Here is a 72,089-nt window from a genome sequence, read left to right on the forward strand (position 1 = left end):
ATATAAATCCATTGGGAAGCCTATCATGAGTAATACCACCAGTAGTAAATTCCTGCCATTAATACTTCTAAATAAAACAGCTAAGATCATTATAATCCATTTCAGATCACGATTCATAAGTCATGAAGTTCTTTTGTTCTCACTTGTTTTTGCACTTGCTTCAACTACATTCTCTAGTGTTTTTTAGAACATCTATCAAATATTTTTTCTATTAGTTATACAATCAAATTTTGGGTAGAAATGGCATAAGTTAATGGTTTTTTCTGATACCTTCTTTGGTTGTATTCCTTTTAATTGATTTATCAAAAAAATAGAATGTGCTTGGAATTTTCTCCTTAGTCACTTTGTCTTGCTGCGCTTCTTACTTTCCTCTGGAAAGGTCCATGAAGAGATACCTGGGACAGCAAACTTAATTGAATCTCTGGAGTCTTAGAGTGTTGGCTATATAATTTTATGTTACTCATCAAAAACTTTTGAATGTGAAGTTATGATAGAAACTATTTGTTTGTTTGATCAGTGAAGACTTCACTCTGAGGAGGACATGTTAAGTGTAAAACAAAGCAGAAAAACAAAAGTTAAATCTACAGGATTCAGCAGATGACTTTCTCAGCTAACTAGATATCTAACATAAGGTAGCATCCAATCTACGGATGTGGAGGTGACAGACATGGGGGTCTCAAAGGGGAATGAAGAAATTCCCAAGGAAGCCTTCTATTTGCTTTTCAAAGGGGATAGATGGTTCAGAGGAGGAGCACCACTCCTGGAGGACAGCCACCAAGGTATCTTCTACTGCTGAGCTTCCACCCTTGGTACCCACAGAACTCCTGCAAAGAGCTGCCACAGTCTACTTCCCTTATGGCTGGTTGCCCCTGCACCACACCCAAGCATTACACCACAGAATCACCCAGCAGACATGGAAGGATGCACTAATTTTTGATAAATTCTTTTTGAGATCCTTGCTCAGACCCAAGTCTTAGGAACACGATTTTCATATTAGAATTCCCTGATAAAATAAATTTGGAATATGGCATGTGAAAAGGTTTCCCTCAATTTTATGCATGAACTGTCATTTGAAAATTAGTATGTAAAATGCTTCCATAGTTTTCAAAGAGTTGCAATATATGACAAAAATTTCACCAGGCTAGGAAATAAAGTATTTTCCTCATGATGGCATTCAATTTAAGTCTTCCAATCACATCATGCTACTCAACTCCAGCAATAAATACTATACCGAAATATTTATATATCATTTATTTGGTCCTCTTTCATTGGATGACAGATAAATTAACAGAATTTAAAATTAATTGTCCTATAAATGTTAGCATTTTCAAATGATTATGATTTAACTGTATTTTTATCAACCCAGGATCTCTCAATAAATTCATTAAATAAACTTGTTTTTGACCATTATAGAAGTTTAACCATTTTCATTTTTTAACAGTTGTAAAACAGACATAACATGAATTATTATTGTAAACACTTGATAGTATACAATTCAAAACATTAAACATGTCACCATTATCTGGTCCCTGTACTTTTTCATCACCCCACAGGAAACCTTGTATCTATTAGCAGTTATTTCACTTTATGGCATGATTCAAGGTTTAGCTTTTATTTTATTTATGTGGTGGTTTAGTTTTCTTAATAGTGTTTATTATAGATATTTTTGGAAATATTTTATTTTCCCATTAAATAATTTATCTTTAGGTATGCTTTCTTTGACTTACCTCCTTTTCCCATTGTTGTGTTTCTGAGATGCCAAACAGCATGCTTCTCTTGTCCCACATACCTTACTGACTTGGTCTCACTCTGTGTGACTTCTTTTTGTTTCCATTAGTAAAAAAGGATATGAAAAGACAGCAATTTGATAATGTACAAGAGTTGAAGAAAAAATGAGGGAGGTGCTGTCAGCCATCCAAACAGCTTAGTTTGAAAAATGTTTTCAAGAATGGATTAGCAGATTTGACAAATATATCAAATGTAATGTAGAGTATGTTGAAAGTGATAAGGTTGTTTTGTTTATAAAAATTAAATACAGAGCTTGGGGGAGGGGAATTCAATTTGGAGGTATAAATATATATATATATATATATATATATATATATATGAAGCAGATGGACTTTGGGCTTCTACTTAAATCTTGCCTCAGAAAAAGAACAGTTTTTCCTAATAATTTGGCATTGTATGATTCTCACCTTCCTAACATGATCACAGAAGACAAAAAGGCTAGATAAGCAAAGGTGGTGAAGAAAGCTGATGGTGCCTGACTATCAAAAGATGTACCACCTGGGGTCTTCAAAGCTTGTCATAAAACAAGCGCCCATCTAGAAGGGAAGCAGCAAAGCCCACATGGAAGAAACACCCAGGCTGTGAGATTATGATGTGTCGGTGGGAAAAGTCACCAGAAGTTCAAGAATACACAACCAAATCATGTGAAGGGGCATGGATGCAATGGAGACTCCAAACCCACCTGCAAAATAATTGGACAGTCCCTCTCAGAAGGACCACACAGAAAGGATGACACATCCAGGGTGCAGCATGGCACTAATGAACCACACACTTATTCACTAATTTAAATATTTCTTCACTTCACTATTAAGGCTATTATTTGTTTTTCCTCATTAATACTTTTATTTTTCAGCATACTTGTTTGTATATTTAAGATTGTTCGGTACATGAAAGTCAAGATAGATAACTGCAGAAATTGTAATGGGAGTGATGGTTCTCTGAGGGTACAGGAAGAGAGAGTGGGGAGAAGGGGGGAAATAAGCAGCTGGTAACATTGATAATTTTATAACTCCACTAAATGGGATTAAACAACACAATGGTATGTGAATGGATATTATGGATTGTGTAAAATGTGTCAATAAGGGATCAGATATCAGGCATCAAGGAGAAAAATCATATCATTGTTAATGAGGGGGAGTGCAGACTGGGGACCCAAAGCCTGTCTGTGGGCAACTGGACATCCTCTTACAGAAGAGTTGTGGGGAGGAGATGAGTCTATCAGGGTGCAGTGTAGCAATGATGAAACATACAATTTTCCTCCAGTTTTAAAATGCTTCCTCTCCTCTCTCCCCCACTATCATGATCCCAATTCTACCTTACAAATACAGCTAGATCAGAGGATGTTCACTGGTACAGATAGGAAGTGGAAACACAAGGAATCCAGGACAGATAAACCCCTCAGGACCAGTGGCGAGAGTGGAGATAGCAGGAGGGTTAATTGAAGGTGGGGCAGAAAGGGGGAACTGATTACAAGGATCTACATATAACCATCTCTCTAGGGGACAGACAACAGAAAAGTGGGTGAAGGGAGATGTCAGGTAATGTAAGATATGACAAAATAATAATCATTTATAAATTATCAAGGGTTCATGAGGGAGGGGTCGCAGGAAGGAAGGGGAAAATGAGGACCTGATACGGGGGCTCAAGTAGAAGGCAAATATTTTGAAAATGACGAAGGCAGCAAATGTGCAAATGTGCTAGACACATCGATGTATGTATGGATTGAGAGAAGCATTGAACGAGCCCCCAATAAAATGATTGAGAGAAGCATTGAACAAGCCCCCCATAAAATGATTAAAAACAAAAACCAAAAGAACTCAATAAAATATAATTTTATTTTGAAAGTCTAGAATGGATTGGCATTGTGAACAGTTTGCTTGTGGATCATGTCAAGCTCCAGTATTCCTAGTAAATCTCTTTCTTCCTACAGCCTTTTGGGCATTTGGTATTTTACCAACTCAATCCTGCTCCAGTTACAATGAATCCACAATAAAATTCTGCCATTTCTTAGAAATAGTAATGGTAGTAACAATTCCATGAAGGTAGGGGCAGGGAAGAGAGGGAAAGTGAGGAGGGGGAATGGATAGCAATGATTGGGGAATAACCCCCCTTTGAGGGGGATGAATACCAGGATTATCGGTGAAAGGCTAGAATGGGCGGTGTAAGATATGTATAAATAATAATAACAATACATAGTATATTATGGGTTAACGAGGGTGGCAGGGTAGAGGAGTGAGGAAATAAAGAGGAACTGATATCAAAGGGCTCAATATGAAAGATAATATATGGATTCTTATAATATATGTAACAGCCCCCAATAAAATTATTTATTAATTAATTTTAAAAATGATTTCTCACCTTACACATTTCTTGTTTTTTCTTTGCACTTTGATGGTTTATAATGTTTTATGGTTCCTATATGCCCTTCTTGATCACCTATCAAGATGTTCTAGTTATTTTTAAAGTCACTGGCTATTATAGAACTATTTATTTCTCCTTTTGTTCTATCAGTATTTACTGATTATAGAGTTTGGGGGATTTTTCTATATTAAGACAATATTTCTCTGTAGGTTTTATTATTTTGATTCACAGATTTTAATTTAGTCCCTGGGTAGTGAAAACCATTAAAACATTTGGTTGCTATAGGAAATGTAAGATATTGAACTGCACACAGAGAAACATTGGGGGAAAGCCTGAAGATCTACTTTAAAAACAAAAACTAGTTCTTGTAAGCTATTCTCCTATGGCACACTTAAGATCACCATGAGTCCTGACGAATTTTGGCTTATCTGATTCAGAATGTATTTTCTCTCTCTTTGTCCAGTTGTGTGCTCCCTCTTCTTTGTTTAGCAGGTTCTCAGTCACCCAGATTAATAAACAGTCCTTTTGTCTTTGAGACGATAACAAAAGTTTGAAACTGTGTCATCAGGCATTTTCTCCAGTTCCTTATTGGGCTTCAAGTCTGGAACTATCATGTATTGTATGACCATAATAATCGGTCCACTGTACAGCAATTTGTCAATACAGTGTCCAAAACACCTGGACTCACCCACATTACTCAAATTGAGAAGCTCCGTTTCTTCCCGAGCTTCAAATACCTCTAATTACTAAGCTCCCCATGACAATTTTTGCTGTGATCACAAAACCAAAGGAATGTTTTTCAGCCCACTGAGCACATTCAGTCTGTGTTCCTTTTTAAAGGTTCGTCTTGCTTTTATATTTCAGCTCCATTTGGGGAAGTGGAAAACGCTACTATATTTTGGAGCCCAGGGACATCATATATTTCATTGTTTCTTGAGTGTTTCTGAAGTGAATAGAGTTGAGATGGTTCAAATTGTCTGTATTTGGTTTTAATAAAACAAATAACTGCACATAAATAAATGCTCCATATCTATTGATGCAGATCACCAGTTGTCTGTCAGTTTGTCATATTTTGATGGCTTATAGGGTTTGGTGACTTTGGAGACTTTGCACTGGTATTTCAAATACCATCAGGATCATCCAAAGTGAACAGATTTTGGAATAACTTATAGACTATGAAGAAGGAATAGATGGTGAACTTCTGAGAAATGAGCTCCTGAAAACTTAATGAATAACAAGGGAAATTTGTCAGATACTGAGAAAAATCATAAATAGCAGCAAAACATTGTCAGATATGTAGCCACAAGATGAATCCCTCTGGTCTGAAAGCACACAAAATATGACTGAGGAAAGGCTGCTTTTTCAAACAGAGTCAATCATAATGACATGGATGGAGCACAACTCAAAATGTGAGGAAACAGCTGCAAATATTTAATAACTGGAATTTGAGCATATGAAGTATGAATCCAAGCAGATATTGGAAATTGTGAAAAATGAAATGGATCACATAAAGGGCATTATGCTAGGCATTAGTAAGCTAAAAAGAGCTGGTATTGATCATTTTGAATCAGACAGTCATATGGTTTACTATGCCAGATATTACAAAATCAATAGGAATGGCATTGCAGCAATTGTCAAAAAAAGATAACCAAGATATACTTTAAAATACAATGTTGTCTGTAAAAGGATAATAGCTATGTGCAATTAAGGAAATACAGCCTATACAATTGTTATTTAAATTTAAACCAACCATTAACACTAGAGGTGAAGAAATTAAAGAATTCTACAACCTATTTGGTCTGAAGTTGATCACACATGCAGTTAAGATGCATTGATAATTATTGGTGATTGGAATGCAAAAGAGGCAAACAAAGAAGCTGGAGATGGCAGGAGAGTACCTTGCAAGACCAACAGTTACCTGATTGTGAAGGTTTTTTTTTAGCAAGACAAATGGTGACTATACATTTGTACGTCTCTATATGATACACACAGAAATCAGATTGACTACGTGTGTGGGAAGAGATGATAGGGAAGTTCAGTACCAGCAGTTAAAGCCAGCCCATGACAGATGCCAATGAACCACGCACCATCTTCTCTAGGTACATATCTTGATGGTCACTTTACCGAAGGGCACCTCACATCAGCTAGGATCAAATGGTTAAGAGAAGGGAAGAGATGTTGACTACATTTTGGCTGCCATGCATAGCTATGACGAGGTCCCCCTCAGACAGGTAGAGAGCTTCATCAGAGGGATGAAGTATACTGATGGTAAAATCAAGTCAAGAGCGAGGAGCAGGAGTAAACCCATCTGGAGGAACACAAATGCATGACTGTTGGGAGGAAAATCTCCCTAATCTTCATTTGGGGAGAAGAGTGACTAAAAATGCTTTTGGAGACCCTAAGGCAGGGCGGGTGGTGGGGGGAATGCCCATGGTGATATGCACTGAATGGGCCCAATGGACCCAAGTTTCTCAGTGCATCCCAGGGGCTCAGGTCAGGCACCATGGAAAGCTGGGCCATTGAATCTTGGATCTTCAGAGCACTTGCCATGCTGCAGAGGCTGCAGCAGTAAGATCTGATATGGAAAATCCACTGGGTGAATGGGACTCTACCTCAGACACACTAGGAACCTAAGGATAACCTGAGGATTTAACACAGAAACTACATGGTGTCTGAAGAAGCGAAAGACAGCTGTACAAAGATGGTTCATCTGTTGATAGGGAGACAAGCATGATCTTGCTACATCAATGTCCTATATCCTGTCCTAAGAGATATATTATTCTGGCAAACCTGAGACTGATATTCTCAGTTAATATTATTATAAAATTTCCCTGACAACTAAGCCCCATTATTTGTATAAAAAATGTCCAGTCACGAAAGGATTGAATGTGCACAAGTGAATAATTCAGGGACTGGGATATGGATTTAGCCTACATTGTCCCAATATCCCTCTCACAACAGGGCTTTAAAAATTAGTGCCAGGGACTAATAAAAGACAATATTAACGAAAGATCATTATGCCCCAAGGGATGATCAATAAGACTCTCTACCATTAATTAACAATGAGGTTTTAAGGGATCCAAAGGCAGATAAAGAAAAAATAAAAACAAACAAATCAAAAACATAGATCAAGGAATGGGATTTGGGCTTGTACTAAATCCTAGCTCCAGCTAAAGAACACTTTTTTGTTAAATCACGTCCCTGCTTGGTACTCGCCCTCAGGAAGGGAACACAGAATATATGAGTGCTATAGCATGCAATATGGTGACAAATTAGATTATACTGGATTTCAGGTAAAATAGCGTCTGGAATCTTCAAGCTTGTTTCCAACCAAGCAACCATCTAAGTGTGTTATCAACTAAGTCCACATGAAAGAAGAACACCAACATTTGTGACCCAAGGATTTTAAATCATATGACCTGAAACTGAAGGAGGAATAGTAGCAGAACCCAAATGGTGTGAATCCAGTTTGCAGAAGTCTATGGATGATGGTAGGACCCAAGAAACATTTGTGGGACCTACATAGGCAATCAGCCTCCAGTGAGTGCCCTCCATCCAAAATAGAGGGATGGGAGGAGAATGGTTACTAAACAGACTGCATTGGAGAGATGTCTGCTCAAGATCAAAAGCATAAATCTGTCTTGAATAAGTAAAAGCTTGGAAAATAATCCCCCCCCCCAAGAAAAACAAGCAAACAAACATGTGCTTAGGTTTGATTTGGTTCTCAACTTTTTCCTGTAATTTTCTATTTTTGCACATTGGGGTTTATCTCAGATGGGTTATGTCACTTGCGTCAGTCTCTTGAATTTTTGTTGTATTTTTGTCTGTTTTTCAATATATGAGACTCATGATTGATAAGCCTATAGGGACAGCAAGTAGAATAAGGGTTTTGGGGTGAGCATAAAAGGGAGCTGATGTCAAGGAGTTTAGGAAGGAAAAATTTGAAAGTGATTGTGGTGGCAATTGTACAATACTCTTGGGAGTGATTGAACTATGGAATGATATGATATCTGTACTAACTCCCAATAAAATGGTTTTGAAAACAAACAAATGACAGCAACAACAAAAAACAGGCCAGGGGCCAACTGTGAAACACACAATCTGTTGCTCATCTGTAAGATCAAATTGAAGCTGAAAAAAATTTAAACAAGACCAGAGTAGTCAATCACAAAAGGAAAAATATCATGTAGTACACTGCTACAAAGATAAACACCAAGAAGAAGGCAGGTTTCTGGCACAGCACATGTAATATATTAACTCACTCTCCCAAGCAAGAGGAAGAGACCCTGCCTAGTGCCTCTGTGCCATTAATCACCCCGTTTAGATGTACATCTTAAAAACCACTTTGACGGGGAGGTCTCATCTCACCTGGGATTATTTTCTCATGATGGGATGAAAGTGAGAAAACCATTCAGTTGTTGCCATACATCAATGTGCTAAGGTCCCCCTGAATCAAAAGATAATTCTACAAGAGGCGTGAACAAATCTTACTGGAAATTTAGATGAAGACGGGGCTGGGGGGAGTCATGTGTACTTGAGAGAAAGCCATTGCGCTTCTGTTGGTAAGTAGACTAGGTCAACCAACCTCGCCTAAGGAAAAACAAAACAAAACATTTAACACTACATATATAGAACCCAGGTGGAGAATGTGTCCCATCTTATGTTCCTAATTGGACGCAAAATAGTTTCCCTCCTACCTTGGTGATCCAGCCCCTGTGCTAGGTCACTGTAGACTACTGGCACTTTAAATTTGTCTATTTGAGGTGCACAACGTCCTTCATAGGCCACACCACAAGGACTAAATGTGGAAACCCCATTAAGCAAACTAGGATTTAGCTCAAACTCCCTTATAGCAGATTGAAGGAGATGCCATACTCCCTTGGACTTAAGGCTGAGATACTCCAGTTTGAGAAGAAGCAAGCTACGGTTATGGAATTTGTGGTCATCGGACTTTGGTTCAGAGCTTTTGAATTGAGGGTGCTCGATGAAAAGTGGCCTGGCCACTCTATTTACTGTTCTAATGCTCTCCTTACTTTCTTAAGGTGTGTATTAGTCTGGGAGGCATTGCCCTGCCTCTGTGAGTGAGTGTTGTTGAAAGTTTTGCCCTACCAACCCCCAGTGTAAATATTGTCTAATCACTTAAGCTTTTAATCTGTACAACAATTCATGTGTTGAGCTCTGAAAAGCCAACCTATATACATATAATTTCCTTTTCTCTACAGTGTTTTCAATTCTCTATATAATTGGCTAAATTAATGACACTTTCAATAGACTCACCTTATAGCCCAGTTGGATGAATGATAAGGTTTTCTAACCCCAAATGATAATGATTTCTCTAACGTGAATCAGAGACATACATAAACTACAGATATATGAATAGATTTTGGATTTGTACTTTATTCTTGTCCCAATCTAAGAACAATTAGGTCTTATGATATAGCCCCATTGGATGATATAGGTCCTACAGCAAAGTGAAGAAACTAGGTGGTGCCTGGCTATCAGAAATAATAGTGTCTGGGGTTGTAAAGACTTGTTTTCCATCAATCAGTAATCAAAGTGAGGCATTAAATAAGCCCACATGGAAGAAGCACACTAGCCTGGATTGAAAATTATTTAACCCAGTTACTATCTCTATAAATTTCTTTATCCTGAATTTCATGTACAGAAATTATACAAAATGAAAACAAACAAAAAAACTCAACAATGACAAAAAAATCTAACTGGAGTAAAATCTCAATCAAAAAGAAAGCAAAACATAGTAAAAACAGAAACGACACCAAAATGAGTCAGAAGAGATCAATAGAGAAATTCAAATAATAAAGTGTTACATTTAAAAATATATATAAACTTTTGTTTTAGGAATAATTCAGACATCATACAATTCAGCAGTTCAGTCATATAAAGAAATGTTGCACAATTGCTACTGCAATCAGTTTTAGAACATTGTCTTTCCTCTTGTCCTACCTGTTATTAGCCCCTCAGTACCCTCTAACCTCTCCTGCCCTGTCTAGTTATTGTTTCTATAGCTCCACCCATCCTGGGTTTCACATACTGGTAAAAGCCACTGTGTCAATCCATCTCATCGAGGGCCTCCCACCTTTTCACTTTACCAAACACCATGTCCTTCTCCAGGGAATGATCCCTCCTGACAACATATCCAAACTACGTAAAATGAAATCTTGCCTCCAAGGAGAACAGTTGCCATAATTCGTCCCATACATATTGGCACTTTGAACATTTTTCTTCCGCACCACAATTCTAATGCGTAATTTCTTCTTCAGTCTTCCTTATCCATTGTCCAACTTTCACATGCTTATGAGGCAATGGAGAATACCATCATTTATGTCAGGCACACTTTAGCCAACAAAATAGCATCCTTCCTCTTCAATACTCTCAAGAGGTCTTGTGCAGCAGATTTGCCTAATACATTATGTCTTTCCTTTCTTGACTGCCACTTCCATGAGCATTGATTGTGAATTTAAGTAATCCAAAATCCTTGACAACTTCAAACTTTTCTCCATTTATCATGATGTTTTACATTGATCCGCTTGTGAGGATTTTGGTGAATGGGAGAGACCTGGCATGAAAAGATTAGTAAGTCAGTCATCCTGAATGTCACTTTTTGTTTTCTGCTAGTTGTTTTGTTGTTGTTGCCATTGTAAACTTTCTATTGTGAATTAGGTGAAGGTTTATAGTCAATGGTTTACAGATATCAGTTTTTTATTCAATATTTCATACACATTTTGTTTAATGTCATCGCTTTCAATCTCTTTAATGAATTACATTATATATATTACATACACAGTCTTGCATTATTTTCAAAACTAAAAATCGCTGAGGTAGTTAGTTTATTGTGTCAATCTGGCTGATAAACACACATGAGGCTACTTGAAGGGCAGAGAGATAAATGGCTCGATGAGCCTCGCCTTTCTTGTCTCTTGCTTTTTGATCATCGGACCAGTGTGCGGCTGCCTTGCTTGTTCTGTGCCTCAATATGCAAGTGACACTACCTGTGGGACACCTATCCCGGGGACTGTGTCACTGTAATTTGAGGTTCCTTCAAGACCTGCTTTGCAATACCATTGGAATTTACATCTCTTGAGCTGGGGACTGTTGCACCCTGTCATCTGGCTGACTGTTGGTGACCTGCCTTGCTGTTTGCTACCGGTGCCGGGATAGCCTGAGTTGCTCTACAGAGGACTACCCGGTGGCCTTTAAGACTTGAAGGACTGCCAGTGCCTCACAGCTATCTCACGGGAGTGAATTGCACTGAGCCATTTGTACTGCTTTATAATTTAATTAACTGTTTATTTCTTACGTTATTTATATATTTGTATAAATATATATAAAATTATAAGCATTCGGGTTTTGTTTCTCTAGAGAACCCTGCCTGACATAATCACTTATCCCACTTCCTCCCTATATTTCCTGTTTCCACTCTTCCTTTCCTCCTGTCTTCTGAACTTTTTCCTTGGAAAAACACTGCCTTTTTGATATCAAATGGTTGCTTAGTCTGACATGTGAGGACCCCCCTAATGTTAATGTTCAACTTATAGCTCTGTCTATTGTTAGGCTGAAAATTGCATCATTGAAGTATGCTCATTTCCAGACTTGAAAAGTGACTAACTGATAGTTTTCAGGGTTCCACCTGCCTCTCACCTACCAACAAGCCAGGTCTTCTTTATGATTGAGAGTTTTGTTCCACATTTACCCCGACTCCAGGACCCTCTACCATAATCCCTTTTAGAACTGTGAGTGGTGGGAGTGAAACACCATCCATTTTCTGGTCTCAGAGTGTGAAGAATGAGGTTCACATGACCCATTTCTCCTTTGAACAAAATATTTCCAGGTACCTTTAATTTTCTTTGGCTGTGAGAGTCTTTAATGTTATTTAATCTTTTTTTTCATATGTAGATGTGGTAGTTACTTAATCTCCTGTCAATTTGAGAAGATTTTGAGTGAAGAGGTGGAGTCTGGCCTGTCAATCAAGATATAACCAATGAAGCCTGCTCCTCAGAACTCTGGGAACTTCTGTATTTCCTCCTTGGAGGAGGAAGACACTTCTCTCTCTTCTGACTCCCTTAGATGCTCCACTGGCAAGACACATGGACCTACCCTGATGCAGCCCTGGAAGCTGGAAAAGCCACATGGACACCCCTGCCACCTCTGAGATGTTTACAATACCACGGGGTTCAAAGACTTTTCTTCCACCCACTGGCCTGTTATCTTCCTGTATTCAGAGTCATCACATGTGTTTCGTGAGTCTGAGGAGGACTTTATAGCTTGGTATTGGACATATGGGCTGCTATCAAACTTGTGGGTTTGTACTGGACTGGGTTGGGATGCTTTCTTAATGTACAATTACCCTTTATATAAAACTCTCTCTAGCACAAATATGAGTTTCTATGGATTTGTTTCTCTAATCTACCCAGAAAAACACAGAGAGGGGATGGATCAATAATGGCCTTTTTGATGATCACTCACAAGTTTTGAACACCCCTGAGCACTGCTCATCAAAGTACAATGTAGAATACACTTTTTGTGGACTGGTTTCTTGCAAGCCACCTTCAGTGCCCTCTCATCTATGGTCCCAAGGCTCATTAAATCATTTCCTCCTGGTGTTCAGTTATGGCTACGGCATTTATATATCTTTGCTCCCTGTTAGGTCCCTAAACCAATTACAAAACGATCAATATTGCAAAAGTCCACTATTATAAAAACTCAAGGAAAGAGTTTCATACAGAAAAAAAAAAGATCATTTGATGGTAACCATGTATTAATTTGGGTGAAAGAAAAGGCAACATACTGTATGGGTGTGACTAACACAATGGCACCAAGGAAAAGAAGACCCTAAGTTACAGAAACAAAGACCAATACCATTGCACACACAATCTCGCATTGTTTGCAAAATTAAAAACCAGTCATCTACAAGTGGAAAGATAGGCAAGAGGACTGGTACGAATAGGTGAAAGAGACTATAGTATACTCATGTCCTTGTAGAGGTTTGGCATCCTGATTTCTATAAACATGTTTATATGTGCTGAGTTTTATCTTTTGAGGTCTTAGTTATTAAGGACTGCAGGCCTCTGGAATTAGAATGACAATAAAAGTGCTTGATTAATGCGAATCTTGGAAATTTAGTCTCTTAGGAAGTTGAGAATGCAATTTATCTCCTCTTGATCCCCTGAAGCAGCAGCCCTTCCTTCAGGAAGTCTTACACCTGAAACTACCCACAGGTGGCCTGCATGATCAGCAACCTTATAACACCCTCTGCCTTTCCTAAGCATCTTCTGTCTACAGGATCCAAAATCAAGATCAGATGTTAAGCATCATTCCCCAGTAATGCCACCTTGATTACATAAAGTCCTTTACATAGGGTCAGGTCATTAAAACAATCCTCAATTCCACCTCCTAAAATTTGGTCTTTTCATAGTTTACTGCTCTGGGATTAGAATAATAATAAATGCATTGAGATAATAAGGACCTTTGGATATTGAGCCTCCAGGGATATAAAGACTGCAAGTCGTCTCTCTGTGACAATTCACTTAAGAATTCTTCTGCTGTAAGGAGATAGAGCACATTACTCTATTCCAAGAGATTATTCTTTATGCTTGGGACCCTGATGTCTCACTCAAATCCTCTGTCTTTCCTGAAAACAGACCTTACACATACTACATCCAAAGCAGATGTCCAGGATCATTCGTCAAGCATGCCAGCCAGGTAAACTAATGGCCATTGGTGCAGGATTGGAAAGGAAGCCGGGGGCTTTACAAACACATCCAGGAGAAGGACGCACATGAAGAGAGCACATGCAAAAAATGAACAGGAGCCATTTCCCCTGGGATTTTGTTTTCCTGCCATTTTTTCATTAGGTGTCTTTATATCTTTGTTCCAATAACAAAGTGTTCAAAAATCTACCAGTCACTTGCATTCCTTCCACAATCGCCAGAATTTCCCTGCTGAGCCATAACCTAACAATTATCAAGCATGATAATGATGATACAATGTTGTGACATTTATTAGCATTCTTGTGATGGTGGTGAAGGAAATAAAATATGTCTGTTATCTTCATTTTAATTTTCATGATTCTTTCCATTATTGCTATCACCTGCTTTGATCTCGGGAGAAGTAGGTGGAAAGCCAGGTTGACTTAGCAGACTGGCTTCTGAGTGCATCTATTTCTACTGATAAAGTTACTAAATAATTTCAATCATCATGAAAGCACTGACATTATGCTTTTAGAATGATCAAAATACCATTTTACAGAATGAATAAATGTTTATGTTCTGCTAAATCAATTTCAGTTTTTTTAAGGAAACCAAATTCATGCGTACAGAAGATACACCATTTTTTATTCCCACCAGCACTTATCTTTAATTCTCCAAGGTAATTTCTGCCTCTGGTGATGTTGTTATTGCTGGCTGTCCAGGAAACAAACATTTCATTATCTTGTCGCCTCATTTTCCCGCAGATTCCTCAACAATGCAGAATCCTACAACAAAACAATCATTTCAAAATTTCTTCTCCTGGGACTGACAGCGGATCCAGACCTACAGTCCCTCGTCTTTAGCCTCTTCCTGATCATGTACCTCGTCACTGTGGTTGGAAACCTGCTGATTGTCCTGGCTGTCAGCACTGACTCCAAACTACACACCCCCATGTACTTCTTTCTCTCCAATCTGTCCTTTACTGACATCTGCTTAAGCTCCATTACTATCCCAAAGATGTTGGTGAACATCCAGACACAGAATCAGACCATCACTTATACAGGCTGCCTCAGCCAGATTTTCTTTGTTCTGGTATTTAGTCTTTTCGAAAATTGTCTACTTGGCATAATGGCCTACGACCGCTATGTGGCCATTTGTCACCCATTGAGATACACAGTTATCATGAACCAACCACTGTTTCTGTGGCCTGCTGCTTCTAATGTCCTTAATCATTAGTATGACGGATGCCCTGCTCCACAGTCTGATGGTTTTGCATCTGTCCTTCTGTACAGACCTGGAAATTCCTCACTTCTTCTGTGAACTTTCGCAGGTCCTCAAGCTCACCTCTTCCAGTACCCTCATTAATAACATCCTGTTATATTTTTTGGCTTGCCTACTGGGTGGTGTTCCTCTGTCTGGGATCATATTCTCATATTCTCGGATTGTAGCTGCTGTTTTAAGAATGCCATCAGTGAGTGGGAAATATAAAGCTTTTTCCACTTGTGGGTCTCACATCTCTGTTGTTTCTTTATTTTGTGGTCCATCTTTTGGTGTGGTCTTCAGTTCTGCGTTTAAACACTCTTCCAAGAAAACAGCAGTAGCTTCAGTGATGTACATTGTGGTCCCTCAAATGATGAATCCCTTTATCTATAGCCTGAGAAACAGGGACATGAAGGCAAGCTTGAGAAAACTCATTGGTAAGATATGTTGCTTTCAGTGATTGTGTCATTTGCTTATTTCAGCAATTAGAGTCACACTGATTACAGGAGTGTGCACTGATAAATACTGTCTGCATGTCAGCATTAGCATAGACCATACTATATAATTTATAGACAATGGCAGTTATGTTTTCTGGGTGGTTTTAAATGGTTGGAAGATATTTTAACATCATCAGTGCACATTCCTTTGTTTCTGATCATTTCAAGAACCATCAAGACTAATATCTCAAAAGACAAATCTATTCAAAGGATTTTCTATAAAAGGATTTAGAAGTAATATGTACCTAGTGGAGTTCTGGTGGCATAATGGTTATGACTTGGGCTGCGATCTCCAATGTCTGAAGTTTGAAACCACCAGTGGCTTCAATGGAGAAAATAAGGCTGTCTACACCAGTAAAGAGTTACAGTCTCAGAAACCCACAAGGACAGGTCGACCCTGTCCTATAGGGCCACTAAGAGTCACCATGAACTCCATGGCATTGAATGTGTCTTTAGACAGTTGTATACAGAAACAGAATAGTGAGCTTTATTCGTTCGGCATGGGGTGGCTTTATCCCAGAGAACGTTTCCTTCACAATCTCCAGATTGTTGTGGTAGGTGCAGCTGTAACACCGTGCATGCTCTGTAACACCAGATTACATCCAGAGAGAAAGCATACTGTGCCTCCTGTCCCTATTGTTAATAGATTTTTTAAAGTGTCATATGAAGATATGACTCTATAGTGGGTTAGATAATTGCCCTCAAAATGGGATGTGGATATTCTAAAAGAAGCGCTGGCAGTATATGGACTACTGAGATGCTAACCACAAAATCAGCAGTTCAAAATCAGCTACTGTTTCAAGGGAGAAAGATGAGTCTATCTAGTCTTATAAAGATTTAAATGTCAAAAAGGCAAAAGGGTCACATTTTCCCTGTTGTATGAGGTCAGTATCAAATCTATGGCAATAAGGAGGAATTTTCAGAACTCACGAATATTATGACTAATTGGACAAAATGTCTTGGCAGAGAAGATTAAGCCTGGATTATCTTGTTAGAACTAATTTCAATCACTTATATTCTGAAAACATAGGGAATGAGACACAAAGAAAATTAGAAGGCAGCATGACCCCAAAGGAAAAGATATGAGTAATATAGCAACAGGACAGAAAATACCTAAGCACCCGAAGATCTATCTGAAGATGGAAGAGCCAATGAATGCCTTCTCCCCTACAGCCTACCAAGGCAGGAGCCCCTACTGACAACTTAATTTTTGACTTCTAACTATTAGAACTTGGAGATAGTAAGATTCTCTTTATAAACAACCAACTAGTGTTAACGTCTTATGTTAGCCAATGGGAAGTCTCATGTGCTCTTTCACCTATGAGAATAGGATCATGTGTCCTTTCTTAATCTAATTCCCAATGTAGGGGAATGGTTACTAGATAATTCCACTGAAAAGTCCACCCTCACCACTATAGACATTCTGTACAATGTCTGCCAGATAATAAGTATTCAAAGAAACTTAACTAGTATTATTATGTTTCACATCTTGCCTTATTCCCATGTTATGCTTTCACATATTTTCCCACTTGCTTCAGGAATTTATATTTGCTTACCCTTATTATAACATTTTTCACAGGAAATTTGGTGCTATAGTGAGGTGTTTGACTTCTTCAAAAAAATTAAAATTTCATAAAAATATGCTATCTTAGAAAGTCACAGGACAGTTCATCTCTATCCTATAGCATCACTATGAGTTATAATCCGCTCAACAGCTTTGAGTTTGGCTTTTTGGTATCAGACTATTTCTAGTCTTAGTTAATCAAGAGAATAATTATTGAGGATGCATGGAAAAAGTTGGCAATCTTTTTCTGATTCTTTTTTGGGTTTAATATATTTTCATCTATTTATTGAGAAGATTAGATGTGAGTTTTACTTTTACCCTTCATTACTTTCCACTGTGCTGCTTATACCTCTCTGGTAGAGTTCCACAGAGATAAACCTGGTGGAGTGAAATGAATTGAATTCTTGGACTCCTAGGATACTGGACTGGTAATAATCAAGACTCTCATCTACAATTTTTAATACCTCTTTATGAGGGAGATATTTATCTTTTAAAAAATCATTTTATTGGGCGCTCATACAACTCCTATCACAATCCGTACTCTCATCTATTGTGTCAAGCACATTTGTATATTTGTTGCCATCATCATTCTCAAAACATGTGCCTTTGCTATTAGCTCATCATTTTCCCCCTCCCTCCTATCTCCCCCTCACAAAACCCTTGATAATTAATAAATTATTATTTTCTCATGTCTTACACTGTCCAATGTCTCCCTTCACCGACTTTTCTGTTGCCCATCCCCCAGGGAATGGGTTATGTGTAGATCCTTATAATCGGTTCCCCCTTTCTATTCCACCTTCCCTCCACCCTCCAGGTATTGCCACTTTCACCACTAGTCCTGAGGGGTTCATCTGTCCTGGAGTCCCTGTGTTTCCAGTTTCTATCTGTACCAGAGTACATCCACTGGTCTAGCTGGATTTGTAAGTTAGAATTGGGATCATGATAGTGGGGGGTGGGGAAAGCATTTAGGAACTAGAGGAAAGTTGTATGTTTCATCATTGCTACACTGCACCCTGACTGGCTCATCTCCTCCCCGAAACCCTTCTGTAAGGGAATGTCCAGTTGCCTACAGATGGGTCTTGGGTCCCCACTCCATACTCCTCCTCATTCACAATCATATGATTTTTTATTCTTTGATGCCTGATACCTTCAACACCTTGTGAACACACAGGCAGGTGTGCTTATTCCATATGGGCTTTGTTGCTTCTGGACTAGATAGCCACTTGTATATTATCAAGCCTTTAATACCCTAGACACTATATCTTTTGATAGCTGGACACCATCAGCTTTCTTCACTACATTTGCTTATGCACCTGCTTTGTCTTCAGAGATCATGTCGTGAAATCATGAAGGTGAGCATCATGGAATGTCAGTTTGCTAGAACAAAATGTTCTTGCATTGAGAGAGTACTTGAGTGGAGGCCCCATGTCCATCTGCTGTCTTTTTTTTTTTTTTTCACAAGAGAAAAGCTTGTAGTTAGTTCAGGGATCGTTTGCTGGCCCTTAGGAGCGTTTTCCAGTCCAGTCTGTTGGGCACCACGCCCTGGCCCCAAAGTCCACTTTCAGCATTCCCTGGGGACCTTGCCACTCCATTCCCTTGCTGTTCAGCTGCACTCCCCCAGTGCTTTGCCTCGGTGTGGTGGGATTAGGTCAGGTGCAATTCCCACACTGTGTCTCCGGTGCTGTCCCCTGTATCGCCCTTAGCCACTGAGGGGCATCATTTCTCATAGTGGGGCCAGCCATGTTGTTCTCTCTGTGGACTGGCTGCTCTACTCAGGAACATCCTCCTCACGGCCTGGTGGGCCAGGCTGTGTTCCACTGTCTCCTCCTGCCCCTTCATCTGCTCCCGTGTGCTCTGATCAGATATGTTCATCTCCCGGAGCTGCAGAGTCAATGTCGTCCTTTGGAACAAATTCTTTTGGGGGGAGGGGCAGGAATCCACTTCATTTATGGTGCTGGGGCCAGCCTCCCAGACCTCTCCACTGGTTCGCTACTCCATGCCGGGATATTGCATTCACACCTTGCGGCACTGGGTTGAAGTCTGGTCCCACTTTCCCTGTGAAGATATAAACAATACCCTCCCCTTGGGTGAGACAAAAGGATGAGTATAAGGAAGAAAAAGGTAGTGGTGGGGGCATGGGGCACTAACCCATCTGCTTTCTTAATACTAAACCTATAGCTATATGCACATAGATTTATTTCCCATCATCATATTGTATGAACAACAGTTTATTCCGAATGGAACACATTGAATGTTAAAGAAGACAGGGGAAAGATCAATGGCAGCAGCGATAAAAAAGAACAGCACCCAGAGTCTTAAAATCATGTCTTAAAACAAGCAACCGTTTTAGTGAGACTTCACTAAAGATGACACAGAGAAGCAACTTCAGTAAGACAACACAGAAGAAGCACACCAATCTGTGTGATTCAATGACTGTCAATAATAAAATCCAAATCCAGAGAAGGGCATTCTATGGAATTTAAATTCGAAACCTCTGTTTTTCACAAGGCTATTGATGACATTGGAAGCCCCAAATCCATATTCAGTGTCCCCCACATTCATTAAGCCTCCAGTGAATCCCCTCTCCCCATAGAACAGAGATGTGACCAGTCTTGCTATCAAACAGAGCTTAAAATGTATTACCTTATCATTTGACCTTTCTTTGAACTCATTTTAAATTTGCTCCAGTTTTTAATATTCTCTACTTTCTTTTCAATTGAAGTGTCTCTGTTTTATTTCACCATTGTTGTTAGTTTGTCTATTGATTTGTAGGTATTTCTGTATATGAAAACAAAAATAAGTACAGCTATAGAAACAGTAACTTGATTAACAGTTACCTAGGGGCGTGGCCAGGCAGGTTGGGGAAAAATGGGGAGTTAACAATAATGACTATAAAAAGGAGAAAATGTTCTAAAACTGTGGCAATGACTGCTCATCTCTTCACAATATGATTAAGCCAATGAATTGTATGATATGTGAATTGTATGCCAATAAAACTATTAAAAACAAGACAATCTATATGGATTATTTAAGCCAATATATTATTCATTGTAGGCACTCAATAAATGTTAAGATTAAAAGTATTAGTACCAATTTTGGGGTATTTATGGGCAGGATTAGGGAAATGATTTTTCCAGTAAATACAAAAACGCTAAACTGTAAGTCAGAATCCTCTCTGTATGTGTGGCTGTAAGAACAATGAAGGTCTAACAGGGGAATTAAGGAACTGCAGAGAATCTTCTATCCTGTTCATCAAATGGGTTAAAAGCTCATGGGAGAAATGTGCATGTCACTACTGGAGGCCAGGTAGCAAAATCTCTTCTAGTGCTGAGGTTCCCTCAATGATGACCACAGCTTTGCTGCTGAGGTGAGCTTCCTGAGCCCCTCGCTCAAATGGAAAATTTATGCACCTAACCCAAGCACTACTGCTTTGAATTTGAAAGGAGACATCTCCATCTCTACAATGATCATTTTAACAGTTATCTTGAGATCCTTATGTACTCAAGTCTGAGAAGCCTTATTTTCATATTGGAAGACCATACTTAGAATCTGGAATGCATAAGGCATTTCCTCAATTTTACTTGGGAAAATAACACACACACATATATATATATACACATATATACGTATATATTAGTGTGTAAAATATGCCTGTTTTTCTCAAAATGTCACTATAATGATAAAATATATGTCCATCATTAGGTTGTAAAATAAGTTATTATCAAGACCGTAGCATCCACAAAAGCAGTTTCCCAATCACAATCATTCCTCACTTCCATTGAGAATCACGATCCTGTGAATCCTATGCAATTCACCACTGAAATTGCTAGAATTTCAGAATATTTGTACTGCAAACACTGGCAGTATCAAACCATTTATTGTATCTTTTTATTCTCCCATATATATCTGCTTATAATTTGTTAAGAAAGTTTGGATCTTGTTGAGCTTGTCAAAAGTTTGTTGTTGTTTTACTGTGGCAGAACACACATACTATAAATTACCATCGAAAATATATTTTAAAGTATAATTCAAAAGCTTTAAATGCATTTACAACTGCCTCTTGATCCATGTGCAGGTTCCTCAGGTGCACAATGAAGTATCCTGGAACTCTCATTCTTCTCAAGGTCATCCATAGTTTGTTATGATCCTCACAGTTCAGTTCATTTGCATAGTCATTAAAGTACAAGTAACATTATCCTGATGTTATTTGTTTTCAGCCAAGATTCATCTTCTGAATCTGGCCTGAATTTCTGGAAGCTCACAGTCAATGAACCGCTTCAAAAGTTGTTTTATAATTTTCAGCAAAATTTTAGAATTATGTAATATCAATCATATCATTCTATAATTTGCGCATTCTGTTGAATCATCTATGTCTGCAATGGATAAAAACATGGATCTGGTTTAGTCAGGGGGCCAAGTCTTCCAAATTTCTTGGCATAGATGAGTGAGTGCTTCCAGTACATTATAAGCTTGTTGAAACATATCAATTGGTATTTCATCATGTCCTGGATCCTTGTTTTTGGCTAATGCTTTCAGTGTAGCTTGAACTTCTTCCTTCAGTACCATTGGTTCTTGCGCATATGACACCTCTTGAAATGATTGAATGTTCACTAGTTCCTTTTGATGCAGTGATTCTGTGTGTTCTTTTCATCTTTTTGTGTGTTCTGAATAATTCAATATTTTTCCCACAGACTCATTCAATTTAGCAACTTTAAGCTTGATTCTTTATTTAGTTCTTTCTGTTTAAGATATGCTGATTTTTTTCTGACGTTTTGGTTTCTAACCCTATGTCTTTGCACATTGCATTGTAATATTTTATTTCATCTTCTTGAGCTTCCTATGAAATTGTCCTATTGAATTCTTTGACTTCATAATTTCTTCCAATTACCTTAGCTACTCTATAATTAGAAAACAGGTTTCAGAGTCTTTTATGTCATCTGTTTTTAGAGTAAATAGCCTTTTCCTTTCTTCATGTTTGGCATTCTCCCATGCTTCTTCAGATTTTCCTCTATCAACATTCAACGAGTTGAATTTCTTCTTGAGATATTCTTGAAATTCAGGTGGGAATGTACTGAAGGTCATATTTAAGCTATCAGGGACTTGTTTACATCTGACAGTGTGAGATATGACAACATAATAATAACTTATAAATTATCAAGGGTTCATGGGGGAGGAGGGAGTGGGGAGGGAGAGGAAAAATGAGGAGCTGATAGCAAGGGCTGAAGTAGAAAGCAAATGTTTTGAGAATGATGAGGAAAACAAATGTACAATTGTGCTTGACATACAATGTATTTATGCATGGATTGTGATAAGAGTTGTATGAGACTCCAATAAAATGACTTAAAACAAAAAAGAAATTCGTTCTGAATCAGAGTTTCTAAGCACATGGAAGCAATGATGGAGTCAAAGAGCTGAAGAGAAAATTTCAAAGGACAGTTCTAGAAGAAAAAGTAAAATGTTATAATGAAATGTGCGAAGATCTATAGTTAGAATAACCAAAAAGTAAAACATGCTCGGCGTATTTTAAATAGAAAGAATTCAAAAGAATATGCAAGCTTCAATTGCAATGTTGAAGGATACTATGGACAAAATACCGAGTGATGCAGAAAGCAGCAAGAGAAGATGGAAGGAATATACAGAATAACTGTACCAAAAAGAGCTAATCAATATTCAACCATTTCAAGAGGCAGCATACAAGCAAGAAACAGTACTAGTGGTCCTGAAGGAAGAAGTCCAAGTTGCACTGAAAGCGTTAGCCAAAAACCAGGCTTCAGGACTTGCTGGAATACCATTGAAATGTTTCATCAAGCTGATAAAGCGCTGGAGCACTTACTCTTTGAAGTGCTACAATTTGGCCAACTGATAGGAAGAGGACCATATTTGTACCCATTTCAAAGAAAAGTGACCTAACAGATTGCTCAAATGATAGCATACATACAAGTAAATCACATACAAGTAAAATTTTGCTGAAGATCATGCAAGAATGATTGCAGCAGTACATTGACAAAAAAGCTGCGGTTAAGTTTATGCCAGATTCAGAAGGGTATGAAACATCACTGATGTCAGATGGATCTGGACAGAAAGCAGAGAATATCAGAAAGGTGTTTACATGTGTTTTTATTGACTATGCCAAGGCATTTGATTGTGTAGATCATAAGAATATATGGACAACCTTGAGAATGAGAGAAATCTTAGAATACTACATTAAGCTCATGCAGAACCTGTACAATGGCCCAAGAGGCAGTTGTGTGCATACAACAAAGGACTAATGTAAGGCTTAATATCAGGAGGCTCATTATCAACCTATGATATTCAGCTGACTGTCCTTGCTCGATGAAAGTACGCACTTGCTGATGAAGAGCATGCTGTACTCACAAAGATCTGCTCCAGTTTTCTAATATGTGCAAGCAGAAGCCTGGGGAATATCCCTGGAATGGTTACTAAGGGTGTGGGATACTGGTTCAAGAAATGTAATATTAGACCAGTCTGAATTTCTGGATATGGGACCCCTAAGCACAGATTCTTCTTTCAATGTCTCAGCGAGAGAGGCTAAGAGGGGATCAAATTCTTTATTTGGTTGGTTCACTGAAGCATGGATGGCCAGATGACCTAATTTAGACCAACTTGAGGTACCTCACCTAGCTTGGTACACTGTAGAAGAAGGCATCCAAAAGCCTAAGAAAATGGGTACTTAGGAAAATGGGATCTATCAGGATATTCTCATAGACCAAAAAAGAGGGTGTCCTGAGGACATACCCTTCACCACAACCATAAGGAACAAGTTTGTGAAGTGGGCCCCAGCAGCTCTGAAGACTCCTGTGATTGCTATTTTATGTGCCCCAGGATGAAGAGTGGGCACTGCCCTAAGCAAAGTCCAACATTTGCCCACAATGGGGGTGATTGGTCCCGGTGATGGTAGAGAGCAGGTGTCAGCACTAAATCAACAGAGACAGGGTGGATGTGGTTATAATCAACAGCAAGGTTTCTGTAGTAATCAAAGCAACCTGTCTTGTGTGGATTTATGGTATTGTCTACTTAGCCACAGTGTCCCTAGTAGTGAAATACATGGGAAAACTACTAAATATTTATGTGATCTATAAGGTGGAAGAATGCTAGATCAGGTGAACAACAGAATAGACAGTCCCGATCATTCAATCAATTCCCAGACCTGAGCCAGTTTACAGGTCCCTAACCCCTTGAATGAAGGGAAGACCAGGTCCCTTTGAAGGAGGACCGTGCTACATTATACCAAAGGTTTATACGGTTAGTCTTTCTTACTAGCTGTCCCCAAAGGGACCTGTGGCCTTTCACACGAGTGACTGTTCATTGGAGGAAAGGAAAGAATCAAACTTTTGGGGGATTACTGAATACTGGCTCTGAACTGACAATAATTCCAGAAGACCCAAAGTGTTTCGAAGGCCCATCAGTCAGAGTCATTAATGGAGTTTTAGCTCAGATACACCTCACTGAGGGTCCAGTGAGCCCCAAACCCACCCTGGGGTTATTTCCCCAGTTCCAGAAGGCATCATTGGGATAGATGTACTTAACTGGAAGAACCCCCATATTGGATCCCTGAAATGTCGAATAAGGGTTATCATGGTAGGAAAGGCCAAGGGGACTCCATTAGAACTGCCATTGCCTAGGAAGATAGTAAGCCAAAATCAGTAGTGCATTTTTGTGGGGATTTCAGAGATCAGTGTCACTGTCAAAGACTTGAAAGATGCAGGGGTGATTATTCCTACAACACCCCTGTTTAACTCAGCAATTTGGTCTGTAAAGAAAACAGATGGATGCTGAAGAATGACAGTGGATTATCATAAACTTAACCAGGTGGTGACTCTGATTGCAGCTGCCATTCCAGATGTGATTTCATTGCTTGAGCAAATGAATACTTCTCCTGGTACCTGGTATGCAGCTATTGATCTAGCCAATGCCTTCTTCGCAATACCAGTCTCAAAGGACCACCAGAAGCAGTTTGCCTTCAGCTGGCAGAGGTAACAATACACTTCCACAACTCTCCCCCAGGGGTACATCAACTCTTGCACTCTGTGCCATAATTTAGTCCAAAGGGACCTTGATTGTCTGTCTATTCCACAAAATGCCACACTAGTACATTATATTGATGACATTATGCTGACAGGACCCACTAAGGAAAACATCAAATACTGTAGATTCATTGTACAACGTCTGCATACAAGAGATTGGAAAATTAACCTAATGAAGATTCAGGCACCCTCCACTTCAATAAAATTTCTAGGGTTGCAGTGGTGTGGGGCATGTCAAGGTTTTCCCACTAAAGTGAAGAATATGCTATTGCATCTGGCCTCCCTAACAACTAAACAGGAGGCACAACGCCTAGTGGGCCTCTGGATTTTGGAGGCAACATATCCCTCACTTGGGTGTTCTACTTCAACATATTTATTAAGTGATATGAAAAGCCTCCATTTTTGAGTGGGGTCCAGAACAAGAAAAGACTGCCACAGCTTCAGGCTGCTGTGCACACTTATTTGCCACGGGGACCATACGATCCAGCTGACCCAATGGTGCTAGAGGTGCCCGTTGTAGATAAAGGTGCAGTGCGGTCTTTGGCAGACCCCTATTGGTGAATCACAGTGTAGACCATTAAGATTTTGGAGTAAAGTCCTTCCATCCTCAGCAGACAACTACTCTCCCTTTGAAAAATAGCTGTTGGCCTGTGACTGGGCCTTGGTGGAAACTGAATGCCCCACCATGGGCCACCAAGTCACCATGAGACCTGAACTGCCCACCATGAACTGGGTACTGTTGAACCCACAGTCATAAAGTTGAATGTGGGCAGCAACAATCCATTGTTAAATGAAAGTGGTATATACAAGATTGGGCCAAATTAGGACCAGAAGAGACAAATAGGCTGCATGAAAAAGTGCTCCAAATGCCCACAGTCTCCACTCCTGTCACATTGCCTCCTTTCTCCCAGTCTGCATCTAATGGCCTTCTGGGGAGTTCCTTACCATACTTTAACTGAAGAACAAAAAAGTCATGCTTGGTTTACGGATGACTCTGCACGATATGCAGGTGCAACTCGTAAGTGGACAGCAGCAGCACTACAGCCCCTTTCTGGGATCTCCCTAAAGGACAGTGGTGAAGGGAAATCTTACCAATGGGCAGAATTTTGAGCAGTGCACCTGGCCGTTGAGTTTGTATATAAGGACAAATGGCCACATGTGAGGCTGCATACTGACTCATGGGCTGTGACTAATGGCTTGACTGGATGGTCAGGGAATTGGAAGGACCATGATTGGAAAATTGGTTATAAAGGGATTTGGGGAAGAGGTGTGTGGCTAGACCTCTCTGAATGGGCCAAAAAAGAAAAAGTAACTGTCTCATGCGAACGCTCACCAAAGGGTTACCTTTGAAGAGGCGGACTTTAATAATCAAGTGCATAAGATGACATGCGCTGTGGAAACTGGTCCTCCACTTTCCTCTGCCACTCCTATCATTACCCCATGGGCATATGAACAAGTGGACATGATGGCAGGGATGGAGGTTATGCATGGGCACAGCAACATGGATTTCCACTTACCAAGGTTGACTTGGCCACTGCCAGTGCTGAGTGACCCATTTGTCAGCAACAGAAGCCACCCAACATTAAGCCCAAGATATTCCTCAGGGAGATCAACCAGCAAGTTGGTGGCAGGTTGATTACATTGGACCATATCCATCATGGAGGGAGCAGTGTCTTGTTCTTACTGGAATATACATCTACTCTGAATAGGGATTTGCCTTCCCTGCATGCAATGCTTCTGCCAAAACTATCATTTGTGGACTTACAGAATGCCTCATCCACCGGCATGGCATCCCACATAGCATTGCTTCAGATCAAGGAACTCACTTCACAGCAAATGCAGTGTGGCAATGGGTCCCCGACCATGGAATCCACTGGTTGTGTCATGTTCTTCATCATCCTGAAGCAGCTGGCTTGATAACACAATGGAATGGCCTCCTAAAGACACAATTACAGTGCCAACTAGGTGGCAACAATTTGTGGGGCTGGGGCAATGTTCCCAAGGAAGCTGTATATGCTATAAACCAGAAGTCAATATATGGTGCTGTGTCTTCAATAGCCAGAATTCATGGGTCCAGGAACCAAGGGGTGGAAGCTGGAGTGGCACCACTCACTATTACTCCTAGTGATCCACTTGCAGCAATCTTGCTTCCTGTCCCAACAGCCCTGTGCTCCTCAGTTCTGAAGGTCCTGGTCCCGAAGGAAGGAACTATCCTACCCAGAAACAGCACGGATTCCACTGAACTGGCAGCTGAGAATGCCTCCTGGCCACTTTGGGCTTCTCATGTCTTTGGATCAACAGGTCAGGAAGGGTATCACTGTACTAAGTAGTGTGATTGATCCTGATTACCAAGGAGAAATTGGAGTGGTGCTACATTAAGGAGGTAAAGAAGAATATGTCTGGAATCCAGGAGATCCCATAGGTCGACTCTTAGTACTACCATACCCTGTGATTAAAGTAAATGGTAAGTTACAGCAACTTAATCTTGACGTCTAATGATCCAGACACTTTAGGAATGAAGGTCTGGGACACCCCACTGGGCAAAAAAACATAGCCAGTTGAGTTGCTTGCTGAGGGCAAAGGTAATACAGAATGGGTAGTAGAAGTAGATAGTTCTACCTATCAGTTACAATCACATGATCAATTGCAAAAATGAGGGTTGTGATTGTCAGTTTATTTTCTTTATATGTGTTATTGTATATCTTTCCTTTGTTCATGTATGATGTATCAGATACAATTGGACTCAGTGTGTTTTCATTTATATGTATGATAGATTTTGATGTTAAGTGTAAGTATGATTTCATTAATGTCTGGATATTATGTATGGTTAAAAATTTGTGTACAGGTACCAAGTTGGCACGGGGAGGATTGTGATAGGTTGGTTTATTGTGCCAACCTGGCCAAGGAACACATGTGGGATTAATTGAAGGGCAGAGAGATAAATGGCTCAACAAGTCTTGTCTTTCTTGTCTCTTGCTTTTTGATCATCGGACCAGTGTGCGGCTGCCTTAACATGTTCTCTGCCTCAATTTGCAAGCTACACTACCTATGGGACACCTAACCTGTGGACTGTATCCCTGTAGTTTGAGGTTCCTTCAAACCTGCTTTGCCACACTCCTGGAGTTTACATCACTTGAGCTGGGGACTGTTGGATGATGTCATCTGGCTGACTGTTGGTGACCTGCCTTGCTGTTTGCTGCTTGTGGCAAGATAGACTGAATTGCTTCACAGAGGACTACCTGGTGGCCCTTACGACTTGAAGGACTGCCAAAGTATTAACTATCTCATGGAAGTGAGTTGGACTGACACATTTGTACTGCTTTATAGATTAACTGTCTATTTCTTATGTTGTGTGTGTGCATATATATAATAAGTGTCCTGGTTTTGTTTCTCTAGAGAACCCTGTCTAACATACAGTCTTAAGTATGCATCTACAAGTATGAATCATATAAAGAAAACCAAAATGTACACAACTGAACCAGTAGATCTAGTAGCTCATGATGAACAGAGAAAAGACCAAATTTGTCAAGGATAGCATCTAGATTGGATCCACAATCGATGTTCATAGAAGAAGCAGTCGGGAGATCAAAGGACACATTGCTTTGGGTAAATCTGTGGCACAATATCTCTTTAAAGTTTTGAAAATCAAGGATGTTACCTTGAGGATTAATGTATATCAGATTCAAGTCATGGTGTTTTCAATCGCCTATGTTCATGTGAAAGTTGGACACTGAAGGAAGATTGAAGAAAAATCAAAGTATTTTAATCATGGTACTAGTGAAGAATATTGAAAATAACATGGACTACCAAATAAACAATAGATCATAATGCTCCTTAGGAGCAAGGATGATAAGACTTCATCTAACATATTCTGAACATGTTGACAAGGGAGCAGTCCATTATGCTTGATAAACTAGGGGCACAGCAGAAAAAAATAGGAAGATTTTTAACAGGATATGTTGATACTATAGCTGCATCAATGAGTTTAAAATCTAAGAACTATTGTGAGGATGGGACAGGACTGGGAAGTGTTTAGTTTTGTTGTAAACAGAGTCACAATGAAGCATAAATGGCTCAATGACACCAAAAAACATACGCTGAGGTACAATGCTGACTGGAGGTTATGATTCTTGATCTTCATCAGCAAGTACTTCAAATCCCTCTGGCTTTCAGTATGTACGGTTTTACCATCTTCTTACCACAGAGTATGAATAAGCCTTACCCAATTCTGAGGCTGTGTATGTGAAACAGTTACAAAGAGGCAAATGTCACTGAGCTGATCTCTCAGGGCTCAAGAATCAGCCGTTCTGAGTTACATCTTCTATTTTCATGTTTGTCTTGGAGGATTTGCCATGTCTTGGGATCAAAGTGACATTGAGAGTGTTTGATTAATGAGCAGCTTTGGATATTAAATCCCAAGAAACACAGAGATTACAAATGATGTACCTGGAATCACCTCACTTAACAGTCCTTCCCCAGTTAGGAAGCAACGCATTCAAGACACTATCCACAGACCATCCTGTTGTTACGGAGCCCAGTACCTCACTTCATCCTTCTGCCTTTCCTAAGGACAACAACTTCTATCCACATCACCTATCATCCAGGACAGATGTCAAGTACCATTCTTCAATGATGCCAACAAGGTAACCTAAAGGCTGTCAATATTTGGAAATGAAGAAAAGGGTTTTTAAAATTATTTTATTGGGGTTTGCACAACTCTTATCACAATCCTTACACACATGCATTGTGTCAAGCATATTTGTACATTTGTTAACATCAACATTCTCAAGCATTTGCTTTCTACTTGAGCCCTTGGTATCAGCTCCTCACTCAGCTCCTCATTTATCCCCTCAGTCCCCACCAATCCTTCCTCAGAAACGCTTGATAATTTATAAATTATCTTGTCATGTTTTTCACTGTCTGATTACTCCCCTCACCCACTTGTCTGTTGCCTGTCCCCCAGGGAGGGGGTTATATGTGGATCCTTGTGATCGGTGCCCCTTTTCTACCCCTGCTTTCCCCAATGTGTGGAAGACAAGTGTTTGAATACGGGTTCATCCAGAGGAATGGTCTACGTGAAGACAGTAAACACATGATATGACAGGAATCAAGTCATCCCCGAACACCTGACTCTCTCCTGTTTCCTTTGATAGTTCCTTGTATCCTTGCACCTGTCTCTCTCCCCAGTGGCAAGGACAATTTTTCTGCTGAAGAGAAATATGCCTCTTCTTAAACATGATGACTCTCATTCACCATAAAAAGAATGTTATTAAATATCAGAGAAAATGACATTCTTGTTATGGTGGATGATATTTTATCAACACCACCATATCTTTCTATTCGTACTTCTTAACACACATTTATATTACAGATTTCAGCACTATCTAAATGAAACCAGTTTTTACAAAATTATTTGATAAGCCAAAATGGAATAAAACAAAGCAGCAATTGCCATTAATTTATAAGGGGATTCACAGCCCCCAAAACACAATCTAATGAATAGTACCAGAGAACACAGAAAACCCAAAATAACACTAACATGTAGTGCTTAGTGACACAGCTCAAAGCTGTGGCCACTTGATGCTGAGATGCTGAAATTAATTCCCAGGAAAGGAGTTGGCAAGGTCACTCTTACTTCTCCAGACACGTGCTGCCTCTTTAATGACTTGCTGCAAAATAAATCTGGTGCACTCCTTTTGCTTTATGCCTTGCTGGTGACAAAACAACATCAACTCTAATTTATTTTGCAAAAACAGATTAATGTAGGCCTGACACTGTAAATTAAGCAATGGGCTAGTGATGCCAAGGTCTAAAATTCAAATCCACCACTTCTGCCAACGGAGAAAAATGGGCTGTCCACTCCTATAAAGATTTATTGTCTCTGAAATCCTCAGGAATGGCTCTCCTCAGTTGTTAGGGTCTCTGTGCTTAAGAGCTGACTCAATGGCAGTGGGTTTGGATTTTTGGTTTCATAAAGACATAGTGGTGAAAAGTGGACTTATGAAAATTGGGGGCTACCTGTGGAAGGATTTCCATTGCCAAGTTCTAATCTCTGGGGAAAAGACAGACTTATCAAGCTGCCTCTGGGTCCATTTTATCCTACAAAATGTCCAAATCTTTAAAGTAATAATACAAGTAATACATAAGATCAACCATAAGAAGATCAATAAACAAATAATAGTAGTAAATTTTAAACCTCTCTCTCTCTGTCTCTCTTTTCCAGAGCAAATACATGGTGATTCTTTGCTCCACTAGTTTCTGGGATTTTTTTTTTAATTTTGCAATATATAGCCAAATGACATACACAAAAACAGAATCAATTTTGCAATCCCTTCCATTCCTCACATTCTCATCCTCAAATGGTGTGCATGGCATTTGATTGTCTGGTTACCTCACCTTTCTATCAGATTCATCAGCATTATGGAACGTAGAAACCAAACAAGTGTTTCGGAATTCCGTCTCCTGGCACTGACAGAAGATCCGGAAATGCAGCCCATCCTCTTTAGCCTGTTTCTGTCCATATACCTGGTCACTGTCCTGGGAAACCTGCTCATCATGTTAGCTGTCACCTCTGACTCCCACCTCCACACCCCCATGTACTTTTTCCTTGCCAATCTCTCCTTTACTGACATCTGCTTCAGCACAACCACCATCCCAAAGATGCTGGTGAACCTCCAAGCAGAAATCCAGAGCATCACTTATGTGGAATGCCTCACTCAGGCCGGCTTTGTCCTGGTTTTTGCTAGTTTGGAAAGTTTTCTCCTTTCAATAATGGCCTATGACCGCTATGTGGCCATTTGTCACCCACTGAGGTACACAACTATTATGAACCCACATTTTTGTTGCTTATTGATATTACTTTCCTGGCTAATTAGCTTGGGGGATGCACTGCTCCACGGTCTGATGTTGTTACAATTGTCCTTCTGCACAAACTTGGAAATCCCTTACTTCTTCTGTGAAGTGGTTCAAGTCATCAAGGTGGCCTGCTCTGACACACTCATCAATAACATCGTCTTATATTTTGCAGCAGGTATACTGGGTGCTGCTCCTTTCTCTGGAATAATTTTCTCTTATAAAAAAATTGTCTCCTCTATTTTGAGAATGCCATCAGCAGGTGGAAAGTATAAAGCTTTTTCTACCTGTGGATCTCACCTTTCTGTTGTTTCCTTGTTCTATGGGACAGCTTTTGGTGCGTATATTAGTTCCACATTCACACGCTCCTCTAGAGAGACTGCAGTAGCTTCAGTCATGTACACCGTGGTCACTCCCATGATGAATCCCTTCATCTATAGCCTGAGAAACAGGGACATGAAAGGAGCTTTGAGAAACATCATCAGGGGCATGCCTGCTTTGCAATGATTCCATTGTCAGCTCACATTTGGATTTCTAGATTGCTTCAGAGTTAAAGGGTACACAAGACCGCACACCTGACTATTCCTCACATCACTGTCTTCTTCTAGAATGAAGAGATTACATTACGGTTCAGTGCAACTCAACTTGCAGTTGAAACTTGGCTCTTCTCTTTGTGCAGCTCTGTGCTATTTGGCAAATGGTTTCTACTTAAAAATCATTTTATTGGGGGCTTGTACAATTCTTATCACAATCCATCCATCCATTGTGTCAAGCACATTTGTGCATTTGTTGCCATCATCATTCTCAAAACATCTGCCTTTTACTTGAGCCCTTAATATCAGCTCCTCATTTTACCCCTCCCAACACACTCTCCCCTCCCTCATGAATCCTTCATAATTCATAAATTATTATTATTTTGTCATATCTTACACTGTCTGATGTCTCCCCTCACCCACTTCTCTGTTGTCAATCACGCAGGGAGGAGGTTATATGTAGATTCTTGTAATCGGTTCCCCTTTTCCACCCCACATTCCCTCCACCATCCAGGCATCACCACTCTCACCACTGATTTCTGCTTTTTAAGCTCAACATTGTCAGGGAGGTTCCACAGAGACAGAACCTACCACAGGAATTTGAGGAGTAATGCTTTGGAGCAATATTCTTAGACTTATATGAATGGTACCCCAGATTTAGTCCTGCTTAGCAAAAAGAATTCCCCTGTGTCCCAGGGGTGTCATGGTTGTCAGGACCATCACTGGTAAGCTTCAGGTGCTTCCACTATGATTGGCAATTATGATATTCAATTTCCTGTTGTATAAAATTTACTGATTAGATGATTGCTGTGACTTGGCAAAGTTGCAAGATAATGAAATCTTATCAGCGAGGAAGGCATTGGCTCGATGAAGAAAATAGAAATGCTGACTCTGAATGCTCAAACAATAGATGAATCTTTGATTACAGGACCCAGAGATGGAAAATGCACAGCAAGAGGACAATAGGACGCTGTTCATATGCCCAGAAAGTGCCTTTATTGTAGGGATTATCTTCTCATGGTCGTAGACAGTTTGCCACCCAGTTGCTATATCCAGAGACACAAATCTGACTCCTTGTCCCTGGACCTACTGGCAATTGAGGCCCTATTGTTAATAAATTTTTCCATAGAGGGACAGAGAAAACATCTTCTTCCATCTCCTCATGAACAATGACATCATATACCTCTTTCTAAGTTAAGTTTGGGGGAAAACATTTACCAAGGCAGCTTTAATTTATTTTTCAGATCATTTTATTAGGACATTTTTCATTCATTATACTTCAATAGTTCAATCATATAATGCAAGGTAATGCAATTAGTACTACCAGCATTCTCAAAATATTTTATTCCTTGTTGAATTCTGTATTTGCCATTTTTCTGAAGTTATTCTTTTGGTTCAGTTTTATTGTTATTATTGGAATTATGCCCAAACCCCAAAACAAATTCACTGCCATGGAGTTGATGGTGTCTCATAAGCGACCTTCAAGGAGAGACTAGAACTTTGGACATATGATCAGGAGAAACCAGTTCCTGAAGAAGGACATCATATTAGGTAAAGTCGAAGGGCGACAAAAAGAGGAAGGCACTGTATAAGATGGATTGACACAGAGGCTGCATCAACAGGCTCAGGCAGAGACTGGCACTGGGTCATGTAGTGTTTAGGTGTGGGGCTTAGGGTTGCTATGAGTCAGAACCAATTCCCTGGCACCTAATCAGATCTGTCTATGTGAGTTTGTGATACATGCTTCCCCAAAATAACAGATTTAAATCTTAACTCCTGTTGCCTGTGGATGTGAGATCGTTTGGAATTTATTATCACTTAAATTAACCTAAGGTCATACTGGATTAGGGCCTGTTCTAAGCCTGTAGGACTGGTGCTCTTATGAAAGAGACAACATGGAGACAGGAGTCACAGAAGAGCTATCATGTGAAGGCAGCAGAAGAGATAGATTTAGTTACATTGCAGTTGTAAGCCAAAAAATTCATAGAGATATGAGAATTTGGAAGAAACCAGAGAGCATCTTTTCCCAGAGTCTTCAGGGGATCTTAGTACTGTGACTAACGTAAATTTGGACTTTAGACTCCAGAAATTTGAGACAGTTATTTTCAGTTTTATTGTAGATTGATATTGTAGCCCTCCATGATTGATGTGTTGTTGGATGATGTCAAGTCAATTCTGGCTCAGCGCATCACCATGTAACAGAGTGGAACGTTCTCCATAGGTGCTCTGTGGTTTCATCTCCGTGGGAGCAGATCACCAGCTCTCCCACAGGACTGTGTGGCTGCTTCTGAGGAACCAAGCTTTTGGATAGCAGCCAAGCAATGCCTGCAGGCCTTCTATGACACACCTGTGAAAATGCTAGTATTTTATAATATCTCCCCTACAAAACTGACAATTAAGATGAAAGGTCATTGTTTGATCACTCTTTTGTGTCTCTCTAATTTATAATTGTGTCTATTTTCAAAATTAAGGGTTAACTATAAATGAATAAATTCTGTCCTAATTGTGCTTTGACAGGTATGTCATGCTGCTTTGTGTAATCATAATTCATTTATTCCAATGCTGTACTCCCTCCCTTTATGTATGTTAAAGATATGTGTGTATCCCTTTTGATGTTAATGGGTATTTTAGTAGCTAATCCTTTATTATGACTAGATATCTTTTAATATACAAATATACATCAGCTGGTAGAAAGGAGAATAAATTGTATACCTGGGGCAAAATTTTGGGAAGCAGGGAAGTGCCTTGTCTCCTTTGAAATGTTCCTAAGAGTTTTTTATGTGAATGAACTAGTTTAAACACCCACAAGAGAATTCTAATGATGTAGCTCATCACAGGAACATTTTCATTTATTCTACTTAGTGGCTGTAAAATCATTTCATATCAATTGTTTCTTGACATTTATTTTTTTATTAATAAAGACAAAGTTTCTTCTCATCTACTTATGGACTGTTTGTGTTTCCTTTTGTGGAATTTCCTCTCTGGTCTTTCTTTTGAGCTATTTATCTGTTTCTTATTAATTGAATCAGTTCTTTATAAAATCGGCATGTTTTTTCAGTTGCCTGCCCTGCTATTTTCTTAAATATATAGTCTATTTCTTTGGGGGGGGTGTTGCCTGCCCTTTGTTGTGTTTACACAAGGGTGTTTAATTTTCAGATAGTTTTACTTTACATAACATTCCTTAAGAGAGTGAATTTAAGATATCTTGTTTTTGAAATTTTCTCAATCTAAAAAATGTTTACTCTTTTCTTGAAGATTTAAAGCCTGATCTCAACTTGTAGTTTATTTATACATTTGATGTGAGACAGAGATTCATATTCATTTTTGTGTCCCAGATTGTATTATTAAAAAATCCATTCACTGCAATTTCCATTTATGCAATTAATAAAGTACATAGGTAGGTTTTGGTATTTATGTAAGCCCTTTCTTATTATCAATAGCACTTTTGTTTCTATCTTTGCACTCAGATCACAAGTCTTAAATATTTTAACATATCTTTGTCATCACAAACATCACTTACTTAGAACCACAACAGGTTCACTTACCAACAGCTTTTCTGCTAACATTCAATTTACTAAAAAAATCTTGATAGCAAAGAGACATGATTTCAACCTATGATAGGTAAATTCAAAAAAATAATATAGACTCGGACATTTGGAAAGATTCTAAATAAAAATGGCTGTTACATATTCAGTTCATTTTGACCACAAACACTATCTTAGAAAATGCTAAACATAAACATGGAAAAGCAATATCAACATTCAATGAGCCCGCTGTAAAATCTGCCTGTAAAATGGTTTACTATGAACTGAGTGAAGGTTTACAAGGCAGGTTTACAGTTTCCCATTTAAAAATCCCATGCACGCTGTGTTCCATGCTAGTGATGACATGGAGCATCACTAAGGTCGCTTCCACCGTGTGCCTCTATTTTCACTTCTCTGCTGTCCTCGCCCTCCTGAAATTTGACCTTCAGAAAATGCTGTCCTTTTGACCTAAACTGCTCGACTATTCTAAGATGTGCATACTTTTCCCGTGCTAGTCTTCTCTTTATACACCTGTTGTTTGACTGAATTTCAAGGGCAGGTGATGAGTTCATTTCCAGACCTCACAGGTCACTAAGGTTCCATCAATACTGAGGGTTCCATCAGTTTCTGTCTCACCAGTAAGCCTTGTATTTTATATAAATCAGGTTTCTGTTCAGAATTTTCTCACACTTATTAACCTTCTAATATTATCTATCATTTTAAGAACTACTAGTATAGTCCTTCTCTCTCTCTCCCTCTCTCTCCCTCTCTCTCTCTCTCTTTCTCCCTCTCTGCTTTTGAGGCAATTGAGTCAACGTTAACTTACAACAACGCTATAGGACCGGAGAGACTTTTCCTCATGAGTTTTCCAAGCTGTAAAGCTCTAAGAAGAAGAAATCCCCACCTTTCTGATGGGGAATGGATGGCAGTTTCAAATTGTTGGCTTTGCTGCTATCAGACAAACACTTAACCATTATGCCATGAGGGCACCATTTAAGTCTGCTGATCTCAGGGTTGAAGAGACCGATGATCACATGGTCCATTGGACTAATCTTTCACACTTCTTGGATTTTCATCATTTATCTTTCCTACAATGTTAAGGAACCCAAAATGTATCTTAGATGGCTACTAACAAGTTTTTAAGACCCATGTTCCCATTCATCAAAGTACAATGTAGAACATTTTCTTTGTAACATATGTCAATTAATTTAGGTGACACTATGACTGTGTTCATGAATTACCTGGACCACTGACTCCTTTCTCCAAAGTATTTGCTTCTGTCTAAGATTTTTTCATGACTTGGCATCTTGTGTTTCACCACATTCAGCACTTATGGCAAAGATAAATACTCAAATCGAATATCCCTTGTCAAACTATATATAGTCACTAATATGCTCCCACTGTATCCTGCACCTATTCAGCCTTTGTGCCTATGCATACATCAATCCATACAACACCATTGTTGCAAGACTGTGCACATAACATTATTAACCTCTGTTTCCTTTAATTCTTGCCTCCCTTCCAGTATCTTCCCTTTCTTTCCTCATAAATTAAGCATTTAGAATTTGCATTAAAGGGTATATTTGATATATAATACCTATATTTATATAAGTACTGTTCTCTAGATAAGCAAACTTGAACAAAAGAGAAATGTATATACAGAATATGATGCAGACTACTGTAGAAATGAGGAGGTCCAGTCTGATTCAAGTCCCTGGGTCAAATTACAAACTCAAGGATTCTCATGCTTCACAGAGCTTCATAGACTGACAAGCCAAGAAGCAGGTAGATAAAGCAAGAAGCCCACAGGGTAGTGGGTGTAAAAATGAATGATCAAGGTTGGCAGGTCTGCCTGGTGGCTGTAGAGTCCAATGAAATCAAAGGGAAGCAGTTGAGATGGCAAGCTGCTGGTGACTCTCAGAATCTGTAGACAATAAAGTGGATGATTGGCTCAAATCCAAAGTATCGGAGGTCAATGAAGAATCCAGAGCCAGCAAGAAACAAAATGTTTCCCAACAGCAAATACCTTATAGGAATTACTTCAAACAAATCCACATGGAAGTAGCACACCAACCTATGTGATCGTGAAGTATCAACAGGATCAGGTATCCTACATCAGAAGACCCACAATAACAATGAAGTGAAGTGGGGCGGGGGGGAGGGTGGCAATGGCAGAGTGGAGACCCAAAACCCATCTGTAGACTATTGGACATCCCCTCACAAAAGGGTCACAAGAGAGGGACGAGCCAGCCAGGGTGCAGCATAGCACAGACAAAACACACTACATTCCTTTAGTAAGCTAATGCTTCCTTCTTCCCACTACCATGACCCCAGTTTTACCTTACAAATAAGGCTAGACCAGAGCATGAATACTGTTACAGATAAGAGCTTTTGACACACAGAACCCAGGACAAATAAACCCCTCAACAACAATAATGGGAGTAGCAATACCAGGTGGGTAGAAGGAAGAGTGGAGGAACTTATCACAATGAACAACAAAGAACACCACACACACCCAGGGTGACAAAAAAGGAAACATTGGTGAAAGGACACAAAGTTCAATGTAAGATATGAGAACAATAATAATTTATAATTTATCAAAGATTCATGAGGGAAGGCAGGTGGGGAAGGGAGGATAAAAAATTGAGCTGATACCAAGGGCTCAAATAGAAAGAAGATGTCTTGAAAAGGATGATGACAACATATGTACAAATGTGCTTGACACAATGGATGTTATGGATTTTTTTCAGAGCAGTAAGAGCCCCCAATAAAATGATTTTTAAAACTAAAATAATAAAATAATTTGTCCACACTCTCCAAGAAACTTTCTTTCATTTGTATCAGAGCTGAGACCTCATCAAAAATTGAGTTCCACTACAATCAAAGAGTGTAGCCATAAGTATGGATTGCAATACAAAGTAAAGAAGACCAAAATCCTGATGACTGGACCAATAGGTAATATCATGACAAATGGGAAAAATTCTGCAGTAGTCAGGATTTTGTCTTGCAACAAAATCATTCCCAATGTGAATGGTGGAGGGGCATGGAGTGGAGACCCAATACCCATCTGTAGACAATGGGATTTCCCCTCACAAAGAGGTCACAGGGAAGAGATGAGGCAGTCAGGGTGCATTATAGCACCTATAAAACACATAACTTTCCTCTAGCTCTTTGGTGCTTCCTTTACCCCACTATCATGATCTCAATTCTACTTTACAAATCAGATGAGACCAGAGTATGCACACTGTTTCAGGTATGATCCCGCAATAGATAAACCCCTCAGGGCCAACAATGAAAGTAGAGATACCAGGAGAATTGGGGAAGGGGAGGGATAGAAAGGGGAAATGGACCACAAGGATAAATTTATATCCCCCTCAAAGGTGGAAGAATAACGGTAGTGGGCAAGGGTCAAGAGGGGACAATGTATGATATGGAAATAAAAATCTGTAACTTATCAAGGGTTCATGAGAGAGGGCGGGTGGGAGACTGAGGGGGAAGAAATGGGGAACTGATGTCGTGGCTCAAGTGGATAGAGAATGGTTTGAAAATGATGATGGCAGCAAATGTGCTTGACACACTGCATGGATGTATGGATTGTGATAAGATATGTAAGAGCCCCCAATAAAAGTATTAAATTTTTTGTCTTAATTTGATCCACAATCAATGCTCATGGAAGCAACAGTCAAGAGATCCAAAGATATGTTGCATTGGGTAAATTTGCTGCACAAGACCTCTTTAGAGTATTGAAGAGCAAGGCTATATTACTTTGAGCACTAAAGTACACCTGACACAAGTAGTAGTATATTCAATTGCCTCATATGCATTTGAAAGCTGGATAAAGAAGACCCAAGAAAAATCGGTTCATTTGAATTGTAGAGCTAGAGAAGAATATTGAAAATACCATGGACTGCAAAAGGAAAAGCCAAACTTTCTTGGAAGAAGGATGGCCAGAGTGGTCCTCAGAGGCAAAGGATTCGAGGTTTTATCTTACATACTTTGGACTTGTGCCAAGAGAGACCAATCCCTGGAGAAAGACATCATGCTTGTGATGCTTATGATGGGGCAATGGAAGTGGAGGGGTGGGAAAAGGGGGAAGGCCCTAAGTGACATAGGTAGACACAACAGTGGCAACAATGAACTCAGACACAGGAACGATTCTGAGGATGGTGGAGGACAGGGTGACATTGTATCCTGTTGTGCAGAGGAATACAGACTCAACAGTATTTAACAACTTCACTACAACCTCCCACAACTGCTTGGCTGCTCAGAGATCCATAGAATTGATTGCATCATTCTAGGTCATATCACTTATAATCTAGCCACATTGCCTCAAAATCAGATGCTCACATATGTGAAACAGAAGGGAGGGTTGCCCATGTGTGCAAAGGGCCTGAAGAAATGGGAATAAACATAACTGTGGCAGGAAGATGACATACGTTTGCTATCGGTTTGGGATTTACCCCATTTAAAATACTATCCTTTCTAAGCCTTTTTCCTATGGGTTTGCAATGCTTTAAGGTCTGTGGTGGTTAGAGTGTTACTGTGAGGCAGGGAGGCTACATCTTTGGTATGTCAAAGTCCAGCTGGCTCACCAGAAGGGAACAGGTTTCAGAGGAACTTGCGTTATAAGAATAGTTGACAAAGAAGGACCCAGTTGCCCACTTCCACGGAAGTAGCTGTTGAAACCTAATGCACAACAGGAAACACTGTCAGATATTGAAGACCTGATGAATAGAAGCAGAGCAGTGACTAAGATAGTGCCTAATGATGGGCCACTTGTGTCAGAAAGCACTGGAACTGTGACAGATGTGGAGCTGCTTTCTCAAACAAACGCTGACCATGGTGATATGAATGGAGTAAAGTCTGTGGAGTGAAGTCTTCTAGACCTTCATTTGCTGATGGGGAACAATTCAAGTTACGAAGAAACAGCTACAAAGATCTACTAATGATCAGAACTTGGATGGTACAAAATATGGCTCTAGCAAATTTTGAAGTGATCAAAAATTAAATGCAATTCAAAAAGATCAATATCCTAGGCATTAGTGAGTGGAAATGAGCAGGGATTGGCCATTTTGAATCCGAAGAGCATATCGTTTACTATGTCGGGAATGACACAATCGAAAGGAATAGCTTGGCATTCATTATCACAAAGGACATTTCAAAATCAATTTGAGTATAAAGCTATGTGTCATAGGAGTACCTATCTGCCTTCAGAGAACTCCAATCAATAAAACAATGAGTCATAATTATGCACCAACCACAAATGCTAGCGAAGAAATTAACAAATTAAACTAAAATAATCTCCCCAAAATTTCAAGCCTCAAGTTTCAATATTGAAAGATTCTATGGCCAAAATATTGAAAGATGCAGGAAGCATCAAAAGAATATGGAAATAATACACAGTCACTCTACTAGAAAGAACTAGTCGATATTCCACCATTTCAAGACCTAGCTTATAAGCCAGAAACAATGGTGTTGAAGAAGTCCAAGCTGTACAAAGCTGCAAGTATTGATAGGATAACTATTTAAATATTTCAACAAGCTGATGATGAACTAGAAATAATTAATTGGCTCTTCCAGCAAATTTGGAAGGTGGCAACGTGGCCAATTGCCTGAAAGAGATCTATTTTGTAACATTCATAGAAAGTGACACAGCAGAATGCTCAAACTAAAGAGTACTATGATTGATATCAGATGCAATTCAATTTTTGTTGAAGATTATCCAACAGCCATTGCAAGAGTAGATTGAGAGAGAACATTCAGAATTTCAGAAGATGCCATCAAAAAGGGATATAATTTCTGAAGTCAGATGGTCTTTGGCTTAAAACAAAGAATACCAGAAAGCTGTTTATTTGTGTTTTATTGACTATGCAAAGGCATTTGACTGTGGATAATAACAAATTTTGATTAGCCTCAAGAAGAACTGGAATTCCAGATCACTTCACTATGTCATGCGGAACTTTTATATGGATCAAGAGATATTTAAGGGAACAGAACAAAGAAATGCTAAGTGAATTAAATTCACAGGCTGTATGTTCTTATCATACTTATCTCATATGTATGCTGAGCAAATCATCAAGGAATGTGGATTACATGAAGAAGAATGTGGCATCAGGATTGGGGAAAGCCTATTTACAACCAGTGGTATGCAAATGACACAACCTTGCTTGCTCAAGGTGCCTAAGACTTGAAGTATTTGCTAATGAAGACCAAGGTTTGTAACCTTCAGTACAGAGCATGGCTCAATGTAAAGAAGACCAAAAATCCTCACAATTGGCACCAAATTTAATATCCTAATAAATAGCTAAAAATGAAGTTTTCAAGGATGATGTCTTGCTTGGATCTACAACCATGCTCCTGGAAGCAGCAATCAAGAAATGAAAAGACACATTGTATTACATCAATCTACTGCACCAGACCATTTTAGACTACTGAAAAATCAGAAATGTTTCCTTGAGGACAAAGATGTGCCTGACCTAAATCATGACATTTTAAATTGCCTCACATGCATGTGAAAGCTGCACATTGAATAAGGAAGAAATAAAAGAGAATCGATGCATTTTAACAGATATGTTGGAGAAGAATATTGAAAATGCCATGAATCACTGTTAAAATGACAAGCAAATCTGTCTTGCAAGAAAAAAGACCAGAGGGTTCCTTAGAGGCAAGGATGGTGAGGCTTTGTATCATATATGCTAGGCATGTTGTCAAGAGAGAGCAGTACTGTAACAAAGCATTGTGCTGGGAACGCAGAAAGGCAGTGAAGAAGAGGAAGGCTCTCAAGGAGATGGACTGACAGAGTCGCTGCCACAAGGGGCTCAAACATAGTAGCAATTGTGAGAATCGTTGCAGGACTGGGCAGGGTTTCATTCTCTTGTGCATAGGGGTGCTATGGGAGGGAATGATTCAATGACACATAACAACAGCATTAGAGGGACCAGAGGAATGACAATGCTGGAAACACATAGAAAGAATCGGTTGGAATATGTGGACGAATGATCAAAACAAAGCTGGAGACTGCATGATAGATTTTACCAGACTAATGACGTCTTCATTGAAAACAGGTTTTCCCAACAACATAAATTCTGACTATGCACATATTTCAGTTATGAAGTGCCATCGAGGTGGCTCTGAGTCCTAGAGACGCCATGTACAAAGAATGAAGTGCTATCGGGTCCTGAGTCATTCTCACAACTGTTCTTATGTGTGAGCCCATTGTTGCAGCAACTGTTTCAATACGTATCATTTAGGGGGGCAGCCTCCTTTTCTCTGCCCCTCCTCCTTACCAAGCTTACTGTTCATCTCCAGGTCTGGTCTCTCTTGAAAACGTGTTCAAAGTACATGAGACAAAATCTCATCTCACCATCCTTCCCTCTAAGAAGCATTCTGGCTCTCCATCTTCCAAGATAGATTTGTTTGTCCTTTTGGCTGTCCATGGTACTTTCAATATTCTTCACCAGCACTATAATGTAAATGTATTGATTCTTCTTCTTCCTTCGTTGTTAAGTATCCAACTTTCACATATATGTGTGTGAGGCACTTGAAAATATCATGACTTGGGTCAGGCATACCTTTATCCTCAAAGTAACATCCTACCTTTTCAATATTTTAGAGATGTTCATTAGGTTTTCTGTAATGCAAAATGTTTGGATACATTCCATAGGTTTTTCTGTGACTCATTGCTCTTAAGTGGACAGCCCATTTCATCTTTATACCTGTTCTGAACCTGAAAACCGTTGAAAGCTGTTCACTCTGGTGACCCGGTTAGTGTTTGAAATAACATTGATATCACTTTCAGAATCACAGCAATACATAAGTCACTACAAGACCACAAATGGACAAACAAGTAGTGGAACTGTAAACATGGACCTCACCAAATGAAATACTCAAGTATCAAATTCACCGCACTTGTAGAAGAGATGAAGGAAACCTCAAAACTAGCAGACAAAACAAGGTCAGAGGCAGACTGTGGAACAGATCCTCGGTTGCGCATAGATAAGTTTAGATTGAAGCTACGAAAATTAAAAGAACAACAGAACCAAAATATGACCTTGAGTAGATTCCACTTGAATTTAGGGATCATCCTAAGAACAGATTTGCAGCATTGAACACTAATGATCAATGACCCAACAAGTTGTGATATGTGATCCAGAACATTATACATGAAGAAAGCAAAATGTCATCATAAAAGCAGGAAAGAAAGAAAAGATCCACATGGATGCCAAAAGAAACTCTGAAGTTTGCTCATTCATATAGGGAGCAAAGATCAATAAAAATAATAATAAACCAAAATAGATGAACAGAAAACAATGAAGGGAAGCTCTAGAAGACAAAGTAAAGAATTATATTGAATTGTGCAAACACTTGGAGTTTGAAATCCCAAAGGGAAGAACACACTAAGCATTGCCCAACATGAAAGCAAAGAAGGAAAATTAAGCTCCGAGTTCCATTGGTGAAGGACTATGTGGCTGACATTCAGTCATTTCAAGAGGTAGCGTATGATCGAGAACGGATGCGATGAAGGAAGGATTCCAAGTTGCGCTGATGTCATTGGTTGGAAAGAAGGCTCCAGGAATTGACAAAATACTGACTGAACTCTTTCAGCAACTGATGAAGCCCTGGAAGCACTTACTACTCTGTGCCAAGAAATTCGGATGCCACTATCTAGAAAAGTACCCCTCCATCCATCTGTTCCTAAAAAAGATAACCAAACAGAATGTTGAAATTATGAACAATATCATTAATATAGCCTGTAAGCAAAATTCAAAAACAGTTGCTGCAGCATGACCTGGGCAGGAAGTTTACATTTAAATTCGATGAAAAGATGACATGAAACAAGAAAAATCAACACTGTCAAAGGGCAAAGCTGAACTTCTAAGTTTTCTTCTAGGAGGTCCATGGTGTTCTTGTCTTTGTTGTTGATTGTCATCAAGTCAGTTCCAAGCCAGAGTAAGAGTATACACAACACAGCAAAACCCTTCACAGTCCAGAAACATCCTCACAACTGTACCTACACTTGAACTCATTGTTTTAGCCACTTTGCCAATCCATCTTTTGGAGGGCCTTCCTCTTAGTCAATGACTCTTTACCAAGCACGATGTACTTTTGCAAAGACTGGGCCCTGCTGATAACATGTGCACAGTGTGTGAAAAAAGGTTCCTCATATGCACTTCAAAGAAACGTTTGCCTGTATTTCGTCAAAGATGGATTCATTTGTTTCTTCCTCCAGCCGTCCATGGTACTTGTGTTAGCCAGGGTTGACTAGAGAAACAAATGCAGCGATGCTCGTGTATGTGTAAGAAAGAGCTTTACATCAAGAAGCAATTGTATATTAGGAAACTATCCTATCCCAGGCCAGATCAAGTCCGATACTGCTCCATAAATCCCTCTCCAGACTCACATAACCAAAACAATGATGCAAAACGTAGGAGGATCACTGGCTGTGGGCACAAAGTCTGGTGGACCCAATGGTGGGGGGCACACGTCCAGTGCTCTCCCAGGTGTCAGCGTGGCTGGCCAGCACGAATGTGAAGGCAGGGAAAGAGGGAGACCAGACTCCAGCAAGCCATTTATCTCTGTTGCACCTGCAATCAAGTTGTGGCCTGATGAGTTTAGGCCAATCAAGTTGAGGCTATCCTCCTCCCCTAAACTTTATCAAGTTGACACAAAATACTTGTAACTACCCCAGTATTTACTAACACTATGATTCAAATTCATCAATTCTGCTCTGGTCTTTTGTCCTTGTCTGGTTTTAACATGCACACAAAGCCATTAAAAGTACCATGGCTTGAGTCAGGCACACTTTGGACATAAAAGGGACACAGTTGCTCTCTAGTATATTAAAGAGGTCTTATGCAGCCGATTTGTCCAATCCAATAAATTGTTTTTTTCTGTGATTACTGCTTCTTTGAATTGTTGGTTCTGGATATGTGTTAAAAAAAATCCTTCAAAGCATCAATCTTCCCTCCACTTGTCAGTGCTATCTATTGGTTCCTTTGTGATGATCTCTGCTTTCTTTACATTGAGCTATAAGCCCTACTGATGCCTGTGGTCTTTAATACTCATCAGCAAGTTCCTAAATATTCCTTGCTTCCAACATGCAAGGTTTTCTCATTGGCATACTTCGAGTTATTATTGAGCCTTTCTCAAATTCTGCTGCCCAATTCTCCGTTATGTAGACCAGGTTTTCTTATTTGCTAAGCATACAGATTGAATGAGTATACAGAAAGTATACCATTCTGATGCACACCATTTCTGATTTTAAATCATAAAATAGCTCCATTACAATAATGATGAATTGTCCTTGTTTTTCTAAATTTTTGTGTGTTTTTTCAGGAGATTTTGTTGGACTTGTTAAATCAGCCTTCTATCTCAATTGATGTGAGGGTGTGTTTTTATTCCTTTGTTCCACTGATGTGATATATAATGCTGATGGATGAACTTACGTTGTACTTAGAGATAAATCCCACCTGGTCATATATAAAATGCTTTTAGCATGCTATTGGATGTGGTTAGCTAGTATGTTGGTGAGTATTTTCAAATCTATATTCACAATGGATATGGTCTTTGAAACAGTCACCACACGGCTCAAAAAGACAACTACATACTAACAACTTCCAGCTTTATGTCTCCAGAAAGGAACACTCTGGGATTTCAAACGTGTCAAGTTATGTTTACTTTATAGCTTCATGGGGATATTTATCAGACATATCTAGACCAACACATTCCAAAGTACAACCTTGATATTAATACTTTACCCAGAGCCACAAGACTGGTAACTCCATTTGTATATGTGAAAATTAGAGGAAAAAAGTTCTCTGCCATTAAGTATTTTCCTTAACTTGTTCTGATAAGTCAGAATTGACTTGGTAGTAGTGAACTTTTAAAATTCTATTTAAACTCTCTTTAAAAACTTTGTTTATACAAAGCAGATATACACACAGTCTTACCAATAGCCATATAAAATAATTTTTCTTGGTTACCTTCAACAACATCCCTTGATATGAGGAGGTTTTCTGTTATAATCTACCCAGTATTACATCTTAGTCTTCCCTGAGGTCACAGCAAAGTTCCATTATAATTTTTCTGGCTTCTGTGTGATCTGAATGCTTTCAGTATTTTGAATTGGTTATTAGTTATAATTTTCACATTGATTTTCTTTGTGTTATTGCGATCACAATGATCTACATATAAACCCTTCCTTGGGGGATGGACAACAGACAAGTGAGTGATAGGAGACATTGGTTAGTGTAAGACATGAAAAATATTAATTGTTTATAAATTATCAAGAGTTCATGAAGAAGGGATGGTGGGGGAGGTGGCAAAAAAGGAGAAGCTGATATCAAGGTCTCAAGAAGCAAGAAAATGTTTTCAAAACGATGGTAGCAACAAACATACAAATGTGCTGCAACAATGGATGGATGTATGGATTTATAAAGAATTGAATGAGTCCCCAGTAAAATGATTTTCTTAAAAAGTTATAATGTATATATTTTATTTAAATGACAGGATGTTCCCCCTTTCCTTTCTTTGAAGTTACGTCCTCACTGTTTCTAATAAACAGGTTCACATTAATTTTCTCCCATCACCACTCCTCTGATTCTGAATTCCATTTCTGATTCCCCTGATTAGTAATTAGTAATATTGAGAACACCATATATTGAGTAATATATTATAATAATTAACACAACAATATAATAATTAATCTAATATTAATTGATAAATTAATAAACAATATAATATACAATAATTAATATAATTATTACTAATATATTATAATATATTAGTGATATTGAGAACACCATATATCAAGTCACCAAAGCAGCTAGAAATTTGAATTATTTCTCCAATCTCCAAGCTTTTCTAAAACTTGCAGCATTTATGTGCACCACGTTTTTCATTTTAAAATGGTACCTACAAATCATAGCTCATATTTTTATGCTTCTGGTGTTTCTCTACTACCTTAGACAAGTTATATTTTATTCTAATTTATCCGTTATTTCAAGCATTTGAAGTGAATCCAGGTAAGCTGGCAAAGAGTGGCATCATCATCAGTGTCAAGGTGGTTTATGAGGAATATAGCCATAGAAAACAGCACATTAAAACATGTATACAGTAATAGAGATGCTAATATAAATAGAGGAACACATGAAAGAAAGGAACCCATTAAAGGCAAAAAGAGTTTCAGTGACACCTAAAAGGGAGCACCATCTTTGCCTGTTACTTAATAGCTATTATCTACCTAGCTCTAGTGAGAGTACAGGTAAACCTGCATGCTACACCTAACAATGACCCTGTATCCTCTCAACTCCATTGAAAAGCAAGAGTCAAAGTAATATCCTCCTTCCCTGATGTGAATAAAGGCGTAAATAGAAAATGTGCATAATGAAACCTGTTAGGAAGAGATTGGGGAGTCTGACATGGGATCCATAGAAAGGAGTAACACTCCTAAATTAAGTTATCAGCTTCAGAATTGATTGCAAAGAATAGCTTTGAATATGTCCAATGTAGAAGAATGAAGTCTTAGAGATAAATAACTATGTTTCCCTTTGACTACATGTAAATTACTGTACATAAATGATATTTTTGCACCTAAAGTAAGAAACAGGCTTCGTAGTTTTGGGGAGATAGAGTTGCCTTCAGGTCTAATTTTACAAAGGAAGACTGGAATGAAATTAGATATGAAGTGTTCACATATAGAAGGTAGGTGACATGGGGGCAACGAGGAATAGGTGAAGACACATGAATGGCATGCAGCTGGAGTCAGAGTCAGGAAATCAGCAATGACTGATTTCACTTTTTGAAGTCTATTCTATAAGGATTTGTACTGCCCCAGAAGCAAAATCAATGTGTTCATTAATGAGGAGCTTTGGATATTTATCCCTCAGAGACATGACACTTCAGATACTCTCCCTGTGAACCCCTCACTCAACAGTCCTCTCCCAATAGAGAAGTGGTACACGGGAGACTCTCACAAAGCTGGTACTCAGGCCCATGACTCTGGTCTCTCACTGAGTCCCTCAACATTTCCTGGGGGTACATCTTCTACAGCCAGCCAAGATGTCAAAGTTTACTCCTCAATGAGGCCAACCAGGTACGCGGATGTCCTAGAGCTGTTTGGGAATGAGAACAGATGTTTCTTCCGTGATAAACCATTTCTTCCGTGATAAACCATGAAGGGAGTATGTGTTTGAAATGGTTTGAATCAAGTCTGCCAAATATTCCGAACTTCCAATGTATTGATATGTTCCTTTATTTTTGCAGCAAGACCAGGGAATTCATCTCTACATTATCCATCTGTCTTTACATTATCTTTACAAAGGCAACACTCATTTCCTCCTACGCAGAGTTCTACTTCTTCCTGGTGAGACTGTTGTAAAAAAAAAAAAGTGCCTGATATTTGCTTCCATTCTGATGACAGGGAAATATCAAAATTATTAGTTTCACTTGATGTTCATGTCCCTGATTCTTAAACAACTTTTTAATTTGCTTTTTGTCTGGCATTGATTATTGGAGAACGTTGGAGCCTACCACTGACTCGTTGAGTCTGTATGATTCTCTTTAAAGTATCCAAGTGTATAAGTGGTCATAACAGCACAGAGAGTGTAATTGGAGAGGGGGCAAAGCTCAAACACCTCCTCACCGCTGCTTAAATAAGCATTTACACTCGGCTGTAGCAGCTTCAGACCTTTTGAAAACAATCCAATAATATATCTACAAATTTCTCTGAAATTCCTCTCTTTACTGCAGATTTGATATGTCTTTGATGTTGCTACTATTGCTGTAGACATAACGTATTTCACTGTTTCATAACTACGTCTTTTTCATGAGACACATGAACAGCATGAAATCCAGAAACCAAACAAGTGTTTCAGCATTCCTTCTCCTGGCATTAACAGAAGATCTGGAAATGCAGCCCACCCTCTTTAGCCTGTTTCTGTCCATATACCTGGTCACTGTCCTGGGAAACCTGCTCATCATTTTGGCTGTCAGCTTTGACCCTCACCTCCACACCCCCATGTACTTCTTTCTTGCCAATCTCTCCTTTACTGACATCTGCTTCAGCACAACCATCATCCCAAAGATGCTGGTGAGCCTCCAAGCACAGAACCAGAGCATCACTTTTGCTGGATGTCTCGCTCAGACCGGCTTTGTCCTGGTTTTTGCTACTGGGGAAAGTATTCTCCTTTCAATAATGGCCTATGACCGATATGTGGCCATTTGTCACCCACTGAGGTACACAACTATTATGAACCCACATTTTTGTTACTTACTGATGCTATTTTCCTGGCTAACTAACTTGGGGGACGCACTGCTCCACACTCTGATGTTGCTTCAGTTGTCCTTCTGCACAAACTTGGAAATCCCTTACTTCTTCTGTGAAGTGGTTCAAATCATCAAGGTGGCCTGCTCTGACACACTCATCAATAACATCGTCTTATATTTTGCAGCCGTCATACTTGGTGCTGCTCCTTTGTCTGGAATACTTTTCTCTTATAAAAAAATTGTCTCCTCTGTTTTGAGAATGCCATCAGCAGGTGGGAAATATAAAGCTTTTTCTACATGTGGGTCTCACCTTTCTGTGGTTTCCTTGTTCTACGGGACAGGTTTTGGTGCGTATATTAGTTCTACATTCACACGCTCCTCTAGAGAGACTGCAGTAGCTTCAGTCATGTACACCGTGGTCACTCCCATGATGAATCCCTTCATCTATAGCCTGAGGAACAGGGACATTAAGGGAGCTTTGAGAAATATCATCAGGGGCATGCCTGCTTTTCAGTGATTCCATTGTCAGCTCACATTTGGATTTCTATATTGCATCAGAGTGAATGGTACCCAGACAGGACACCTGGCTCTTCCCTCACATCACTGGCTTCTTCTACAATGACAACATTACATTAAGGTTCCATGCAACTGAACTTGCGGTTGAACCTTGGCTTTTCTCTTTGTGTAGCTCTGTGCTATTTGACAAATGATTTCTACTTTTTAAGCTCAACATTGTCCGTCAGCTTCCACAGAGACAGAACCTACCACAGGGATTTTTGGAATAATACTTTTGGGCAATCTTCCTAGACTTATAAGTATGGTATCCCCGATTTAGTCCTACTGAGCAACAACAATTCTCCCATGTCCCAGTTTCATGGGAATCAGGATTATCATTGATAAACTGCACGTGATTCTACTATCATTAGCATTTATGATATTCAATGTCCTATTGTATAAAATTTACCAATTTGATTATTTCAGTGACTTGATATGGTTGTAAGATAATGTAGCCTTATCAGCAAGGAAGGCATTGGCTTGATTAAGAAAATAGAAATCCTGTCTCTGAATGCTCAAACAATAGATGAATCTTTTATTACAGGGTCCTGGAGACAGGAAATGTGCTGAAAGTGGACAATAGGACTTGGTTCATATTCCCAGAAAGTGCCTTCAATTCTAGGAAGCATCTCCTTATGGTCGTAGACAGATAGCCACAGGTGCCATTTCCAGATGTAATAGTGAGAGATACAAATGGATTCCTTGTCCCTGGGCCATTTGGTAACTGAGGCCCTATTGTTAATAATTCTTTCCATAGATCACACAGGAAACATATTCTTCCATCTCCTCATGAACAATGACATCATACCCACCTTTCTAACTTAAGTATGCGGACAACCAATTACCAAAGGAGCTTTTTAAAATTTTTCAGACCATGTTATTAGGACACAACTCAGACAACATACCATTCAGTAGTTCAGTCATATAAAGCAAGCCAGTGCCATCACCACCATCATTTTCAAAATATTGTCATCCTACTGTGCTCTTTGCTATCAGCTTCTCAATACACCTCTCCCCTGCGCCCCTGTCATCCTCCTCAGGAAGCTTTTCTAGTTATTGGCCTGAAATCTGCACACCCTGGGTTTTATATACCATTAACATTTAAAAAAAAATCATAACAGAGGGTTAAGAACATTGACAACAAAATGCAGTGGAGATCACTCCCAATATGAGAAAAATAAAATCTGAAAATATTTTTTAAAACAGATAAAAAGAAATTTATACTAACCAAGTATACGCTGTGTTGGGAAGTTAATTACTATAACCATTGCACATACTTCACCATGTGTGACAATGTACTAGAACTGGTCTGTCCCATATATTATCAGAATCTGTAAGGCTTTTTATTTCTTCCTGTCTCCTTTTTACCCATTTTTCAGCAATTTATTGGTTTACTGTTACTGTAGTAACTTTGAACAGGCTTTCCTATATTATTAACCAAAGCAAATCAATAATTATTGGGTAGAATAGGTAGTGTTGATAGTATGATAGTCTGGGATGACCATTATTTGCTTTGATTTTACTCACTGATTTACTGATAAAATATATAATGAGATTTTATTTTTGTCCATAGTCACCTTATTTCTCAGTTTTATTTCTCATTTCTGGTGAGTCTACATGAAGGTGGAAAAAATTGATTGAATTCCTTAAATCTTAGAGGGTTGCCACCCTCTTAGGAATCTCATGCCAAACTTTGTAATGTGTATTTATGGGGAAGACCATTTTATTATGTTCGTGGAATATATTTAGTGGAGGGTAAAACAGGATGGGAGTAAAAGGAAGCTGGCAGACAGGGACAATCACTTTTCCGACAACAAAGAAGTACTGTCATCAATCGAAGGCATCTCTGTGACTTGGGGGAGGCAAAAAGCACAGGTATGGTAGTAGAAGTGAAGGAATATCGGGAGATCTTGATGGTCTCATTAACACTGATGATGGTGGGAGGGCCGTGTTCAGCACAAAACCACGAAGATCGTTCCTCAACAAGATCGCCAAACAGTTTATACTGAACGCCATCTCCATCTATGTCCATAAAATATTTGAGAGATGAGTGTTCATATGCCTGGTTTCCATACTTCATCAAAGACCTACTGGCATTGATGTCTTGGGAGAAATCAGAAGGACCAGCATTCTAAATTTTCACATTTTTTTTGTTCCCCAGATGTCCATGCATACAAAGGAAGCATGACTTTAATATAGGTGAAAAAGAGGGAATGTCTTTAGACTCCTACAACATAGGTTTCCAAACTTATTTGACCTATCATGCCCTTTAAAAAATTACCCAGCACACACCTGGAAATTAAAAGGTTTCATTCTATAGTCCTTAATCCAAGATAAAGCATGGCTATCTGCTTTTGAAGATCCATTGAATTGTTCCAGCAATCCCCAAGAAATGGTGTGATCCACTTTGGGAAATGCTGTTCTAGAATATGAAATAATCATTGTCAGTAAGTAGTAGCCTTTACTATTTTGCTTATTAAAATATAGCATGCAAGACTCACGTGTGTGCCCATGAGTTGAGCTGTGAAATAAAGTGATGGCATTACTTTGGAATGTAAAGGAGAGTCTCCCCCCCTTTATTACCTCCTACTTTCCCAGTAGGAGCCAAGGTATTTTTGTGGTGGCGAATTTGGCTGCTACCCAGAAGGTCAGTAGTTCAAACCTCAGAGGTGTTTCTTGGGAGAAAGATGAGGCTTTTTGCTCCCATAAAGATTTATGTTCTCAGAAACCCACAAGGGCTCTGTCCTGATGGTCCCCATCAGCCAGAATTGGTTCAATGACTGAGTTAACATTTTAAAACTTCATTCCTACCCAGTAATAAACACAATTCTGAATTCTGTATTTATCATTTTTCTGAAATTATTCTATTGGTTCAGTCTTATGGGCATTACTGGAATTCTGCCCTCCAAAAAAAGAAACAAAAAAAAAAAACCCCAAAGGAAACCTCATTGTCCTGGAATGTTGTTTTCTCATATGCGACCTTGAATGACAGGCTAGAAGTTTGGACATATTATCAGGAGAAACCAGTCCCTGAAGAAGGACATCATATTAGGTAAAGTGGAGGGGCACAGAAAAGAGGATGGCACTCTCTAAGATGGATTGACACAGAGGCTGCATTAACAGGCTCAGACAGAGACTAGCACAGGATCATGTAGTGTTTAGGTCTGTGGGGCAGAGTGTGACTATGAGTCAAAACCCATGATGGCACTGTATCAGAACTGCCTATGTGAGCTTTGATACATGATTCCACCCAAAATAGATTTAAATCTTAACCCCTGGTATCTGAGGATGTGAGATTGTTCAGAAATTGTTATCAGTTAAGTTAACCTGAGGTCATACTGGATTAGGGCCGGCGGTACTAAACCTGTAGGACTTGACTCTTATGAAAGGGACTATATGAAGAGGTATCATGTGAAGACAACAGAAGAGATAGAGTTAGTTACATCGCAGTTGTAAGCAAAGAATTCATAGGGATACAAGTATTTTGGAGAAACCAGAAGGAATCATTTTACCAGAGTTTTTAGACTCTACAAATGTGAGACAGTTTCTTTCACAGTTACAGTAAATTGATATTGCAGCCCTCCATGATTGATGTGTTGTTGGATGCTGTCAAGTCAATTCTGGCTCAGCGCATCACCATGTAACAGAGTGGAACGTTCTCCATAGGTGCTCTGTGCTTTCATCTCCATGGGAGCAGATCACCAGCTCTCCCACAGGGCGGTGTGACTACTTCTGAGGAACCAAGCTTTTGGATAGCAGCCAAGCTATGCCTGCAGGGCTTCTTAGACGCACCTGTGAAAATGCTAGTTTAAAAAAAAATAATTTTATTGGGGCCTCATGCAATTCTTATCACAATCCATACATACATTGATTGTGTCAAGCACATATGTACATTTGTTGCCATCATCATTCTCAAAACATTTGCCTTCTCCTCATTTTCATCCCTTCCTCCTCACTCCCCCCTCCCTCATTAATCCTTCATAATACATAAATTATTATTATGTTTTGTATCTTACACTGTCCAACATCTCCCCTCACCCTCTTCTATTATTTTATAGTACAAGTATTTTATAATATCTCCTTTACAAAACTGGCAATTTAGATTAAAGGACATTGTTTCATCACTTCTGTGTGTCTCTCTATTCAATATATATTTTTTCTCTATTTTTGAAGTTAAGGGTTAAATATAAATGAATAAAGTCTGTCTTAATTGTGCTTTGACAATTATACCATTCTTCTGGGTGCAAACATAATTCATTTATTTCAATGCTGTACTTTTCCTCTTTACGTATGGTAAAGTTATATGTATATCCCTTTTGATGTTAATGGAAATTTTAATAGTTAATACTTTATTATGGATATATCTCTTTGAAAGTACTAATATATATCAGCTGGTAGAAAATAGAATCAATTTTATACCTGGGGTAAAATTTTGGGAAGCAGTGAATGTCTCCTCTCCTTTGAAATGTCCTAAGAGTTTTTTATGTGGATGAATTAGTCAAACCACCCACAAGAGAATTCTAATGATGTAGCTCATCCCAGAAACATTTTCATTTATTCTACTTAGTGGGTGTAAAACGATTACATGTCAATTATTTCTTACATTTATCTTGTTATAAACGAAGACCAAATTTCTTCTCATCTATTCATGGACCGTTTATGTTTCCTTTTGTGGAATTTTCTTCACCGGTGTTTCTTTTCAGCTATTTATCCATTACCTATTATTTGAATCAGTTCTTAATTCAATTGGAATATTAACCGTTGTCAGTTGTCTGCCCTGCTACTTTCTTAAATATGTGGCCGTTGGTTTCTTGGGTGTTTTTGCCAGTCCTTTATATTGTTTTTGCATACTCACAGGTTTTTAATTTTCAGATAGTTTTACTTTTCATTACTTTCCTTAAGACATTGTGCTCAAACATCTTGTTTTTGAAATTATCTCAATCCAAATTTTTTTTTACTGTTTTCTTGAAGACTTGAAGCCTGATCTCTACTGGTAATTTATTTTCCCTTTGATGTGAGACAGAGATTCAAATTCATTTTTGTGTTGAAAATTATATGATTAAACAATCCATTCGCATCAATTCCATTTCAGCAATAAAAAAGCATATATGTATGTTTTGTTCTTTATGTAAGCCCTTTCCTCTTATCAATAGCATCTTTGTTTTTATCCTTGAACTCAGATCACAAGTCAAATATTTTAACATCGAAATCAGGTAAAAATATCTTTGTCATCACAAACATCATTTAGTTAGAACTACAACAGGTTCACTTACCAACGGCTTTTCTGCTAACATTCAATTTACTAAAAAAAAAAGATATTGGTAGCAAAGAGACATGATTTCAATCTATGATAAGGAATTTCAAAAAATAATATGGACTTGAAGCCAATACTTTGATATTTTGAAAGGTTGTGAATACAAATGGCTGTTACATACTCGGTACATTTTGACCACAAACACTATCTTAGAAAATGCTAAATATAAATATTCAAAAACAACATCAACATTAAATGAGCCCTCTATAAAATCAGCCTTATAGATGCTTTAATACAAACTGAGTGAAGGTTTACAGGGCAGGTTTACAGTTTACCATTTTATTGTTTTTATTCTTTCTATTAAAAACATTTTAAAAATTTTACTGTGTTCACTTTTGTTTCCTCTGTGCATTTTAGTTGTGTGTGTGCGTGTATGTGTGTGAGTGAGTGCTAGTTTGCTGGTATTGCTGCTTCAGTCTGTTTCTTCTTCTTTCATTCTTTTTCCTCTCCTTTCACTCTCTTTCCTGTCACAGGACACTAGCCGCTTCCAGACCATTCCCCTCTGCCTAGGGAAACTCTCCAGTCTCAATTGCAGTAGGGCCCACCCGCATTTATTGGCTTTGCAATCAGCTGGGGAAATCATGCTCTTCTTCTTCCTGCAAACAGTGAAGGCATCGCTAGCCTAAACCCAGATGTCCTACAAGTGATGGGGAGAAATGCCTAACCTCCACTGGAGGGACACCATGCTATTGCAGGAATATCCACCCAATCTCCAATGCAATCTCGCTGTCTATGTTAATTCCCCTGCCACCTACAGAGCTCTACAGCAAGGAAGGTATATGCACACGCCCTCCTCAACATGCCAGTTTAAGAGGAAAGCACCACAGGCCATCTGAGATGCTCCAAGCACCGTGAAGCCTACTTAGAGATGGGCCAGGGAAGCAATGCCCTCGTGGCCCCACAACAATCCGACAAGCATCACATGAGAGGAATATCCAACAGACATTCAAAATAACAGGATATTGGGTAGCTAGGATAAAAGTGAAACCGCAGGAAGATATAGCAATAGCCTAACCCCTCAGAACAGGTACTGGCAGGTAGGTCGTAGAACCACTCATACGAATCCCACAAGAGAGAGTCCAGGGCTCTTTGAGTCAGGAAGATGGCTCCAGGCTCCTTCTGAAACAACACATAAACAGCAATCAGTTTTAACAGTTTAAATGAAAAAGCAGGAGAAATAAGACAATGCTAGAAGATGGCATGAACCTAACTATGGTCACAGAAGAAGCAGATATTGATCTGCCACAAAAAATAAATTTTCAAAATGCTGCTTGAAGTCATAAAGGATATGAGGGAAGCAATGCAGAAAAAAGATGAAATGATAGGGGAGATACAAGCAACATACCAAATGGAAATACAAGAGTTAAGGGATGAAATAACAAATTCGAGTGACAAGTTGAAAGAACTTGTCAACATACTTGAGGAGGCAGAGAATCGCACCAGTGACCTAAACAAGAATGAAGCCGACCACAGCAAATGGGAAAGGCATTCAAATAAGACAATCATACAAACTGAAGAGAATATGAGAGCCATGTCTGACGCTATGAAATGAAACAATATTAAAATAATTGGACTACTGAAACAAGACACAACAAACAAGTCAACAGCGAAAACAGCAAGATATTTCTTAGAGGAAAACTTCCCAAGCTTAATAAATGAAAATCAGGCCACCATTAAAGAGGCTGAAAGAACACCAGTCATACAGAATCCCAAAAGGAGTTACCAAGACACATAATTTGTAAAATTATCCAATTATGAGGAAAAGGAGAAGATCCGAAAATTAGCTTGGGAAAAGCAAACAGTCACATATAAAGGTAGCCCAGTAAGTGTATGTTCAGACCTATCAGCAAAAACAATGAAGAAGAGGAGAGATTGGAGTAACATATTCAAAAATTGAAGAAAAACAACACAAACCCAAGAATACTTTACACAGCCAAATTATCTATTAAGATAGATGGAGAAGTAGGTCTTCCAAGACAAGAACAACCCCAAAGAATACATAAAAAGAAACCCAGCCCTACAAAATATCCGTGCTGATCCAGTATGGGCAGAAAATCAACAGTCACTGAGGGCAAATAAGAGACGATCACATAGAACAACCCCACTCAGAGAGCGACAAAGAGGAAACAACTCCAAAGATAGCATCAGCTCAATAGTGGAAAGAAAGCAAACCTAAACCACACACAACACAAGAGGATAGTATAGGTAGATAGGAAATTATCCAACACAAAAGATACAAGATGACATCACAGAGTTCACAGATGGATGTACTAACACTGAATATCTATGTCCTGAACTCAGGCATTAAAAGGCAAAGGCAACAGACTGGCTCAGAAAACATAACTCATTAACTGCTGCCTCCTGGACACTCATCTCAAGCTTGCAGATAAAATCAGGTTGAGAATTGAAGGCTGGAGAAAAATATACCAAGCAAATGGCAGTGCAAAAAATCAAGGGTGTCAATCTTAATATCTGACTAAATTGACCTCAAGTTACAGCCATAAGAAACTAGGAGGGGCACTATATAATGCTGAAGGAAACAGTAGGCCAAGAACCAGTGAGCATAATAAACATATATGCACCTAATAAGAGACCTGCAAAATTCATAAATCAAACACTCCAAAAGATATAAAAGGAGATCCCATGTTAAACAATTATAGTTGGTGACTTTGATACACCACTCCCTGAAAAAGATAGATAATTGGGGGGGCGAAAACTCCAGCAGGCTACATATCTAAATTGGATGACTTGAATTGATAGATATTTTCAGAGCTTTCCACTGACATACAAAAAATTCACATTCTTTTCAAGCGCACATGCACATATTGAAAATGTACCAAATGCTGGGACACAAGACGAGGTTGAGTAATTCAAGCACTTAGAAATTATACAGAAATCTCTATCCAATCACTGTGCTATAAGGTTAGGAATTAAGAGAATTATGGTGAAGAAAACAAGAGAAAGCAGTTGGAGGATAAACAATTTTATATTGCAAAGGGAGTGAGTATTGACCCAAATCAGAGATGAAATCAGGAGGTTTCTAGAAACCAATGAGAAAGAAAATTCAAGGTACCCAAACCAGTGACATACAGCAAAGATATTTATCAGAGGAAGGCTGATAGCAATAAATGCACACATTAAAAAAGAAGAGAGACTCGCGGATGATATGCTGACACAAAACTTACACCAATTAGAGCAGAGTGAAAAGAACAACCCTACTAATAGCAAGAAGATAGATTCATAAAAATCACAGCCGAGACACAGGAGAGGGAAAACAAGAATACTACGGGAAAAAAATAATGCCGCTAAAAGTTGTTTTTTTTTGAAAGAATTAACAAAATTGATAAACTGCTGGCAAACCTAACCAAAGAAAGGAAGGAAAAAACGACATTTGCATAATGAGGAATGAAACAGGGGACATTACAACGTACCATAATGAAATCAAAATAATAATTACACAGTACTATGATAGTCTATACTCTAATGAATTCAACAATTTGTAATACATGAAGAAATATTTGCAAACACAAACTCTCTCCAGACTATCCCAGATGGATATCAAGAACATCAACAGACCCATTGCAATTGAAGATATAGACAAGGAAATCAAGGATTACCAACAGATAATCTTCTGGGCCAGATGGCTTCACAGGAGAATTTTACCAAGCATTCAGGGAAGAACTGACACCAATCCTATACAAACTCTTCCAGAACATAGAAAAAGGTGGAACATGCCCAAACTCTCTCTATGAAGCTAGTATAACTCTGATACCTTAATCGGGCAAAGATAACACAAGAATTGAGATCTACAGACTAATTCCCTAATGAACTTTGATACTTAACTATATACAGGCCAATAGAATACAAAAGCATATTAAAAAACAATTCACCGTGATCAAGTGGGATTCAGACAAGTGATGCAAGGATGGTTCAACATACGAAAGACCATCAACATTATTCTCCACATTGGCAAGAAAAACGGTAAGAACCACATGATAATATGTATAGATGTGGACAAAACATTCGACAACATCCAACACACATTTCCTGTTTAAGATACACAAGAAGATAGGAATAGAAGGAAAATTCCTCAATATTATATATGCCATATATGAAAAAAACCAAAAGCCAATGTAGTAGTTAATGAGAATGGACGAAAATAATTCCACTGAAAAAGAGGACCAGACAAGGAAACCCCTTGTCCCCACTCCTATTTAACATTTACTGGAGGTCCCAGCCAACAACATAGGACAAAGGAAAGATATTAAAGGTATTCCATTTGGAGAAGGGAGAGGTGCAATTATCATTATTCACAGATGATATGATTATGTATATCGAATATCCCTTAAATTCCACAAGTGGTGTGTCAGAAGCAATAGAGCAGTATGGCTTAGTGGCAGGATACAAAATCAACAAACAGAAGTTTATTGAACTGCTCTACATAACAAGCAAAATCACAGAAGAAATGACTGAAAACATAGTATCCTTTACACTAGCCAAGTACTAATTGAAATACCCAGGGACATACCTGAATAGAAAAAATACTGAATGATTTGTATGAGGAAAATTATAAAACACTACTACAGGAAATCAAGAGTGACCTCAACAAAGGGAAGAATATCCCATGCTCATGGAATGGCAAACTCAATATAGTAAAGATGTCAATTCTTCCCAAGGCACTATATAAATTCAATGCTATCCCAATACGATTACCACCATCCTTCAAAGAATTGAAAAAACAGATTACTAACTTCATATGGAGGTGAAAGAAGCCCAGAAGTAGCACAGAACTCCTCAAGAAGAAAGACAAAATGGAACAGCTTGCTCTACCTGACTTTAACACATACTCTAAGGCCACAATAGTCAAAACAGTGTGGTACTGGTATAACAACAGATATTCAGACCAATGGAAAAGGGCTGAAGACCCAGAAACATCAGCATACATGCAACTGATCTTTCATAAGGTCCCAAAATTCTTAAATGGGAAGCCATCTTTAATAAATGGTGCTGCCTTTGAGGACAACACTAGAGACACAAGTGGGAATTGTGCCCGCCATGAGCTCACCATGCAGAAACCAGCCCCTGGGGGCATTCAGCAGAGCGGTGAGGGAAGAAGAGCAATAAAGTCCCCAGGGATAGAGGAGGTGCCAGGGCATGACACCCCATCAAACTTGTCAGGAAAGCACATATGAAGGAAAACAAACAGACCCTGAACTATTCATACATTTATGTGTGTTTGTGTGTGTTGTAGTTGTAGCTATTGTTTTACTTTCTGTTGGTGCTTCGTGGTACTCGATCTTGTGATGGTATATAGCATGTCTACCTGGTAGGGATAGGTGGAATAAGCAGAGCAGAAGAGAGAACAGCGGGATGAAAGTTCCGGGGCGACATGGGGGTAGGGGTGGTGGGGGAAAAGAAGAGGATGTTAACAAGCCAAGGGACAAGGGACTAACAAGTAATCCAAGATCAGTCTCAAGGAGGATGTGGGATGTCTGGCAGGGCTGGATCAAGGGCAATGTAACTGAGAGGAATTCCTAAAACCCTAATGAAGGCAGAACATGATAGTGGGACAAGAGGAAGGTGCAACGGAACAGAGGAAAGAACTAGGAGGCAAACGGTAGTCATAGAGATTAAAATACAGACATACAAAGATGTAAATATATTTATATATGATGTGGGGGGAATAGATCTATGTACATATATTTATAGGTTTAGTATTAAGGAAACAGATGGACAGTGGCCCCCTGCTCAAGTACTTCCTCAACACAAGAACACTCTGTTCTAATAATTCGGCAGCCTGAGATGCTCACCTGCGTGGCACGATCGCTGAAGACAATGGGTGCACAAGCAAATGTGGTGAAGAAAGTTGATAGTGCCCAGCTACCAAAAGACATAGCACCTGAAGTCTTAAAGACCTGAAGATAAACAAGCAGCCATCTAGCTGAGAGAAAACAAAACCCACATGAAAGAAGCACACCGGCCTGTCCTGACTAGATCACTGAGGACAAAGTGGGTACATAAGCAAAAGTTGTGAACAAAGCTGATGGTGGCTGGCTATCAAATTATATAGCATCAGGGGTCGTAAAGGCTTGAAGACAATCCGGTGGCCATCTAACTAAGAAACAACAAAGCCCACAAGGCCGAAGCACACCAGCCTGTCCAGACGCGAACGCTAAAGACAAAGTGGATGCATAGACAAATGCGGTGAAGAAAGCTGATGGTGCCCAGTTGTCAAAATATATAGAATCTGGGGTCCCATAGGCTGGAAGATAAACAAAAGGCCATCTAACTGAAAAACAACAAAGCCCACAAGGAAAATGCACACCAGCCTGGGAGATGACAAGGCATCGAAGGGATCAGATATCAAGCATCAAAGGCCAAAAAAAGAAAATCATAGCATTGTGAATGAGAGGGAGTTCAGAGAGGGGACCCAGGGCCCATCTGGGGATTGGACAATCCCTTGCAGAAAGTTTATGGGGAGGTGACGAACCAGCAGGGTGTAGTGTAGCAACAATGAAACATACAATTTTCTTCTGGTTCTTGAATGCTTCCTCCCCCCCCCCACTGTCATGAACCCAATATGACCTTACATAACAGGCTGGACTGGGAGATATACACTGGCATGGATAGGAACTGGAAATACGGGGAATCCAGGACAGATGAGCCCCTCAAGAACAGTGGTGAGAGTGGCGATTGGGAAGGTGGAGGGAGGGTGAGGGAGAAATGGGAAACAAAAGACTAGGTCTACATGTAACCTCCTCTCTGGAGGATGGACAGAGGAGAACTGGGTGAGGAAGACATTGGATGGTGTAAGATATGATAAAATAATAATTATTTATAGATTATCAAGGGTTCAGGGAGAGGGCGAGTGGGGAGGGAGGAGAAAATGAGGAGCTGATGCCAGGGGTTCAGGTGGAGAGTGAGTGTTTTGAGAATGATGATGGCAACATATATGCAAATGTGCTGGCCACAAATGATGAATAAAAAAGAGTTGTATGATCCCCTAATAAAATGACCAAAAAATAAATAAATGGTGCTTGAAAAAATGGTATCTACCTGCAGAAAAATGAAGCAAGACCCTTACCTCACTCCACACACAAGAATAAGCTGAAGATGGATCACAGACCTTGAGATAAAACCCTAAACAATTAGGACCATTAATGAGGGTATTGGGGCAAACCTGAGAACCTTGGCACAGGGAATATATCGGCTATCAGAAATAGGGAAGGATGCAAATACAGAGGAGTGACAAATAGACAAATGGAATATATTGAAGATAAGACACCTGTGTACATCGAAAGAATTCACCAAGAGAATAATAAGAGAGTCCACCAGCTGGGAAAACATCTTTAGCAATGACACATCAGACAAAGGCCTTATTACTAAAATCTACAATACTTTACAAGCTTACAATAAGAGAAAAACTAAACGCCCACTGAGGAGGTGGGTAAAGGACCTGAATAGAAGTTTCACAGAGTCTGAAATCTGAATGGCCAATAAACATATGAGAAAATGTTTCTGATCATTAGGCAGAAGAGAAATGAAAATCAAAACAACTATGAGATACCACCTGATACCCTCAAAATAGACCAATTCAAACAATCAGAAAGTAACAAGTGTTGGAGGGGCTGAGGTGATATAGGAACTCTCATCTACTGCTGGTGGACCTGCAGGTATGAACAGCCACTATTGAAATTGATTTGGCAAATTCCAAAACAGATGGAAATTGAGCTACCCTATGACCCAGCAATCCCCCTACTGGGCATATATCCAGAAGGTGAAGAAACAAACCATAGCCAGACATCTGTGCTCCAATGTTCATTGGGGTACAGTTCACAATCGCAAAGAGCTGGAAACAACCCAACAGTCTATCAACAGACGAATGGATTAAAAAACTGTGGTATATACATACTATGGAGTACTGTGCATCACTAAAAAGCAGTGATGAACGCATGAATCATAATGCCACATGGGAAGAACTGGAGGAAATTATGCTAAGTGAAGTAAGCCAAGCACAAAAGGACAAGTATAACATGAGTCCACTGAGATAAGCTTATATATATATATATATATATATATATATATATATATATATATATATATATATATATATATATGAAAGAAAAAAAAAAGAAAAGGCAAAAGGGGCACAGGGACAAGGCTACTGTATACAAACACTCCAGGGGTGAAGTCCAGGTAGTATGAGAGGAGCCAGACCAAATCCAAGGGTATACATGGTAGCCAACTAAAAAGGGGCGGGGTTGGGGAAAGGGGAAAGAATAAAGTGATGTGCGTTGGGGGAATAGGCCACTGACCCACCCAAAAGGAAGGTATTGTTGGGTCTCCGCAGGAAAAGAGGGACCAGACTTAAAGCCAGTGCCAAACCAATGCAGCGTGCCAGTAAAGAGTGGGGAGCCATTGTAGGGGCATGAGTGCTCGGCCCTCATACCAGCTACGTGGACAACTACCTCTCTCGCCAGAAGAATCGACTTTAAAGGAGCGCACTGAAGCTGCAGCTAGGGGAGCGGGACATGTCTGATCAGAGCACACAGGAGCAAATGAAGGGGGAGGAAGAGAGAATGGAGCACATCCTGGCCCACCAGGCCTGAAGCATGATATCCCTGCTCTGTACAGGCAACAGAGTGGACCATATGGCTGATCCCACTATGAGATACGCCATCCATTGCCTGCTCAGGGCCCTAAGGGGGACAACACTGGAAACTCAGCGTCGGGACTGGCCTGGACTGACCCTGTGACAGCGAGGCAAACTACTAAAAGTGTGCAGCAGAACAACCATGGGCACAGAGGAGGAAGACCCTGAGGGAGTACAAAGGACAGACTCTGGGACTAGAGTGTGGAAACCCATTGGACCTGAATGAAGGACACACCTAGAGATCAAAAATTAGACCTAGATTTATTTACAGCTTTTACTTTATTTTAAATTTTTTTCTTTTAATTAATTTATTCTTTTACTGGTCATTGGCTTTCTTTTTTGTTGTCATCACTGTGTTCCCATTAGTGGCCTATCTTGTTATGGCTTGAGTTTTGGTGCATATTATTATCTCTACAGATCTATCTAGATAAGATATTCTGGTTGAATAGGCTGGAGGAGAAAACAAGGGGACCAATGGTTCTGGGGGCGGGAACATGGGAGAGGAGGAGGCGGGGATAAGGAGGTGGTGCTGACCAACAGGGGAGAAACAAGTGATGTAAAATCAGTGTTAAGGAGGGTGTGAAAGGCCTGGTAGGGATACAGCAAGGGCAATTGAACCCGAAAGAAATTACTGAAACCAAAATGAAGGTTGTGCATGATAGTGGGACAAGAGGAAAGTAAAAGGAACTAGGTGACAAAGAGTATTTATAGAGGTCTAAACACCGGCATGTACATATGTAAATGTATTTATATAAGATAGTGGGGAAATAAATCTACGTGCATATATTTATAGTTCTAGTATTGAGGCAGCAGATGGACATTGGCCTCCACTCATGTACTTACTCAATGAGAGATTACGTTGTTCTATTAAATTCGCATTCCAGGATGCACACCTTCCCGATATGATTGCTGAAGAAAAATGTATGCATAAGCAAATGTGCTGCAGAAAGCTGATGGTGCTCAGCTATCAGCAGATATAGCATCTGGGGTCTTAAAGGCTTCAAGATAAACAAGCGGGCATGTAGCTGAGAAGCATCAAAGGCCACATGGAAGAAGCACACCAGCCTGTCTGATCACGAGGTGTAGAAGGGACCAGTTATCAGACATCAAAGAACTAAAAATCATATCAATTGGTGCCCACCTTCCTGATACAATCACTGAATAAAAATGTATGCATAAGCAAATGTGGTGAAGAAAGCTGATGGTGTCCGGCTATCAAAAGATATAGTATCTGCCGTCACAAAGGCTTGAGATAAGGAAGCGGCCATCTAGCTCAGAAGCAACAAGGCCCACATGGAAGAAGCACACCAGTCTGTGTGACCATGAGCTGTCGAAGTGATCGGGTATCAATCATCAAAGAACAAAAATCATATCATTGTAAATGAGGGTGAGTGCAGAGAGGAGACTCAAATCTCATTGATAGGCAACTGGATACCCCCTTACTGAAGAGTTGTGGGGAGAAGATGAGCCAGTCAGGGTACAGGTAGCAACGATGAAACATATAACTTTCCTCTAGTTCTTAAATGTTTCCTCCTCACCCCCACCCCCGACTATCATGATCCCAATTCTACTTTACAAATCTGGCTTTAACAGAGGATGTACATTGGTACAGATAACAACTGGAAACAGAGAATCCAGACAGATACCCCCTCCAGCACCAGTGGTAAGAGTGGTGATGCCTGGAGGGTGGAGGGAATGTGGGGTAGAAAGGAGGAACCGATTATAAGAATCTATGTATAGCCTCCTCCCTGGGGGATGGACAGCAGAGAAGGGGGGGAAGACATCAAACAGCTAAACATATGAAAAAATATTAATAATTTATGAATTATGAAGGCATCATGAGTTAGGGGGGAATGGAAAGGGAGGGGGGAAAACAAGGAGCTGACATTGAGGGCTCAAGTAGAAGACATGTGTTTTGAAAATGATGATGTTAACAAACGTACCTATGTGCTTGACACATGGATGTCTGTTTGGATTCTGATAAGAGTTGTATGAGCCCCCAATAACATGATTTTAAAAACAGTTGTAAGAGCCTCAATAAAATGATTTTTTAAAATTAAAATGTATATCTTTTATTTGAATATCAGGATTTCCCACTTTCCTTTCTTTGAAATCACGTCCTCACTCTATTATCAACAGGTTCACATTAACTTTCACCCATCACCACGCCTCTAATCCTGAATTCCATTTCCCGATTCCCCTGATTAGTACTATTGGGAACTCCATATATCCAGCCACCAAAGCAGCTAAAAATTTGGATTATTTCTCCCATGCAGGCTTTTCAAACACTTGCAGCTCGTATGTGCACGAATTTATGGTTAATTTTTTTCATTTTTAAATGATACCTACAAATCATACCTTGTATTTTTATGCTTCCGGTGTTTCTCTAGTACATTTAAGTTGCATTTTATTCTAATTTATCTGTTATTTCAAGTATTTGAAGTGAATTCAGGTAATCTGGCAAAGAGTGGCATCATTATACCATCAATGTCAAGGTGGTTTATAAGTAGTATATCCATAGAAAACAGCACATTAAAACATGTATACGGTAATAGAGATGCTAATATAAATAGAGGAACACATGAAAGAAATGAACCCATTAAAAGCAAAAAGAGTTTCAGTGACACCTAAAAGGGAGCACCATCTTTGCCTGTTACTTAATAGCTATTATCTACCTAGCTCTAGTGAGAGTACAGGTAAACCTGCATGATACACCTAACAATTACCCTGCATCCTCTCAACTCCATTGAAAAGCAAGAGTCAAAGTAGTATCCTCCTTCCCTGATGTGAATAAAGGCGTAAATAGAAAATGTGCATAATGAAACCTGTTAGGAAGAGATTGGGGAGTCTGACATGGGATCCATAGAAGGGAGTGACACTTGTAAATTCAGTTATCAGCTTCAGAATTGATTGCAAAGAATAGCTTTGAATATGTCCAATGTAGAAGAATGAAGGTTAAAATTCAAGGGATATTCCAAAAGTCTTAGAGAGGAATAACTATGTTTCCATTTGACTACATGCACATTCCTCTACATAAATGATATTTTTGCGCCTAAAGTAAGAAATAGGCTTCCGAGGATCTTTGGGAAGATAGAGTTGCTTTCAAGTGTACTTTTAAAAGGAAGACTTGAATGAAATTAGACAAAACATGTTCACATATAGAAGGTATGTGACATGGGGGTGAGGAGAAATAGGTGAAGACATGTGAATGGCATGCAGCTGGCTTCACAGAGTCAGGAAATCAGCGATGATTAATTTCACTTTTTGAATTCTATTCTTTAAGGATTTGCACTGCCATAGAAGCAGAATTAAAGTGTTGGATTAATGAGGAGCTTTGGATATTTATCCCCCAGAGATATGACACTTCAGTTGGTGTGCCTGTGACCCCCTCAATCTACAGTCCTCTCCCAATAGAGAAGGGGTACACTGGAGACTCTGACAAAGCTGGTCCTCAGGTCCGTGACCCTGGTCTCTCACTCAGTTCCTCAACATTTCCTGAGGGTACATCTTCTACAGCCAGAGAGGATGTGAAGGCTTCTTCCTCAATGAGGCCAACCAGGTACGCGAATGTCCTAGAGCTGTTTGGGAATGAGAACAGATGTTTCACCACAATTTCTTCCGTGATAAACCATGAAGGGAGTATGTGTTTGAAATGGCTTGAATCAAGTCTGCCAAATATTCCTAACTTCCAACGTATTGACAATGTTCCTTTATTTTTGCAACAAAACCAGGGAACCGGCCTCTTATTATCCATCTGTCTTTGCATTATCTTTACAAAGGCAGAGCTCATTTCCTCCTGCAGAGAGTTCTACCTCTTCCTGGTGAGACTGCTGTAAAAGTGTCTGATATTTGCTTCCATTCTGGAAACAGGGAAAGATCAAAATGATCAGTTTCACTGGATGTTCATGTCCCAGGATCTTAGACAAATTTGTATTTGCTTTGTTGCCTGCCATTCATCACTGGAGAAAGTTGGAGCCTCCCACTGACTCATCGGGTCTGTATGATTGTCTTTAAAGTACCCAAGTGTATACGTGGTCATAACAGCACAGAGAGTGTAATTGGAAAGGGGGCAAAACTCAAACACCTCCTCATCGCTGCCTAAAGAAGCATTTACCCTCAGCTGTAGCAGCTTCAGACCTTTTAAAAACAATCCAATAATATGTCTACCAAAGACTGCTCCTCTATATTTCTCTGAAATTGCTCTTTCCTTTACCACAGATGTGGTTTGCATGTGCTGTTGCTACTCTTGCTGTAGGCATAACATATTTCACTGTTTCATAACTACGTCTTTCCCATGAACACATCAACACCATGAAATCAAGAAACCAAACAAGAGTTTCAGAATTCCTTCTCCTGGCACTGACGGAAGATCCGGAAATGCAGCCCATTTTCTTTAACCTGTTTCTGTCCATATACCTGGTTACTGTCCTGGGAAACCTGCTCATCATGTTAGCTGTCACCACTAACTCCCACCTCCACACTCCCATGTACTTCTTCCTTGCCAATCTCTCCTTTACTGACATCTGCTTCAGCACAACCATCATCCCAAAGATGCTGGTGAGCCTCCAAGCACAGAACCAGAGCATCACTTTTGCTGGATGTCTCACTCAGGCCGGCTTTGTCCTGGTTTTTACTACTGGGGAAAGTATTCTCCTTTCAATAATGGCCTATGACCGCTATGTGGCCATTTGTCACCCACTGAGGTACACAACAATTATGAACTCACATTTTTGTTACTTACTGATGCTATTTTCCTGGCTAACTAACTTGGGGGACGCACTGCTCCACACTCTGATGTTGCTTCAATTGTCCTTCTGCACAAATTTGGAAATCCCTTACTTCTTCTGTGAAGTGGTTCAAGTCATCAAGGTGGCCTGCTCTGACACACTCATCAATAACATCGTCTTATATTTTGCAGCCGGCATACTGGGTGCTGCTCCCTTGTCTGGAATAATTTTCTCTTATACAAAAATTGTCTCCTCTGTTTTGAGAATGCCATCAGCAGGTGGGAAGTATAAAGCTTTTTCTACCTGTGGATCTCACCTTTCTGTGGTTTCCTTGTTCTACGGGACAGGTTTTGGTACGTATATTAGTTCTACATTCACACACTCCTCTAGAGAGACTGCAATAGCTTCCATCATGTACACCGTGGTCACTCCCATGATGAATCCCTTCATCTATAGCCTGAGGAACAGGGACATGAAAAGAGCCTTGAAAAACATCATCAGGGGCATACCTGCTTCTCAGTGATTCCATTGTCTGCTCACATTTGGATTTCTAGATTGCTTCAGAGTTTATGCTACTCAAGACAGGACACCTCTCTCTGCCTCACATCACTGTCGTCTTCTACAATGAAGAGATTACATTACGGTTCAGTGCAACTGAACTTGCGGTTGAAACTTGGCTTTTCTCTTTGCGTAGCTCTGTGGTATTTGGCAAATTATTTCTACTTTTTAAGTTCAACATTATCCGTCAGCTTCCACAGAGACAGAACCTACCACAGGGATTTTTGGAATAATACTTTTGGGCAATCTTCATATATATATATATATATATATATATATATATATATATATATATATATATATATATATATATATAAAATCTCAAATTTAGTCCTACTGAGCAACAAGAATTCTCCCTTGTCCCAGTTTCATGGGAATCAGGACCATCATTGGTAAACTGCACGTGATTCTACTATCATTAGCATTTATGATATTCAATGTCCTATTGTATAAAATTTACCAATTTGATTATTTCAGTGACTTGATATGGTTGTAAGATAATGAAGCCTTATGAGGAACAAAGGCATTGGTTCCATTAAGAAAATAGAAATCCTGACTCTGAATGATCGAACAATAGATGAATCTTTTATTACAAGAACCCGGAGATGGAAAATGGTTGCATATGGGCTGCTACCCAGAAGGTAAAGAGTTCAAATTTTCCAGTTGTTCCTTGTGAAAAAGATCAAGCTTTCTGCTCCCCAAAAGTTTTAAAATCTCAGAAACCCACAAGGGCTCTGTCCTGAGTGTGACCATGAGTCAGAATTGGTTCAATGACAGTGAGTTCAAATGTTTAAAAGGTCACCCTACACAGTGATAAACACTATTCTGAATTCTGTATTTATCATATTTTCTGAAATTATTCTATTGATTCAGTCTTATTTTACTACTGGAATTATGCCCACCCCTAAAAACAATCAAATTCACTGCAACGGAGTTGATGTTGTCTCATAAGTGACCTTCAAGGAAAGGCTTTGGACATATTATCAGGAGAAACCAGTCCCTGAAGAAGGACATCATATTACATAAAGTGGAGAGGGACAGAAATCAGAAAGGCACTCTCTCAGATGGATTGACACAGAGGCTGCATCAACAGGCTCGGCAGAGATGGGCACAGGATCATGCAGTGTTTAGGTCTGTGGCTCATAGTGTTGCTATGAGTCCAATCCAATAAGTTATTCCATTTGTTGATTTCTGCTTCCTTGAATTGTTGATTCGAGATACCTGTTAAATAAAATCCTTAACAAGATCAATCTTTCCTCCTTTGTCAGTACAATCAATTGGTTTCATTGGGATGATCTGTGCTTTCCTTTCATTGAGGTATAAACCCTACTGAAGCCCGTGGTCTTTAATATTCATCAGCAAGTTCCTAAAATCTCCCTTGCTTATAGGATGCAAGGTTGTCTCATTGGCATACTTCAAGTTATTATTGAGTCTTCCTCAAATTCTACTGCCTCACTCTTTTTTATGTAGACCGAGTTTTCTTATTTGCTAAGCATACAGATTGAATCAGAATGCAGAAAGTATACTTTCTGATTTTAAATCATGGAATATCTCCATTACAATATTGATGATTTGTCATTGTTTTTCTAAATGTGTGTGTATGTCTGTGTTTAAGGGAATTTTGCTGGACTCGTTAAGTGATTATTCTGTCTCAATTAATATGAATGTGGCTCTATTCCTTTGTTCCATTAGTGTGTTATATGACGCTTATTGACGATCCTATGTTATATTTATAATAAAATCACACCTGGACATATATCAGATGCTTTTAACATGCTAGTGTATTTGATTGCCTAGTATGTTGTAGAGTATTTTCAAATTTATATTCATAATGGATGTGGTCTTTGAAATAACCACCGCCTGGCTCTAAAAGTCAACTATACACA

The 72,089-nt window shown here is 39.3% G+C and overlaps 3 protein-coding genes and 1 pseudogene across 3 annotated transcripts; all 4 read left to right on the forward strand.

Moving 5' to 3' along the window:
• The first annotated feature begins 6,652 nt into the window (after nt 1-6,652).
• LOC142437337 (olfactory receptor 7G2-like) lies at nt 6,653-15,576 on the forward strand (annotated as a pseudogene).
• A 16,051-nt stretch (nt 15,577-31,627) lies between these two features.
• LOC142430905 (olfactory receptor 7G1-like) lies at nt 31,628-32,581 on the forward strand. The gene has a single exon (XM_075535965.1). The coding sequence runs from the start codon at nt 31,643-31,645 to the stop codon at nt 32,579-32,581; it is 939 nt and encodes a 312-aa protein (XP_075392080.1). The 5' UTR covers nt 31,628-31,642.
• A 17,393-nt stretch (nt 32,582-49,974) lies between these two features.
• Nucleotides 49,975-50,913, forward strand: LOC142430914 (olfactory receptor 7G2-like). The gene has a single exon (XM_075535975.1). The coding sequence runs from the start codon at nt 49,975-49,977 to the stop codon at nt 50,911-50,913; it is 939 nt and encodes a 312-aa protein (XP_075392090.1).
• An 18,313-nt stretch (nt 50,914-69,226) lies between these two features.
• Nucleotides 69,227-70,168, forward strand: LOC142430921 (olfactory receptor 7G1-like). The gene has a single exon (XM_075535982.1). It carries the CDS (start codon nt 69,230-69,232, stop codon nt 70,166-70,168), a length of 939 nt encoding a protein of 312 aa, XP_075392097.1. The 5' UTR covers nt 69,227-69,229.
• The last annotated feature ends 1,921 nt before the right edge of the window (nt 70,169-72,089 follow it).

Source organism: Tenrec ecaudatus, chromosome 1, assembly GCF_050624435.1.
Source record: "Tenrec ecaudatus isolate mTenEca1 chromosome 1, mTenEca1.hap1, whole genome shotgun sequence".
NCBI lineage: Eukaryota > Metazoa > Chordata > Mammalia > Afrosoricida > Tenrecidae > Tenrec > Tenrec ecaudatus.

What these genes read in the sequence shown, in the direction of transcription:
- LOC142430921 (XM_075535982.1), top strand. Translation starts at nt 69,230, where the DNA reads ATGAAATCAAGAAACCAAACAAGAGTTTCAGAATTCCTTCTCCTGGCA.
- LOC142430905 (XM_075535965.1), top strand. Translation starts at nt 31,643, where the DNA reads ATGGAACGTAGAAACCAAACAAGTGTTTCGGAATTCCGTCTCCTGGCA.
- LOC142430914 (XM_075535975.1), top strand. Translation starts at nt 49,975, where the DNA reads ATGAAATCCAGAAACCAAACAAGTGTTTCAGCATTCCTTCTCCTGGCA.